This window comes from Halichoerus grypus, chromosome 6 (assembly GCF_964656455.1).
Source record: "Halichoerus grypus chromosome 6, mHalGry1.hap1.1, whole genome shotgun sequence".
Taxonomy (NCBI): Eukaryota; Metazoa; Chordata; class Mammalia; order Carnivora; family Phocidae; genus Halichoerus; species Halichoerus grypus.
This window is the reverse complement of record NC_135717.1, coordinates 49,351,549-49,423,637: the sequence shown is the minus strand read 5'-3', so window position 1 is coordinate 49,423,637 and position 72,089 is coordinate 49,351,549.

Sequence of the window (72,089 nt, the reverse complement as noted above, 5' to 3'; positions counted from 1 at the left end):
CCGCCAATTTTGTCATTTCCTTACTTGTTAATTTTAGCCATTCTGACTTGTATGAGGTGGAATCTCATTGAGGTTTTGATTTGGATTTCCCTGATGCCGAGCGATATTGAACACTTTTTCATGTGTCTGTTGGCCATTTGGATGTCTTCTTTGGAAAAATGTCTGTTCATGTCTTCTGCCCATTTCTTGATTGGATTCTTTGTTCTTTTGGTGTTGAGTTTGATGAGTTCTTTATAGATTTTGGATACTAGCCCTTTATCTGATATGTCATTTGCAAATATCTTCTCCCATTCTGTCAGTTGTCTTTTGGTTTTGTTGACTGTTTCCTTTGCTTTGCAAAAGCTTTTTATCTTGATAAAGTCCCAATAGTTCATTTTTGCCCTTGCTTCCCTTGCCTTTGGCGATGTTTCTAGGAAGAAGTTGCTGCGGCTGAGGTTGAAGAGGTTGCTGCTTGTGTTCTCCTCTAGGATTTTGATGGACTCCTGTCTCACATTGAGGTCTTTCAACCATGTGGAGTCTATTTTTGTGCGTGGTGTAAGGAAATGGTCCAGTTTCATTCTTCTGCATGTGGCTGTCCAATTTTCCCAACACCATTTGTTGAAGAGACTGTCTTTTTTCCATTGGACATTCTTTCCTGCTTTGTCAAAGATTAGTTGACCATAGAGTTGAGGGTCCATTTCTGGGCTCTCTATTCTGTTCCATTGATCTATGTGTCTGTTTTTGTGCCAGTACCATACTGTCTTGATGATGACAGCTTTGTAGTAGAGCTGGAAGTCAGGAATTGTGATGCCGCCAGCTTTGCTTTTCTTTTTCAACATTCCTCTGGCTATGCGGGGTCGTTTCCGGTTCCATACAAATTTTAGGATTATTTGTTCCATTTCTTTTAAAGAAGTGGATGGTATTTTGATGGGGATTGCATTGAATGTGTAGATTGCTCTAGGTAGGATTGACATCTTCACAATATTTGTTCTTCCAATCCATGAGCATGGAACGTTTTTCCATTTCTTTGTGTCTTCCTCAAATTCTTTCATGAGTATTTTATAGTTTTCTGAGTACAGATCCTTTGCCTCTTTGGTTAGATTTATTCCTAGGTATCTTATGGTTTTGGGTGCAATTGTAAATGGGATCGACTCCTTAATTTCTCTTTCTTCTGACTTGTTGTTGGTGTATAGGAATGCCACTGATGTCTGTGCATTGATTTTATATCCTGCCACTTGACTGAATTCCTGTATGAGTTCTAGCAGTTTTGGGGTGGAGTCTTTGGGATTTTCCACATAAAGTATCATATCATCTGCCTAGAGTGAGAGTTTGACTTCTTCTTTGCCAATTCGGATGTCTTTTATTTCTTTTTGTTGTCTGATTGCTGTGGCTAGGACTTCTAATACTATGTTGAATAGCAGTGGTGATAGTGAACATCCCTGCCGTGTTCCTGACCTTAGGGGGAAAGCTCTCAGTTTTTCCCCATTGAGAATGATATTTGCTGTAGGTTTTTCATAGATGGCTTTTATGATATTGAGGTATGTACCCTCTATCCCTATACTCTGAAGAGTTTTGATCAAGAAAGGATGCTGTACTTTGTCAAATGCTTTTTCTGCATCTATTGAGAGGATCATATGATTCTTGTTCTTTGTTTTGTTAATGTATTGTATCACGTTGATTGATCTGCGGATGTTGAACCAACCTTGCAGCCCAGGGATAAATCCCACTTGGTCATGGTGAATAATCCTTTTAATGTACTGTTGGATCCTATTGGCTAGTATTTTGGTGAGAATTTTTGCATCCATGTTCATCAGGGATATTGGTCTGTAATTCTCCTTTTTGATGGGGTCTTTGTCTGGTTTGGGGATCAAGGTAATGCTGGCCTCATAAAATGAGTTTGGAAGTTTTCCTTCCATTTCTATTTTTTGGAACAGTTTCAGAAGAATAGGTATTAATTCTTCTTGAAATGTTTGGTAGAATTCCCCTGGGAAGCCATCTGGCCCTGGGCTTTTGTGTTTTGGGAGATTTTTGATGACTGCTTCAATTTTCTTAGTGGTTATAGGTCTGTTCAGGTTTTCTATTTCTTCCTGGTTCAGTTTTGGTAGTTGATACATCTCTAGGAATGCATCCATTTCTTCCAGGTTATCTAATTTGCTGGCATAGAGTTGCTCATAATATGTTCTTATAATTGTTTGTATTTCTTTGGTGTTGGTTGTGATCTCTCCTCTTTCATTCATGATTTTGTTGATTTGGGTCATTTCTCTTTTCTTTTTGATAAGTCTGGCCAGGGGTTTATCAATCTTGTTAATTCTTTCAAAGAACCAGCTCCTAGTTTCGTTGATCTGTTCTACTGTTCTTTTGATTTCTATTTCATTGATTTCTGCTCTGATCTTTATTATTTCTCTTCTCCTGCTGGGTTTAGGCTTTATTTGCTGTTCTTTCTCCAGCTCCTTTAGGTGTAGGGTTAGGTTGTGTACTTGAGACCTTTCTTGTTTCTTGAGAAAGGCTTGTATTGCTATATACTTGCCTCTTAGGACTGCCTTTGCTGCATCCCAAAGATTTTGAATAGTTGTGTTTTCATTTTCATTGGTTTCCATGAATTTTTTTAATTCTTTTTTAATTACCTGGTTGACCCATTCATTCTTCAGTAGGATGCTCTTTAGCCTCCATGTATTTGAGTTCTTGCTGACTTTCCTCTTGTGATTGAGTTCTAGTTTCAAAGCATTGTGTTCTGAAAATATGCAGGGAATGATCCCAATCTTTTGGTACCAGTTGAGACCTGATTTATGACCTAGGATGTGATCTATTCTGGAGAATGTTCCATGGGCACTAGAGAAGAATGTGTATTCCATTGCTTTGGGATGGAATGTTCTGAATATGTCTGTGAAGTCCATTTGGTCCAGTGTGTCATTTAAAGTCTTTATTTCCTTGTTGATCTTTTGCTTAGACGATCTGTCCATTTCAGTGAGGGGGGTGTTAAAGTCCCCCACTATTATTGTATTGTTGTCGATGTGTTTCTTTGCTTTTGTTATTAATTGCCTTATATAATTGGCTGCTCCCATGTTAGGGGCATAGATATTTACAATTGTTAGATCTTCTTGTTGGATAGACCCTTTAAGTAGGATATAGTGTCCTTCCTCATCTCTTATTACAGTCTTTGGTTTAAAATCTAATTTGTCTGATATAAGGATTGCCACCCCAGCTTTCTTTTGGTGTCCATTAGCATGGTAAATGGTTTTCCACCCCCTCACTTTCAATCTGGGGATGTCTTTGGTTCTAAAATGAGTCTCCTGCAGACAGCATATCGATGGGTCTTGTTTTTTAATCAAATCTGATAGCCTGTGTCTTTTGATTGGGGCATTTAGCCCATTTACATTCAGGGTAACTATTGAAAGATAGGAATTTAGTGCCATTGTATTGCCTGTAAAGTGACTGTTATTGTATGTTGTTTGTGTTCCTTTCTGGTCTATGTTGCTTTTAGGCTCTCTCTTTGCTTAGAGGACCCCTTTCAAGATTTCTTGTAGGGCTGGTTTCATGTTTGCAAATTCCTTTAGTTTTTGTTTGTCCTGGAAGCTTTTTATCTCTCCTTCAATTTTCAATGACAGCCTAGCTGGATATAGTATTCTTGGCTGCATATTTTTCTCGTTTAGTGCTCTGAATATGTCCTGCCAGTCCTTTCTGGCCTGCCAGGTCTCTGTGGATAAGTCTGTTGCCAATCTAATGTTTCTACCATTGTAGGTTACATATCTCTTCTCCCGAGCTGCTTTCAGGATTTTCTCTTTGTCTCTGAGACTCGTAAGTTTTACTATTAGATGTCAGGGTGTTGACCTATTTTTATTGATTTTGAGAGGGGTTCTCTGTGCTTCCTGGATTTTGATGCCTGTTTCCTTCCCCAAATTAGGGAAGTTCTCTGCTATAATTTGCTCCATTATACCTTCTGCCCCTCTCTCTCTTTCTTCTTCTTCTGGGATCCCAATTATTCTAATGTTGTTTCGTCTTATGGTATCGTTTATCTCTCGAATTCTGCCCTCGTGATCCAGTAGTTGTTTATCTCTCTTTTTCTCAGCTTCTTTATTTTCCATCATTTGGTCTTCTATCTCACTGATTCTTTCTTCTGCCTCATTTATCCTAGCAGTTAGCGCCCCCATATTTGATTGCACCTCATTAATAGCCTTTTTGATTTCTACTTGGTTAGATTTTAGTTCTTTTACTTCTCCAGAAAGGGTTTCTCTAATAACTTCCATGCTTTTTTCAAGCCCAGCTAGTATCTTTAAAGTGATGATTCTGAACTCTAGATCTGACATCGTACTAATGTCCGTATTGAGTAGGTCCCTGGCAGTCGGTACTACCTCTTGTTCTTTTTGTTGAGGTGATTTTTTCCGTCTTGTCATTTTGTGCAGAGGAGAATAGATTAATGAGAGAACAAAATGCTAGCCGGGTAACAATGTCCCCAGAAAATATACTCTAAACAAATCAGAAAAGACCTGAAGCAGTGGGAAAAGAAAGGGAAAGAGAGAAAAAAGAAAAAGAAAGAAAAAAAGAAAAAAGAAAAAGATAAAGATAAAGATAAAAACAAACAAAAGCAGAACAAAACAAAACAAAACAAAAGCAGAATGTGATCAAATATGATCAGGCTGGATTATAGATCAGTGCCACACACTAGATTTGGGGTGTATTTTGGTCTGTTAAAAGAAAGTTCCTCCCAAAATTTTAAAGAAAGAAAAACTTATATATGTACAAAAATAAGGGTTGATATGATGAAGGGATGGAATATGACTGTAAAGATGGAAATTGTAAAAAATTTTATAAAAGGAATTGATAAGTTGTTTGAAAAAAGAAAGAAGAGGATTTAAAAAAAAAAAGAAAAAGAAAAAAGGGAGAGAATGTGATCAGGCAGGGGAGTAGAAAAAAACCATACACTAGAGATTTAGAGTATATTTTGATCTGTTAGAAGAAACTATCTCAAAATTTTAAAGAGAGAACAACTTATATATATATATGCCAAAAATACAGGTAACTAGTATGAAGGGATAGAATATGACTCTAAAAATGAAAAATAAAAATGTTTTTTTAAAAAAGGGATTGATAAGATGTTGGTTGAAAAAGGGAAAAAGAAAAATTCAAAAAAAGAGAAAAAAAGACAGTTAAAAAAAAATAATTTACTTTGAAAGACTAAAGAATCATGGTAAAAAAGCCATGAATTCTATGTGCAGTATTCCCCTAGCGCTGGAGTTTTGCCGTTCTCGTTGATCGGTAAACCTGGTCTTGGCTGGCTGTTCTCGCTGATCTTCTGGGGGAGGCGCCTGTTGCCGTGGTTCCCAAATATCTTTGCCAGAGGCGGAAATGCCCTGCCCTTGCCCGGTCCGGGCTAAGTAATCTGCTCGGGTTTGCTCTCCGGAGCTTTTGTTCCCTACAAGCTTTCCGTACAGCTTTGGAGGCGGAGAGTGAAAATGGCGGCTTCCCAGTCTCCGCCCCGGAGGATCCGAGAACTCGGGGTCCCGCTCCTCAGCGAGCCCCCAGAGAAAAGCAGTCAGTCACTCCCGTCTCCCCGGTCTCCGGCCGCACTCCATGCTCACCCGGCCTGTGACCGCGCATTTTTATCTTTGGCACCCGACCCCGGGTGGAGTCTCCAAACCCAGCAGATTCCCCGCGGTGCGCTCCTGCACCTCTCCTCCCGGGGAAGAAGGTAAGTCTCCCCGGATCTGCCGCTTGTTGGGTCCCTGCTGGAGGAGCAGTGGCCTGACTGTGCCGCGGATCACGGTTTATGGCAACCCCGAGCTGAGAGCCCGCGCCTCGGCTCCGTCTCTGCAGCCGGCTTCCCTGCTCCGATACCTGGGAGCTCTGCCGCATTCAGGCACCCCCAGTCTTTCTGTGACCCCGAGGATCCTGAGACCACACTGTCTCTCGAGGGTTCCACCCCCCACTTAGCCACCAGAGTGACGTCCCTCAGCGGAGCAGACTTCTAAAAGTTCCGATTTTGTGCTCCGTGGCTCTATCACTTGCCAGAAGCGGCCGACGGAGGCCCCTCCCCTGCCGTCTATCCTCCCGAATATCGCCTCGGATTCACTTCTCCGTACGTCCTACCTTCCAGAAAGTGGTCGCTTTTCTGTTCAGAGAGTTGTTGCTATTCTTTTCTTCAATCTCCTGTTGAGTTTGTAGGTGTTCAGAATGGTTTGATCCCTATCCAGCTGAATTCCTGAGAGACGAAATCCAGGTCTCCTATTCCTCCGCCATCTTGCTCCGCCCCCCCCCCAAATTATTATATTTGTATACCAGCTCCTTTTGGAGTACATCTGTCTAATTCTTTCCCTATCTCTTTAGTTTTGAATATTTAACATTTTAATATTTCATAAGTATATCATAATGATAGCTACATTTCAGCTTTTAAAAATATTTGGTATGATTTAAATGGTAGTATGATATGTGTGTTGCTCATACGTTGAATGTACTCTTTATGGAAAAAGTATAATTATTTGCATGGTGTGTGTGTATGTGTGTGTGTGATTAAAGACACTGGGTTTTTTTAATTTAAATTCAATTAATTAGCATATTGTGTATTATTAGTTTCATAGGTAGAGTTCAGTCATTCATCAGTTGCATGTAACAGCCAGTGCTCATTACATCACGTGACCTCCTTAATGCCCATCACCCAATTATCCCATCCCTCCACCCACCTCCTCTCAGCAACCCTCAGTTTGTTTCCTATAGTTAAGAGTCTCTTTTGGTTTGTCTGCCTCTCTGATTTCATCTTATTTTATTTTTCCCTTCCTTCCCCTATGATCCTCTGTTTTGTTTCTTAAGTTCCACATATGTAATGAAATCATATGATAATTGTCTTTCTCTGATTGGCTTATTATGCTTAGCATAATACCCTCTAGTTCCATCCACCTCATTGCAAATGGTAACATTTCATTTTTTGATGGCTGAGTAATAATCCATCATATATATATATAAACACACACACCACATATTTATCCTAAAGACACTTTGGAAGTCTGATCTGCTTTACATTTTTTCTGCTTGCTTATAATCAAGGTGGTTACTTTCCTTACGTGCTTTTTAATTTGTGATTTTGTACTTAATGCTTATTTAGCAAAGTACCACTTCAATGTGAAAATATTGTGAAGATCGTGGTAAAGTAGGAATCTACAGAAAGAATTTGGAATCATTTCTTCCATTTGTTTAGAGTGTTAGAAATAAGTGATCTAAACACTTCCATGTTTGGAATGTCCAGGTACATTCAGATGGTATGAAATCAAACCTTAAATTCACAGTGGGTATGGCCTATAGTTATAAATTCGGACTGCAGTAATGTTTATGTATTCTCAGGGTCTACCATAGAGAGAAAAATGATCTGGATCTCTTCTTTATAATAGGCTGATTTTTTCTTAACTAGGCTACCCTTTCCCCATGATGTTTTCTTCAGCGCCCTTCCTTTATATGAAGTATCATGGTCACACCCACTGCTTCCAAAGACATGAGGCTTTATCTTTTTTTTTCCCTCCAACAGGTCATTAAAATCTATCCTATAAGTTACAGAGAGCAACACATCTCTCCTGGGAGCTACATCATCAATGTAAGTTTGCCACACTGATTTTCAATTTCATGGTCATTTTTTTTTTTAAATTTTATTCATTTATGTCAGAGAGAGAGAGAGAGAGGGTGGGGCAGAGGGAGAGGGAGAAGCAAGCTCCCTGCTGAGCAGGCAGCCCAACGTGGAGCTTGATCCCAGGACCCTGAGATCACGACCCAAGCCAAAGGCAGACTTAACCGACTGAGCCATCCAGATGCCGCTCCTTGTCATTTTTCTTTCCTAAAGTTTCTATTTCTTTCTGTAAGTTCAACAATGTTTTACTTTTAACCTTATTTTGGAAGATATTTACAGCATCTAGTACACCATGTTGCCATCTAGTCTTAAGTCATTCTACAGAGAGCAACCAAAGTAATCTTTTCAGAAGGAAAAATCACATGCTTGGAATCCTTTTAATGCCTTTCTAATGATCCGTGGATTAACACAGAGCTCCCAAACAGGGTCAGCCAGTCCTGGTATGCATATTTCCATGCATGCAGCAACTTTATTTTACACTGTACTTTATGGGACTTTGTTATCCAGGAATTACAGACTCTGATCATAATTTTCAATGCTGTCAAAGGGCCTTTGTACATGCTCTTGTCTCTCCCCTGAATGTTCTTTCTTTCCCTCCCCCGGTTAACCTCTGCTTTCCTTCAGATCTCATTTTGAGCTTCACTTTCTCAAGAAAGTCTTTCTTCACTTCCTGACTTGGTCCTTCTCTCTCCTCCCCCACCCAGCACCATTTACCTCTTTGTTTATCTGTAGGCACATTTACATTTTAAAATCCCATATGTGTGTTTAATATTCTTTGATTTGTATCTTTTTCTCTCCTTGGGTTGTAAATTCTCTGAAAGCATATAGTGTATCTATTTTTATTTATCTTTGTTATCTCCAGCACTCAAACGCCGACATTAAATGCATATGTGTCTATCAGAATAAATAAACTATAAACTATAAATAAACTATTTCTAAATAGGAAATGTTCAATCTTTAGTTTTTCCAGTCAGAAAGGATTCCTATTGTAAAGACGACCAGAGGTGCATCTAGAACTAACCCGCCCTCTGAAGTTAGGAACTTAAGTTTCCTTGGTCAGGGCCATATGACAAACTCTTCTTCCTTCTACCTCCTTCATACTTTAGTATGTAGGGTCATATTTCCATATGATTTTGCTGTTTCAGCAGAGCTCCCAAACCCAGGAGTCCTGGGGATTCAGAACGCTATGGTAGGTACTGATGGTTGATCTCCTACAGGCTTGTGTTGATGACCACCATATATGACGGCTGTTCAAAAACAGTGACAACTTATTTGTAGTGATAAAGAACATTTCAACTTTTAGTGCTATGGGCTCTGCTTCTGGGTAATCAGGAAAGCTATATTTTTAATTTTTACTAAGGTCAGAATGATTTAACCAAACTTCAAAACATGGACACCATATCTGCCCCAAGCCCACATTGTACATCTGCTTTGTTAACAAATAACCTAAAAGAAACATTTCTATAAATAAGAGTAAGAATCTCTGTAATTTCCCATACCTCTGAAACCCACAACCTTGAACGTCCTGAAAACATAAGATAAAGTTTGTGATTTTCTGGAATGTCTTATGTTATGATGAATTGTAACTCTTCATGTAAACAAACGCGTGTGTGTGTGTGTGTGTGTGTGTGTGTATAACCCTGCATCAAACATTCTTTCTTTCTCCAGAATACTCTCTTCTTTCTGAGGATTGTGTATCCCAGACAGCTGTCCTAACTTGGGCTCAAATAAAACTTTCTTTCCTTTTTTTAGAGAAAAAACTAAAATGTTTGTTCATTTTGCTTTGGTGGAGTTGGGTGCTTCTACCTACTCCGGACTCACTCATAGGCATGGGATGTGTGTACAGGAGCCAGAGCCTAGCAAATAGCTTACGTTCCACCAGAGCCTCCAAAGAAAGTAACCGTGGGCTTTGTTCAAGCAAGTATCATCACCAGAAATACGGGAAGCTTAATCAAGAAACAGTGAGAAGAGTGGTAGAGAATCAGTGTTTAATATGGCTAAAAGACATGGATAAGCAGGTACCAGATTGTATCTGCAGGTCTGTATACAGAGAGCAAAATCCATCCACAGGACTTGACCTCAGACACGGGGAGAATGGCAAAGCCAAAAGACAGTTCAAGTTCTGATTATGGGAGACATTTTACTGAAACAGGAATGCAGAATATTTGTAGCAATGGGGCTCTGGTGCTGCAACGGGACTTATCCAAGAGGGAAGAAGAAAGGAACATATCCAAGATTGGAACTTGAATACTAAAGCCCTGGTACCACAAAAGAGACTCAGTGAGAGTGAGTTGAGGGTTGGAGATAAGCAGGTGCATCCACAGCTTAGCACTAAAGCACCATGACCCAGTTTATCCTACTGTGAAGAATGACTCTATCTTAAACCCTGTAAGATTGTCAGTAGGATATTTTGGTCTCAAACTAATGGACAGATCTTTATTTTCTCCTCCCTCTTTGCTTCACCTAGGTATTTCCCATTTTCTCTCAAATATCAGTTCAAACTTTACTTTCTCAGGAAAGCCTTTCCTGACTTCCTGAGTTGGCCCTGTTCCTCCCCCATGGCTCCATTAATTCATTCAATACCTTATTAGTTACTTATTTATATCTTGGCATAGCTACTACAACACAGATACTAATCTAGAAGCTAGTGATACAGTGTAAGTAACACATCGCCCTTGTTTGGGGGATTTCTCAGTCTAGAACACCTGGGTATGGCCATTTGTGCAGAGAGAAGAGAACTGCAAGCTCTGATGTATACCAGCTGGGAAGACAAAAGACAGAAAATTGAGTTTAGGAAATGTTACCAGAAGTAGCATTTCCACGATTCTGAAGCTCACTAAAAATAACCTCCAATTGGAATATGTGTTTGTGTCACACAGGAAAAGCAAAGGGTAATAGGAAACCCACTGGGGTCTGCAGATCTAATGTCTTATACTCACTATGAATTACTTTTAGTCTATAACCAGGCCCTAAAGAGCAGACCTATTTAAATGTGGAAGATTTTCTGCATTTCAGTAACAGCTTCAGTCGGGAGATTTTTGACTCTTATTATCTGAAGAAAAATAAAAGAATAAATTAGTTGCTACAAGAATCTGTACGAGCAGTATTTAAATTTTTTTTTTCTTATGGATGTGGAATGAGGTTATCCAACAGAAATTTGATATTCTTGTTAATTCTTGAGCTCTATTGGTAAATGTGCAATTAGGCAAAACATTCTCCATCACATAGCAGACAAGAGAAGAAAGCCCTGATTCAAAATACAAAAGCCCTTCCTGTTCTGGCATGGATCCTTCATCAGGATGAACCAGGTTGGATGATAACAGAGGCTTTTTTGCCAGAGCCTGGATTTTCATAATGTGAGAGATGCTTTCTCCTTGTAATTACTGATAATGTTGCTGGGTGAACTGAAGACACATTGAACAGCGAATTAGATATTACAACTCTCCATTGCAGGGCATGGAAGACAGCAGCCTTGCTATTTCCATCCCACAGTCTTCAGATGCGGTTTTTGGATCAGCACACCCTGTTCTCATTTTCACTTTTATCCTTTCTCTCCTCGTTTGCCCTGTGAAATGTCCTTTGCACATTTTTATGTCATCTGCATTGTCTGGAATTGTTTTCAAAATCAGTACCACTCCTTCCTCTGGACCCTTCCCTTCAGAGCACTCATCATTTGACAGTTGAGAATAATGAAATAACTACCTGATGTTTTTAAGCATTGCTTATTTTGCCTTGGGAATGACTTAATCCATTAAAAATGCATAGCTGCTTGACATTTGACCTAGAAAAAGCATTTATGCTATGTATAAGTCAGTTTGGGCTACTGTAAGAGCATATACTGGGACAGCATACACTGCGTGGCTTAAACAACTGTTTCTCCCAGTTTGGAGGTTGGGAAGTCCAAGATCAAGGAGCCGGCCGATTCGGTTCCAGGTGAGAGCTCTTTTCTTGGTTTGCGGATGGGCATCTTCTTGCTGTGTCCTCCCATGGTGGAGAGACTGCAATCTCTCTGGTCTCGACTTATATAAGGGCAGTAATCCCATGATGGAGGCTCCATTCTCATGACCTTGTCTAAATTTAAGTACCCTCCAAAGCCGCCACCCCCAGTACAGTCATGTTGGGGGTTAGGGTTTAAGTTATGAATTTGGGGGAGACACAGACATTTAGTCTAGAATGCACTAGGGCAGCAAAACATCACCCCTCTGTTATAGGTCTATCCAGAGTTCAGTCATGCGGGCGGGCACTTAAGTGACCGACTCACTGATACATAAACTCTGGGAAATGCTCCGAGTGGCAAGGCATTTTCAGTTTCTGAGTTTTCAATAATTTTTCAGAACCTTCCATGGAATCAGAAATAAATTTAATATGTACTATTTAAATTACTTCACATATTAAAAAAAAAGTTAGTTGTGTAAAGCTTTAAGTATGTCTTAAATAGGCAATCCTTTCACATCCCGTGTAGTGAACTTTTTTCTTACTCTGCGATCAGTTGCTTATTTCTCGAGACCAACAGCCTTTTTCTTTTTTTTTTTTTTAATCCCTCATGGTCTGTTATTTCTATATTTAACACCCTGGCCCAGTTTTTCCAGCCTAGCTAGCCTGAAGAGTTCAAGAGTTACTTTGGATTAACTCTTTGAGGTTAAAACGCTTACCTGACCCCACCTTTAAAGTTTTTTGAAGACTTCGTGAATTGGAAGAGTAAATTGTGTTCGCTCATTCCCCGGAGGTTCCCACTGAACAGAACGGGGCTTAATTCTCCTTGTATCCCCTGCAGTTTGAGTAGGTTCAAATTTCAGTATATGTAGTATATATTCTCTTTCAATCCAAATTGCTCCCAAGAACACTGACACCTCCAGATGCTGTTAGCTTTTCTAAAATTACCACCAATCTCTTTAGCAACTATAGACAGAAAAGTAACAGGATATGGTACTGACTGAGCTGTGATTTGTCTGAGGGAGGGAGAGCTGTGAGAGCTTCTTGTCCATTTCCCTGGAATTAATGTGGGAATGTGTCCTATGGTAAAATTTCAGAGACTCTATTCAAAACAGTTTTAATAAATTCAAGCAGCAACACAAAGGGGATATAATGTGCCCTGGGGCCACTTTTTAAAATCCTTTGGGAAAATATGGAAAATTATATTTTATTTTCCCTGATTGGTTTGTAAAGAAGAAATCTAGAAGCCCTCATATCTCTGCATGAGTTTTAATTCCCATTTGTTACATTTGAATGAGAATAATATAAAAAAATAGACTCGAAAAATCCTGAAAAATGTTCTCATGTAGAGATTACTAAATTACATAATAATTTTTTCTTTAAGTGAAACACAAATAAAATCTCCATTGCTAGGGCAAGTATAATGTAATGAAATAAGACATCAATATTACCACAAGAAAGAACAAAGAAAAATGTTATTTCTGATGTTTAGTTTTACTAAAAAATAGAAGTCTTAAATATGATCCCAGTTAAAATATTTTATGGAAAAGATGGGGATGCCTTGACAAGTAAGCTGAGATGCTTCATTGGGCTTATTTAATGTAAGTTTTTTTTAATTAATTTAAAATGCAGATTAATAGAGACATCCAGGTTAAGATGGCTGATTGAAGCCATATCATAGAATCTTTCTTCCATGGGAGCCAATGAAAAACAGGGCAAATCCCAACAGCATCAATAAGAAAAGAGGAACCAAACCATCCAATCAAATTAAGAAACAAGGAAAACAAGGAAAGAAATGGAATATTCTGGAAATAAATGATATTTAACGATTTTCATATTTTCTGAGAGTAATACTCATGAATTAATAAATCCCCAAATGTAGAAATACAAACTCTTTGAGCACCCTCTCTTGTCAACTCTTTCAACTGTGGAGTAAGGAAATGGGGATTGGGGATGAGGTAGGGAGAAGCAAAGGCAAGAAACATAAAGTAGATATTCTGTCATGCAAATAATGATTTTAGGACTATCTAAAACTTGAAGATATCCCTCAGTGAAATGACATATGCCCTTCAACTATGTGAAGTGAGTCTTGTTACAGAATTTAACTGTCTCACAAGTGAGAGCGGTAGCCAGATATTCTAGAAATAACAACAGAGTCCTAGCATTTTAGCTCTTGTGTGGACCTTTTTCTGACACAGACAAGTGAGTAGATAAAACAAAAATGATCCCCTTTAAGTTGTAGTTCAGGCAGAATAACAAGTCCCACATACAGTTGTAAATATTAAGTGTTTAAAAGTATTGTATCAGAGCAAATAGAAGTTTTGGAAAGAAATCCCCAAGCATTGGAGATAAAAAGAAATGGTATTGCTCCTATGTAAATAAAGTATAGAAAGGAAGTGGGGGGAGGGAGGGAGGAAGGAAGGAAAGAGAGTGAGGAGGGAGAAAATATGTAACAGACAAGGAGTCTTTATAGAAGAAAATGTAACGCAATTAAGAGAAAGAAATTCTCTCAACTTTTTCCTTTATTCTATATGATGGCATCTTATTAAAACTTATTTTAATAAAAAAATTTCAAAAAGGAAATGAATAAAAAATAAAATGATATGAGAAGTTATAGATCTAATTAAATAAATGGCCAAAATAATTTCTCCGAAGAAAATTAAATTAGAATCATCAGAGACCATAGTTAATTTTTTTGTAATTACAGGAAAAATCTTGAGAAAATGTAGATGAAAAGGACAAATATGTGAAAACAATCTGAAAAAGCTATTTGATATTGAAAAGAAATTAGGCAGGGATCATTGGTACCTTTGAGGTAGAGTATCCAATAAATGAAGATAAACGCTATTCAAAATGGAATATAAAAAAAGATCGTTTTCCTGAAATAAAGTTCTAAATTTGCTGCTTAAAGGATCATGACCTGAAACAGGAAAAATGTTTTCGGGCATGTAAGCTGTCTACAAGAGAACGAATACCACACAGACCTCAGACCCCTTCACAGCAGCTTTTATAGCTAAAAGACAATAGAGTAATGTTGGCAGAGCTCCAAAAATATTGTTAATAATATATTCAAAGTATATGATACCAATGTACAATGAGGTACAATTCTAAAGGAATTCTGAGCTGCTCCTAAGTTGTTTTGTTTTGTTTTGTTTTCACAGCCTGGCTTCATTATTTTCTTGACAATACTTTTTTTCCCAGATCAGGTCTCTAATACTAAACTATGCCTGATATACTTGAGAATACAAAGAGTTTGTCAAGATTTAAAGACATTTGGGAATAGCAAGGTTGCTTTCACTCAATAAGCCAGCAAACAAAAAGAACAAAAGTACAGGACAAATAAGAATGACAGTGAGTGGACATGGCTTTACAACACCTCCTGAGGTCCTTAAAGATCTGAACTGACTCGGTCAGTAATGCACCTGTGTTGGAGCTAGGATCCCGCTGGGTCAGAGGATCTGAGACCTTGATCTCATTGCCTACTATGCCATTAGACTGGGTGTGAGGTTGGGGTGGGAAAGACACATCAACACTTGAATAAGACCTCAGAAAGACATTTTTTATCCCACAGTTAGAAAAAAAAAAGTTATTTTTACTTCTTACTGCATAACCAGGCATACATCTGAACTAGCCAGGGCCTGTTTTGGCATGTACTGACTAGACTATATGGTCAAATAGATATATCTGTTTTGTTTTGTGTGTGTGTGTGTGTGTTTTTTAACTTTTGATATGTATTGCTAGTATATGGACTATGAAGTAATTTCCTTTTCTACTTTACTTACATTGTTTTATTTTGTAAGTAAAGTAAGAACTAGATATTGGCCATTAGATTGCAGAAATGAGAGAGGAGATGAGATGACTAGATTCCACTATGGGAAAGGGACAAAAAGCTAGCTTGCTTTACATATACATGCACACACACACATATAGTTGATTGGTTGGTTATATTATTAAATATATATATATATATATAGTTAGTTAGTTAGTTAGTTAGTTAGTTGGTTTTAATGCTCATCTTTGACTTCAGATGTACTCACTCACTGACTTTAGGGGATTTTTATAGCAAAACAAATAAGAAAAAACAAGAGCCCGTTAACTGAGTTCCTAAGAAAGCAGATACTGATACTTGCATTAAGTAGTTCATGTGAGTAGGGAGGTTAAGATGAAATAATCCAGGAGGGTTCCCTGTACATTTGGAACATGTTAATGGTATTTCCAAGGCTGATGAACCATAGAAGTGTTCTTAGCTTCACTGCACAATCTACAGGTTTATTTTGCTAAGCATTTGTCTTCTCTGTTAATTAGGAATATCGCAGCATTTCCTTCCATCCATCCATCCATCCATCCATCCACACACCTATCCATTCATCCATCTATTAATTCAACTAATATATATTCAAATTCTCTCATGTCATATTCACAGTTCCACTTTGGATAAGTATCAGAAAGGACAACAAACTGGACTTTTGCTCTACTGTTGCTACATTTTTAGAATTTAGCTGTATAATCTATGTGAAAATGTCCCATGCTATAAACGTCTTTAATAAAGGGAGTAGGGTTTTAAACTAGACCTATGCAACACCATTTACTGCAACCCCTTCATAGTCTCAAATTCACTCTGTATCATTTTCTGTCTTTCCAGTTTTTCTCTGTAGTCCCCGAGTTACAACATTTGCTCACTGGGAATTCCATTCTGTTTATTTGATCAACTTTTTGCTATATCTCACTCCCTAGATGCTTTGTATCTTCTTTCAAATTAGCTTAGATTCCAGGTTAGCCGTTATAATTACTTTCTTGCATTTCCTTTGACTTCCTTAACTCCTCTCTCACTTCATTGTACTAACCTAGCAAAATCAGAACCTTTCTTAAATCCAACTTCTCCTGTTGCACACCTGGTACCATTTACTAATACAGCTGGAGAAACACACACACACACATACACACACACACACACATCATGCAGTTTTAAATGTATGACATATACCTCAGATGAATCCTTAAGGCTGTCCAGAAATCATTTTACATTTCCCTGACCCATTCATTTCCCAGTCTATTCCAAACTGCAAACATCTTGTCCCAACATCCTCACTTTTGGATGATAACTTAATTTCCTACAGCAAATGGAAAATAACTTTTATGGACTTCCACAACCACATACACTTACTGACAGAATTCATTTTCTCTGCTTTAGAGCCTTTTGTCATAGATGAACTTTTCATCGTATTTCTGAAATCAAACCTTCATTTGTAGCTGGACCCCAGTCCTTCTATCATTCCTTATTGTATATACTCATGCTGTTTTATCCCATCCCATTTCTCTCTTGAATCCAGCAACAATTATTTTTAGCCCCTTTGTAGAAAAGTTTGCAAATGTTAGCTACACAAACTCTCTCTCTAACCCTTTTACTCCTATTCTCCCTTAAACTGTTACAGTCGGTTTGCTCTCACCACGGCGCTGAAGCTATAGACTTCTCTGTCCCTAACGTTGATGAAAAATGCTCGGGTTTTTTCAGCAACATTGGATACAGCTGACCACCTTTCTGAAACATTCTTCCCTTGGATTCCAAGACATCATTTTTATTTTTGTTTTCTTCCTATGCTACTGGCTGTTCCTTCTTCCTCTCCTTGGCTGGTTCTTACGCTTCCCTCTGACCCCCTTAATATTGAAGGATCCAGTCCAATATCTTCCTGTATCATGGCCTTTTTCAGATTGCCATAAAGTATTGAAAAATTTGTTCCAAGCAATGAATGTCAACAAGAGTTACATAAATGATGGGGAGGGTAGTTATCTACAATTTTGAATTATTGACACCCTTCTATCAAGTTAGATAATTCAAAGTTGACTGTATTTCCTTGAGTAACCTTTTGATAAATGAGACACTTGTCTTTTTTTTTTTTTTTTTAAAGATTTTATTTATTTATTTGACAGAGAGACAGCGAGAGAGGGAACACAAGCAGGGGGAGTGGGAGAGGGAGAAGCAGGCTCCCTGCGGAGCAGGGAGCCCGATGCGGGGCTCGATCCCAGGACCTGGAATCATGACCCGAGCCGAAGGCAGACGCTTAACGACTGAGCCACCCAGGCGCCCCGAGACACTTGTCTTATAATGAGATATTCAGTAGTAGTAACATAAAGCAGAAGGAAAAAGGAGAAAGAGAAAGAAAGAAAGAAAGAAAAAGAAAGAAGGAAAGGAAAGGAAAAGAAAAGAAAAGAGAAAAGAAAAAGAGAGAAGATTAATTAATAATAAATATTCAGGGCAGAATTTAGTGTCCCAGAATTTGAAGACTTTCAAGTAAATCAGTCAGTCATTTATTGAAGAATATGGGCCAGAATGATTACTTTATTAAGAAATAGTCATCCATCCTCCCTTCCCTGACATAAGTATAAATATCTCCTAAGAAATTATTGCATTTCATGAGAGGCTGCACAATGACAACTCTGACACTTTGAATAGCTTAGTTTAATTTATAAATAATAAATCCCTGAAATTTTTGTTAGACTCCTCATAACTTCAAATGTGTGGACCTGTTAAAAGTCTTTTTTTTTTTTTTGTCCTTGGGGAAGCAGTTTAAAACTTCAGTAAGTTTATCAGAAAGCATTTTCTGTGTGTATGACAGTTGCTTTAAAAATGGGCTTTTTTCTTCTCAGGAGGGAAAATATCAATGTCATGTGGTATGTCAGTTGCTATGGTTACTATACCTCGTTCTTTTTTTTTTTTAAATAACAGTTTGAACTGGCTCTTAAACCTGAGCAACAGCCTGGCCTACTGAGGAGTAAATTGCTACCTCACGAGAGCTCAGCTCTTAAGCCCACTCCCCCTTCCTCTCATCCCCCACCTTCAGGTACTTATTTGAAATTAATTTATAAATACTCTTACTCAGAGTATTAGCTCCAGTTAGCTGTGCAGTTCAATTAGGAGTGTATTAATAAGGGATTACAGTTGACCCTTGAACAGCGTGGGGGTTAGGGACCCCAACCACCGCCCAGTTGAAAATCCACATCCGACTTTTTACCTCCCCCAAAACTTAACTATTGATAGCCTGTTGTTGACCAGAAGCCTTACTAATAGCATAAACAGTTGTTTAACACATATTTTGTTTGCTATATGTATTATATACTGTATACTTATAGTAAAGTAGGCTAGAGAACAGAAAACTAAAGTTTTTAAGAAAATCATAAGGAAAAGAAAATACATATACAGTGCTGTATTTATTGAAAAACATCCGTGAATAAGTGGGCCCACACAGTTCCAACCGGTGTTGTTCAAGAGTCAAATGTACTAGTTAAATATGAAGAAAAGGGTGAGTCCTCTGGTTTACCTTTGTTAGTAGAACAGATGGGAAGACTTTATTTTTCATAAACCTATTAACTCTCTTGACTTAATGTACCCCCTCTAAGTGCACTTTCCCACAGAACTCAGATTCCATATGTTTGCCCACTGTTTTCTACTTCAGTCTCTGTAATGGCCATTTGAATACAAATAAGGGTCAAAGCAGACTTAGGTTCATTTTAATTCCTGTGTTATTAAAATGATGCTGAGACCACCAGATCTCCAATGTAGAGAAAGTAAAGTGCCCTTTGACCAACATCATAAAATAACAATAGAGAAATTGGATGACCTCTGTCTATTATTCTTTTCATAGAATCTTTTTATAGAATAAATCATGAACTATTTAACAATATTTTTTCCTAAGATCATGGTTTTTAAGAAATGAACTTTGATTTATTTCACTGAGATGCATAGACTTGTCAGTGTCATAATAGATTTTATTTGAAAATTGCTATCAAAGAAAGAGTGGAATCTAAATGCAACATAGCTCATTAATATACAGATTTGGATTTGAGTTTCCATGTGTCCTTCACAACATAAACCGCATAAAATAAATCTGAAATTAATTTCCTAAGCAGTATTAAGGGTTATGTGCTACTGTTACAATGGGTGAAATTCGTATGTTCTCACATATCCTGTTGCTATGGTTGAGTTACATGATATGACATATTACTAATATATTCTCACATAGGTCTTGTAAATAATAGTATTCCCGGTATTCCCATAGATACAAATATATATGGAAAATCAGCAACATAGGACCTCCAAAACCATTTTGATGTATATATGTAAATATATTATACACATTATAAAACATACCCAAAAACTCAGAATCTAAATTTTGAGATTTATGGTAATTTTAATTAATATTTTTAAGAGTAAATCAATACAACTTTGTTGAGAAAAATTCTTCATGGCATTCCTATGTCCCCCAAATTTGTCAGAGAATACAAACTAACACAAAATGACTAGCATACTGACAGGCAGCCTGAAGATTCAGAACACGACTAAGGGTTTCTTTCAGTAAAAAAAAACAAAACTCTGCATGTTCTTTCAGGCCAATCATAGAGGTGCACTAAATCTTACTCCCTGTATCATGATGCCCCACCTCCTCCCACTCTTGCTAACAGTCCCCTAGAATTCATGGACTTCCAGGGCAGTGAAGGGCTTACTGACTTGTACTTCTCTCTCAGGTGATGTTAAATTTCAATGAGAAATAGAGTGGGAGAGTATGAAAAGCCCTATTAATAATGTGATATGATATTAGTACTTTAGGTTTCTCCAGAGAAACAGAACCAATAGGATGGATGGATGGATGGATGGATAGATAGATAGATGTACAGAGGTAGAGATCTATATCTCTATATATCTCTATCTCTATATCTATCACCTATTTCTATCTCTATCTCTATATCTGTATCTATATCTATGCATCTATGAATGTCTTGCTCAGAGGAAGTCAGCCATGGTTCTCTTCAGACTTTCAACTGGTTGGATGAGGCCCACCCACATTAGAGGGGGCAATCTGTTTTGTTCAGTCTACCAATTTATATGTTAAGCTCATCCAAAAACACCCTCACAAAACACCTTGAGTAATACTTGAGCAAATATCTAGGTAAGCTGTGGCCCAGTCAAGTTGATATATATTAACCATCACACCTAGGTTTTCCTGGTTCTGCTTCTACCTAGAATTAAATTAAATCTTGCCAATAATTTAACTTTGTGGAACTTATTTCATTACTTGAAAATAAAGAGATTCAGTAAGATTCATTTTAAGATCCTTATTAGTTCTAAAAATAATGTATTCTCATGCAGGTGCAGATATTTTGACAATTCATTTTTAGATCTCATGGAATCAAATAAATAAGAGAATCAGTAGCATGTAATCTACCACAAACATATATTATCATTATGTCAGAAATACAGATGCCATGTTATTTTATTGGTCTTTAACTTTATTTTAATTTGTACAATTTGAAGATGCATTTATATTATCACAAATAGAATCAGAGACACCTTTGGGATATTAATGGTGATGTAAAAGAAAAAAAGTTCAGTAAGAATGCGAGAATGTGTCTGTACTCAGATGAACCGATGCAGTGATTGAACTGTTATCTTCTGTCTCTATCTTGCATAGAATCTTATTATCAGTGAAACTCCTAGGAATTGACACATTTATAAAATATTAAGACACAGAAAACTTGCAAAACAGAGTTATAAATGTGGCGATAAGAACCATAAAAAAGTGCTTGAGGTCGTATGTTTGATAATGGACACATGCACTCAATTCACATCCAAACCAGTAATGTGTCTGCAGATGTACGCATTTAAATGAGAAAAATGATCACACAAGTCCCTTGGGCTCTGTAGATAATTACATATTTAAACAACATTTGCTGTCAGCATGAACTTGGTAATCATTTACATCAGCTTCTATATTCTTTGTTTTGTATTTCTCATGAGTAAATCTTTATGAGTATGTCCCCCATATATATTCATTTATCTACAAATAGTATATAATAGAATAATCAAAATATATCTAAATTGAATGAGACCAAATAAACCATATGTGTAATTCTAACATTTTCTTCTTACCTCCAATGGAGCATTTTTCACAAACCCATGTGTTGTACATACATCTACATTGGTATAACTTCATGCCATTTTGAATAAAATTTATTTTTTAAAGGAAGGGGTGGGATAGCAGCCATGGGGAAATACTTGTTTCCATGTGGAAGAGGCTTGATCATATTAAATTCTAATGAGAAGTAGTAAAGAGGGAGAAGCTGAAGGGAAATAGTAAGAGTGCAGGTCCTTGATAAGGCTTTACAGGGTAAGAATAAGGGACAGAGCACAAGGCTGCAAGCTAGGAGGTATGAGCTGTAGACTCAATCCAGCAATTCACTACAGTTGTGACTTAGGGAATTTATTTAATCAGCATCATAGTTTTCTCATTCCTAAAATAAGATTATTGTCATATAGTATCCTTTTTTAGCTCAGAAACTTCAGTTCTGAACCAGAGATTTCTTGTCCAACATATGAAGAACTTGGAAGTTGTCAGTCCCATCTTCACAAAAAAAAGTTGAAAAGAAAAAAATCTGAAAACCTTCTTAGATCCATTAGCAAATTAGGGTCACAAAACAAAGCATTTTCACCAAAACTGAAAAGACAGGTGGATCCCTAGCACCACAGCTTAATGGAAGCAGAAGCCCACAAGCAGAAGCAGGTGCAATCAGCAGTGATAGCAAAACAGCTGTAGCTGATGAGCCTCCAGAGGCTCTGTGTCGCTGAGTCTGAGAGTTAAAAAGTCCAGAGAGGAGGGCAGTCTTAGGGGAGTCTTCACACTTTCCTAAGTTTTACCATCAAGATCCCTACCAGATTCTCAGGAGGAAGATCAAAGAAAAATCCCCTTGTACTTCTGTCAGTAAAAGGGAAAAAAGAAACCATTTTGAAATATGCCTGGAACATTCTGTTCTCCTTGACAGAAGACTGCCCCTGGAAAAGCCTAACACACATGGATTTGAGCAGAGCATAATTGACCTGGAAGAAGGGAAATACCCAGCTCCGGGTCACACTAGACTTCCTGCTTCACCTAAGGGAGCGAGGACCTGGGAAGCTCTTGTGAAAGTAACTGCCAAAGGACAGGCTGATGGAAAGACTGAGATCTAATTATAGGATTACAGAGCACTTTCCCACCACCTTCACCCTACAACCACATCAATAGGGTTCCTCTGTAATAATAGGGAATTATAGCTGAAAGGACTGTAAGCCTCAGACACTATCTAAAGAGTCTCTAAGAAACACCCAAGGATAACAGAGGAGACAAAAACAAGAATACTAGAAGAAATTTTATTCTCTGACACTCACAACTACAACAAACAGTAAACACAGCCATATAACTCCTAGCCAGATAAACATAAAACCACAAATGAAAGGCCTATTTATCTCAGTTCCTTTTACCTGATCTATTATCTGTGCTTTTAACAAGAAATTAAAAGACATGCAAAAAGGAAAAACAAATAAACATAATCTGAATAAACAATGTAGTGTCAGAATCAAATTCAGAGATGGCAGAGATTTTAGAATTATCAGATGATAACTTCAAATAAATATGATTAATATGCTAAGGGCTCTTTAAAAAGTGGACTACTTGTAAGAGCAGTTGAGTAATATAAGCAGAGAAATGGAAACTCTGAGTCAAAAGGAAATGTGAGAAATAAAGAACACTAATAAAAATAAACATGCTTTCAAGGGTCTCATCAATAGACTGGCCATGACCAAGGGAAAACTCAATGAACTTGAAAATATGGCAATAGAAATTTCCCAAGCTGAGGGGGAAAGAGAAAAAAAATGAAAAATGTGCAACAATATCCAAAAAAATGTGGGACATTTACAAAGATATACATGTAATAGGACTGCCAGAAGAAGACAGAAAAAGCAACATGAGAAAAATTTGAAGTAATGTTGAAAATTTTCCAAAATTAATATGACACACCAAACCACAGATGCAGGGAAGTCAGGGAACACCAAGCAGGATAAATGCAAAAAATCTACATTTGGACATATTATAATTAAACTTTAAAAAATCACAGACTAAGAGAAAATTCTGAAAGACAACCAGACCAGAAAGGAACACAGACAATATACAGTAACAGTCACCTTACAGGCAATACAATGGCACCAAATTCATATTTTCAGTAGTTACCCTGAATGTAAATGGGCTACATGACCCAATCAAAAGACACAGGCTATCAGATTGGATAAAAAAAACAAGACCCATCGATATGCTGTCTGCAAGAGACTCATTTTAGACCCAAAGACACCCCCAGATTGAAAGTGAGGGGGTGGAAAACCATTTGCCATGCTAATGGACACCAAAAGAAAGCTGGGGTGGCAATCCTTATATCAGACAAATTAGATTTTAAACCAAAGACTATAATAAGAGATGAGGAAGGACACTATATCATACTTGAAGGGTCTATCTGATAAGAAGATCTAACAATTGTAAATATCTATGCCCCTAACATGGGAGCAGCCAATTATATAAGGCAATTAATAACAAAAGCAAAGAAACACATCGACAACAATACAATAATAGTGGGGGACTTTAACATCCCCCTCACTGAAATGGACAGATCATCTAAGCAAAAGATCAACAAGGAAATAAAGACTTTAAATGACACACTGGACCAAATGGACTTCACAGACATATTCAGAACATTCCATCCCAAAGCAACGGAAGAATGTGTACATTCTTCTCTAGTGCCCATGCAACATTCTCCAGAATTGATCACATCCTAGGTCACAAATCAGGTCTCAACTGGTACCAAAAGATTGGGATCATTCCCTGCATATTTTCAGAACACAATGCTTTGAAACTAGAACTCAATCACAAGAGGAAAGTCAGCAAGAACTCAAATACATGGAGGCTAAAGAGCATCCTACTAAAGAATGAATAGGTCAACCAGAAAATTAAAGAAGAATTAAAAAATTCATGGAAACCAATGAAAATGAAAACACAACTGTTCAAAATCTTTGGGATGCAGCAAAGGCAGTCCTAAGAGGAAAGTATATAGCAATACAAGCCTGTCTCAAGAAACAAGAAAGGTCTCAAATACACAACCTAACCCTACACCTAAAGGAGCTGGAGAAAGAACAGCAAATAAAGCAGGAGAAGAGAAATAATAAAGATCAGAGCAGAAATCATTGAAATAGAAACTAAAAGAATAGTAGAACAGATCAATGAAACTAGGAGCTGGTTCTTTGAAAGAATTAATAAGATTGATAAACACCTGGCCAGAATTATCAAAAAGAAAAGAGAAATGACCCAAATCAACAAAATCATGAATGAAAGAGGAGAGACCACAACCAACACCAAAGAAATACAAACAATTATAAGAACATATTATGAGCAACTCTATGCCAGCAAATTAGATAACCTGGAAGAAATGGATGCATTCCTAGAGATGTATCAACTACCAAAACTGAACCAGGAAGAAACAGAAAACCTGAACAGACCTATAACCACTAAGGAAATAGAAGCAGTCATCAAAAATCTCCCAACAAACAAGAGCCCAGGGCCAGATGGCTTCCCAGGGCAATTCTACCAAACATTTAAAGAAGAATTAATACCTATTCTTCTGAAACTGTTCCAAAAAACAGAAATGGAAGGAAAACTTCCAAACTCATTTTATGAGGCCACCATTATCTTGATCCCCAAACCAGACAAAGACCCCATCACAGAGGAGAATTACAGACCAATATCCTTGATGAGCACGGATGAAAAAATTCTCACCAAAATACTAGCCGGTAGGATCCAACAGTCCATTAAAAGGATTATTCACCGTGACCAAGTGGGATTTATCCCTGGGCTGCAAGTTTGGTTCAACATCTGCAAATCAATCAATGTGATGCAATACATTAATAAAAGAAAGAACAAGAATCATATGATCCTCTCAATAGATGCAGAAAAAGCATTTGACAAAGTACAGCACTCTTTCTTGATCAAAACTCTTCAGAGTATAGGGATAGAGGCTACATACCTCAATATCGTGAAAGCCATCTATGAAAAACCCACAGTGAATATCATTCTCAATGGGGAGAAACTGAGAGCTTTCCCCCTAAGGTCGGGAACACGGCAGGGATGTTCACTATCACCACTGCTATTCAACATAGTATTAGAAGTCCTAGCCACAGCAATCAGACAACAAAAAGAAATAAAAGACATCCGAATTGGCAAAGAAGAAGTCAAACTCTCACTCTCTGCAGATGATATGATACTTTATGTGGAAAACCCAAAAGACTCCACCCCAAAACTGCTAGAACTCATACAGGAATTCAGTCAAGTGGCAGGATATAAAATCAATGCACAGAAATCAGTGGCATTCCTATACACCAACAACAAGACAGAAGAAAGAGAAATTAAGGAGTCGATCCCATTTACAATTGCACCCAAAACCATAAGATACCTAGGAATAAATCTAACCAAAGAGGCAAAGGATCTGTACTCAGAAAACTATAAAATACTCATGAAAGAAATTGAGGAAGACACAAAGAAATGGAAAAACGTTCCATGCTCATGGATTGGAAGAACAAATATTGTGAAGATGTCAATGCTGCATAGAGCAATCTACACATTCAGTGCAATCCCCATCAAAATACCATCCACTTTTTTCAAAGAAATGGAACAAATAATCCTAAAATTTGTATGGAACCAGAAAAGACCCTGAATAGCCAGAAGAATGTTGAAAAAGAAAAGCAAAGGTGGTGGCATCACAATTCCGGACTTCAAACTCTATTATAAAGCTGTAATCATTAAGACAGTATGGTACTGGCACAAAAACAGACACATAGATCAATGGAACAGAATAGAGAGCCCAGAAATGGACCTGCAACTCTATGGTCAACTAATCTTTGACAAAGCAGGAAAGAATGTCCAATGGAAAAAAGACAGTCTCTTCAACAAACGGTTTTGGGAAAATTGGACAGCCACATGCAGAAGAATGAAACTGGACCATTTCCTTACACCACACACAAAAATAGACTCCAAATGGTTGAAAGACCTAAATGTGAGACAGGAGTCTATCAAAATCCTAAAGGAGAACACAGGCAGCAACCTCTTTGACCTAAGCCGCAGCAACTTCTTCCTAGAAACATCGCCAAAGGCAAGGGAAGCAAGGGCAAAAATGAACTATTGGGACTTCATCAAGATAAAAAGCTTTTGCACGGCGAAAGAAATAGTCCACAAAACCAAAAGACAACCAAAAGAATGGGAGAAGATATTTGCAAATGACATATCTGATAAGGGGCTAGTGTCCAAAATCTATAAAGAACTTATCAAACTCAACACCCAAAGAACAAAGAATCCAATCAAGAAATGGGCAGAAGACATGAACAGACATTTTTCCAAAGAAGACAACCAAATGGCCAACAGACACATGAAAAAGTGCTCACATCAGGGAAATCCAAATCAAAACCTCAATGAGATACCACCTCACACCAGTCAGAATTCCTAAAATTAATAAGTCAGGAACCGACAGATGTTGGCCAGGATGCGGAGAAAGGGCAAGCCTTCTACACTGTTGGTGTGAATGCAAGCTGGTGCAGCCACTCTGGAAAACAGTACGGAGGTTCCTCAAAAAGTTGAAAATAGAGCTGCCCTATGACCCAGCAATTGCACTACTGGGCATTTACCCCAAAGACACCAATGTAGGGATCCGAAGGGGTACGTGCACCCCAATGTTTATAGCGGCAACGTCCACAATAGCCAAACTGTGGAAAGAGCCAAGATGTCCATCGACAAATGAATGGATAAAGAAGAAGTGGTATATATATACAATGGAATATTATGCAACCATCAAAAGGAATGAAATCTTGCCATTTACAACGACATGGATGGAACTGGAGGGTGTTATGCTTAGCGAAATAAGTCAATCAGAGAAAGACATGTATCCTATGATCTCACTGATATGAGGAATTCTTATTCTCAGGAAACAAATGGAGGGTTGCTGGAGTGGTGGGGGGTGGGAGGGATGGGGTGGCTGGCTGATAGGTATTGGGGAGTGTATGTGCTATGGTGAGTGCTGTGAACTGTGTAAGACTGTTGATTCACAGACCTGTACCTCTAAAACAAATAATACATTATATGTTAAAAAAAAAAAAGAAGATAGTAGGAAGGGAAAATAGAAGTGGGGTAAATCGGAGAGGGAGATGAACCATGAGAAACTATGGACTCTGAGAAACAAACTGAAGGTTACAGGGAGGAGGGGGATGGGGGATTGGTTAGCTTGGTGATGGGTATTAAAGAGGGCACATACTGAATGGAGCACTGGGTGTTATACGCAAACAATGAATCATGGAACACTACATCAAAAACTAATGATGTAACATATTGTGATTAGCATAACATAATAAAATAAAAAAAATGTTAAAAAAAGAAAGACAACAAAGGGGGAAAAATATCTGCAAAGTAACAAGGATCGGGGTGCCTGGGTGGCTCAGTTGGTTAAGCGACTGCCTTCGGCTCAGGTCATGATCCTGGAGTCCCGGGATCGAGTCCCACATCGGGCTCCCGGCTCAGCAGGAAGCCTGCTTCTCCCTTTCCCACTCCTCCTGCTTGTGTTCCCTCTCTCACTGTCTCTCTGTCAAATAAATAAATAAATAAAATCTTTAAAAAAAAAAAGAAAACAAAGTAACAAGGATCCTGAGAGACCATGCAGGCAAGAAAAAAGCGTAGTATATTTAAACTGTTCAAAGAAATAGACCACCCACCTAAAATTCTGTATACAGTTAAAATATCCTTACAAATGAAGGAAAAATGAAGATTTTCTCCATGAGAAACTGAGTAAATCAGCCTTTTAAGAACTATCCAAAGAAACTATACAGAAAGAAAGGAAATGATGCAGGCCAGAAACTTGAATCTTTATTAAAAGAAAGAAAAAGTTAAAAAAAAAGAAAAAGTATTCTATTTTTCTTATTCTTAATTATCCTACAGGTAAAGGTGTCTTCAAAACATGACAACAATGTATTGAGTCTTTATAGCTAATGGATAAGTGAAAAGAATGAAAGCAATGTAATACAGGAGGGGAGGGAAGAATTAGGAATACTTTGTTAAGAGGGACCTGCACTATCTATGAAGCAATATAGTGTTATTTCAAGTTAATTTAGATTAGTTGTAAATGTATATTGAAAACTCTAGGGCGATGACTAAGGTAAATAGATGATAGATAGATAGGTAGATAGATAGATAGATGGATGGGTGGGTGGGTGGATGGATGGATAAAATTAAAAGATGTATAATTGATATGCTAAGAGAAAAAATAAAATGGAATCATAAACTGGAGAAACAAGGTCAATGGATAGGAAAAGTAACATATGATAGATATCAGTCCAATTATGTCAATTATCACTGTAAATATGAATGGATTAAGTGAACCAATTAAAAGACAAAGACTATTAGGGTAGATTTAAAAAATAAAAAAAAAACTGGACTCAAGTATATGTTGTCTGCAAATATACCAACTCAAATATAAAGATATAGATAAATTAAATGTTAAAGTATGTATAAAGATATACCAGGCTAACATTGATCAACACAAAGCCGGAATACCTTTATTAATTTCAGACAAAGCAGAAAAAAGAAATAATAAAAATTAGAGCCTAAATAAGTGGCAATGAAAACAAGAAATCGATAGAAAGATCAGCAAAACCAAAAGCTTATTATTTGAAGCAATAAGAATGTTAGATCTCTAGCCAGACAAACTAAGAAGAAAAAAAAAAAAGAGGAAACACAAATTACTAATATCATGAAAAGAGAGCATAACTATTAATTCCATATATGGTAAAAGGATACTAAAAGAATATTGTGAACAACTCTACACTCATAAATTTGGTAACTTAGAAGAAATGGATGAATTTCTTGATAGGAACTATCTACCAGAAGTCCCACAAAGAGAAATAGATAACCTGAATGAGCTTATATTTATTGAACAAATTAAATCAATAATTAGTAGTCCTCCAAAGAAAAAAAACACCAGAACCAGATGGTTTCACTGGTGAATTCTACCAAACATTTAAGGGAAAAAAAAATACCAGTTTTCTGCAATCTCTTCCAGAAAATAGAAGCAGAAAAAACATCTCTAACTTGTTATTAGTCATTAGTTATTAGTTATTAGTTAGAAGTATCCTAATAACAAAATCAGACAAAGTCACTACAAGGAAGAAAAATGAAAAACCAATGTCTCTCATGAACATAGATGCAAAACTCCTCAACAAAATATTAATAAATTGAATCCAACAATGTATAGAAGGAATTCTACACCATGACCAAGTAGTATTTATCCAAGTATGCAAGGGTGATTCAACATTCACAAAGTAATTAATGTAACTACCATATCAACTAACTATAGAAGAAAAATGACATGATTGTATCACTAGATCAGCAAATTTAACAAAATGCAACACCAATTCATGTTTAAAACATTCAGCGAACTCAAACGAGAGGGTAATTTCCTTAACTTGATAAAGAACTTCTGCAGAAACTTCCAGCTAACATCATATTTAATGGTGAAAAACTAGTGGCTTTCCCCTTAAGATCTGGAACACGGCAAGGTTGTCCCATCTCACCAGTGTTCTACAACATCTTATTGGGAGTCCTAGTCAATTAGTATGACAAGAAAAAGATTAAAATGTATACAGATTAGGAAGGATGGAATAAAATAGTTATTGTCCTGAGATGACTATTGTCCGTGTAGAAAATCTCAAAGAATTGACAAAACTATCTAGCAATTATTGCAAGGCTGGAGGATAAAAGGTTAACTCATAAAAGTGAATAGAATTCCTCTATACCAACAGTGACAATTGGAATTTGAATTTTAAAATACAACTCCAGGAATGCCTGGGTGGCTCCGTCAGTTAAGTGTCTGACTCTTGATTTCAGCTAAGGTTATGATCTCAGGGTCATGAGAGCAAGCCCTGTATTGGGCTCTGCGCCCAGCAGGGAGTCTGCTTGAGATTCTCTCCTTCTGCCCCTCCCTTGGCTCATAGGCTCGCTCTCACTCTCTCTCTCTAAAATAAATAAATCTATAAAAGTACAACTCCAGGGGTGCCTGGGTGGCTCAGTCGTTAAGTGTCTGCCTTCGGCCCAGGTCGTGATCTCAGGATCCTGGGATCGAGCCCTGCATCGGGCTCCCTGCTCAGCGGAGAGCCTGCTTTTCCCTCTCCTACTCCCTCTGCTTGTGTTCCGTCTCTCGCTGTGTTTCTGTCTGTCAAATAAATAAATAAAATCTTTAAAAAAAAGTACAACTCCATTTACATTATAAATTAAGAGATTAAATATTTAGGTATAAATTTAACAAAACACTATCTTCATATGAGGAAAACTATACAATTCTGATGAAATAAATGAAAGGAGATCTAAATAAATGCAGAAACAGTCCATGTTCACCTGAAGAAAGACTCAACATTGTCAAGATGTCAGTGGTAACTTGATACATAGATTGAACACAATCCTAATTAAAACCTCAGCAGGTTATTTTATTAACATTGACAAAATGATTCTAAAGTTTATATGGCAGATCAAAGGACCCAGAATAGTCAATACAATATTGAAGAAGAACCAATTTGAAGGATTGGCATTACATGACTTCAAGATTTACTGTAAAGCTACAGTAATCAAAAGAGTATGATATAGACAAATAGATCAGTGGACCAGAATAAAGTTCAGAAATAGATCCATGCAAGTATAGTCAACTAAAGAAAAGAGCAATGGCAATTCAATGGAGAAAGAATTGTCTTTTCAATAAGTGGTTCTGGAATAACTGGACATCTACAGGCTAAAAAAAAAAAAATCTAGACACAGACCTTAAACCTTTCACACAATTAACTCAAAATGGATCATAGAACTGAATCCAAAACTAAAATTAAAACTTTGGGGAGACAAGGTAGGAAAAAATTCAGGTTAACATGGGTTTGGTGATGGATTTTTAGATACACTATCATAAATGAAAAAATGCAAAATTGTACAGCCATTTTGGAAGCCAGTGTGACAGTTTCTTACAAAGGTAAACCTAATCCTGTCATACAATCCAGCAGTCATTCGCCCTGATATTTACACAAACAACTTCAAAATTTACACCCACAGAAACCCTGCATAGGAATGTTTATAGGACTTTATTTATAATTGCCAAAAATTGGAAGCAACCAAGATGCCCTTCAATATATGAATGAATAGTCCAACTGTGATACATCCATACAAAGGTATTATTATTCAGTGATAAAAGGAAACGAGCTATCAAGACATGAAAAAGACATAAAGGAACCTTAAATGTATATAGCGAAGTGAAAGAAGTCAATCTGTAAAGGCTAAGCACTGTATGATTCCAACTATATGACATTCTGGAAAAGGCAGCTATAGACAGTAAAATGATCCATGGTTGCCAGGGTTTCCAGTAAAGGTAGGGGGTATGAAATAGAAGAGAACATAGGAATTTTAAGGCCATGAAAGTATTTTGAGGAAATACTTTTTTTTTGGATTCTCTAAATCCAAATGATTGAAAAGGAAGTGGGCTTATCTAGGATTATCCAAGACTCTCACATCCAAAGCAAGAATCATATCCCTAGATCAATCAGCCACCTACAACCATGAAATGATTTCATACGATATTGTAATTGTGGATACATAACATTATGAATTCTTCAAAAACCCACAGAAGTATACAACACAAAAAGCGAACCCTGCTGTAAACTATGGACTTCAGTTATAATGATGTATCGAAATTGGCTCATAGGTTGTAATGAATGTGCCACACTGATGCAGGATGTTAATAATAAGGGCTAATAATAGGGGTAGTTGTGTGGGGAGAGAAGAGGGTGAGACAGTATATGGAAAGTCTATACTTTGTTCATTTTTTTTGTTTTTTGTAAACCTAAAACTTCTCTTAAAAATAAAGTCTGACTAATTTAAGAAAGCAAGGATAAGGGCACGGAGTGATTTGATTCTGTGAATGCATGACTATCAAATGTGTCTGACTACCTCAGCCTATTGTATAGACCAGGTTGCATGGAGCTAAGTGAGGTATGGAGAGGGCCCTCCATAGAAATGTTAGTGCTCTTTTTTATATTATATTTAGTATGTTAATGGCTGACATCTATTGAATTACTATATATATATATATATATATATATATATATATATTTGTTAGAAGTTTTATTTCAAACGATTATTGTTCTCTTGTTAAAGTTGAGGAAATTAAAGAGCACCTGGGTGGCTCAGTCAGTTAAGCTTCTGCCTTCGGCTCAGCTCATGATCCCAGAGTCCTGGGATGGAGCCCCACATCGGGCTCTCTGCTCAATGGGGATTCTGCTTGAGGATTTCTCTCCCTCTCCTTCTGCCCTTCCCCTCACTCACTCTCTCTCTCTAAAAATGAGTAAATCTTAACAAAAATGACAAAGTCGAAGTTTCAAAAAAGAAAGAACCTTGTTCAAGGTTAAACAGCTCCTAAAAGGCTGACTGCCTAAGCTCATGCTCCTTCTTCTATGCCACATTTGGGGTTTTGAATTAAACCATTTATGAGAGCAATATTCCTAGGGAGATTATACACTGGAGAGTTTTGTACAGAGGGCCATGCAACCATGTGGAGATGAACGTAGAAGTGAAACACCCCAGAGACAATGACAATGAGAAATAAGAACAACACATTGTTGATTTATGGCCACTAAATTTCATAAGTCTTTAACATTATCCAAGAACCCTCATGTATTTCTTTAATCAGCTGTTTTACCTCTTCTCTGTGTTAAATAGACCATATTCTTTCAAATCACTGATGGCACATGTTCTTTTTTTCACTCTCTGCACCCAACCTCAACTCTTACTATTTGGAGTTGAGTAAAACCAACCTCTGAGATTCATAACAGGGTCTACAACAAAACATGGCAAAATGACTATTTGTTTCCTCCTTGTTCTGCTACATTTAAGACATTTTAAAATCTCCGAATACAGGTTAGTGAGTAGCTATTTAGCAGATTTGACATATTTGATTACTCCACTCTCTTTTGATATCAGGGTATTATAAAATGAGTTAGAAAGGGCTTCTTCCTTCTATATATTCTGAAAGAGTTTGTATAGAATTGGTATTATTTCTATTTCTATTTTTATATATTTGGTAGAATTTGTCAGGGAAGGCATCTGGATGTGAATATGTTGGATGGTTTTTTCACAAAGAATTGAATTTATTTAATAGATATAGGACTATTCAGGTTATCTGTTTCTTCTTGAGTGACATTTTGTGTCTTTCAAGGAATTTGTTCATTTCATCTAAGTTGTTGAAAATAAAATCTCATTGGACTCTTTTTCTTAAAGTTTCCATCTCTCCACTGATATACTTCACCTTTTTGTCTATATTTTTCATCTTTTAAAATGGAGCCTTCAGGGGTGCCTGGGTGGCTCAGTCGTTAAGCGTCTGCCTTCAGCTCAGGTCATGATCCCAGAGTCCTGGGATCGAGTCCCACATCGGGCTCCCTCCTCGGCGGGAAGCCTGCTCTCCCTCTCCCACTCCCACTGCTTGTGTTCCTGCTCTTGCTATCTATGTCTCTGTCAAATAAATAAATAAAATCTTTAAAAAGATAAATAAATAAATAAAAATAAAATGGAGCCTTCAACATATTAATTATAGTTATTTTAATTTCCCCATGTAATAGTTCCAACATCTGGTGATATCTGAGTCTGGTTCTGTTAATTGTTGTGTGTCTTCATGATTTTTTTCTTTGTAATATTTATAAGATTTATTTATTTATTTGAGAGAGAGAGAGAGAGCAGGGGGAGGGGCAGAGGGAAAGGGAAAGAGGTCTTAAGCAGACTCTGTGTGGAGTGCAGAGCCTGATGTGGCATTCAGTCTCACGACCCTGAGATCACGACCTGAGCTGAAACCAACAGTCTGTTGCTTAACCAACTGCACCACCCAGGCACCCCTCTTTGTAATATTAATTTTGCTCTATTGAGTGTCATAATGTTTTATTTAAGCTAGACATCTTGTGTAGAACAAGAGAAACTATTTAAGAGTAAAAAGTATTTCCACTGGGGAATTGGGTACTCCTCTTCCTAATCTAAAATCGATCTGTGGTTCTAGTCATTGAGCCACTGGTTTCAACTTACTCTAAGGATGGCTTAGGCTGGGTGAGGAGCTAGAGTGCTAGAGGATTGTCCAATGTCTGTGCTCTGCTTGAACATTTCAGCTACCCTGTTACATTTACACTGGAGAAGGCCTATCATTTTCATGTTCATGCCCCTTCCAGCAGAACAGTGCTGTTGCTTACTACTGTTTCCCAGGTTGGGTGGTGGATGGCAAGGGGTGAGTTCTCCATCCCTGCTCCAGCTTCAGTCTTAGGGAGGTCTTCTGTGCCTGAGACATGGGGGTGAAATTTTTTTAGCATTTCTGTTCCTTCTCCCTGTGGCATGGTCCTTCCTGATGCTCAAATGGAGGTAGGAGACCTCTAAACTCCCTTTGAAACCCTCCCTGGATTCAGAAGATTTTATTCCTAATGTCCTGTCTCCATCATGAATGGGTGTGTATCTGTGACTTCCGGACTATTATGTTTCCTGCACTTATCTCAGAGACTTAAGTCTTCTGAGAGAATGATTCATGCAGGAGAGTAGATTTTCATGGCTTTCCCCTCCATAACTTGTACCAACAAGGGAGGCTGTCTCCAATCTTTGCCCCTGGTAATCTTTCCTGCAAGCTCTGAATTAAGGGTCATGGAAATATGCCTGCAAGTTGGTATAAATTCCATTTGTGTCTGAAATTCCCTGGTGTTCTGTTTTCTCATACTAACCCATGCTCATCCTTTGGAATCCATTGGTATTGTATGCCCCAGCTTTCACATCTGCCCCTGTCTTCTTCCTGTGTTTTGCTAGAGCTAAGACATTCTGTCTGTGGTCCCTCTCCATGGGGGGAAGGAGGAGCTGATTTTCCTGGTCACAGTTGCCCTGTAAGCACAGCTCTCTGAAAGTTGTGATTTTATAGTTTATTCCACTTTTTCTCTTTTGAAGAGTGGGAGCAGTACTCTTTCCTTTTTTTTTTTTCTTTTTGCATCTGAGGTGGAAGTAGAAATCTCTCTTTTATAGTTTCAATCTTTTCTTGTAAATTGTATTCTAGCCAACTAGATTTCAAGAGTTTTTTCTTTATAGACACATGTCCTTCCTCTCTCTCTCTCTCTCTCTCTCACACACACACACACACACACACACACACACACACATTCTTCTGTTCCAGATCTCTTTCCTATATAGTTACATCCCCTTCTACTTCCCTGGCTTTATTTCCCTGTTAGTCTAGTACAGCATTGCTGGTTTCTGTCTCTGCCACACTGACAAAATGGCTTTCTTTACAACAACCTCTTTGTGGCTAAATCTCATGATCAATGTGAGTCTTTGAACAGAGGCAGTAAGTCATTAGAGAATGGAGTAATCAGACCAAATAAGGTACTGAAATTTGCAGAATGTTAGCAGAAAATGTGCTTTATAGTCAACAATTTGCACAAGATTTATTGTTAATAGAGGAAAAAAAACCAGGAGAAAGTGCAAAAGGAAAATGGTAGAGAGATGAATAGTAAGATTTAAATGTGAATGAATATTGATCCCCATGGTTTCAGGGCAAATGAATGGCTAAAAGCACAGGAAAAAAAAAGTAGAATTAAGAATAATCATGTGAATTACAGGATAGAATGTTCCAATGACAAGGACTCAAAAATGGGAGTAATAATAAATGCACAAAAATAATATATACAAAAGCAACTGTTTTTGAGATTGCATTAATGCATGCATGATATTATGTGGGGTCACAATGTACACACACACACACACACACACACACACACACACGCAGCATTTTGGAAGCAAGGTAGAAGGGTAGTAAGTAATACTTGGGACAAGACTGACAAAAATCAGATAGGAGGTCTTTGAAAATTTTATTTAAATTAGGTGAGAATGTTTATACTTGGAGGACTAAGAAGACAGAAACAATATCCTAAGGATCATGACGATTTTGTTTAGTGAAAGATATTTCACCATAGGAAGAAAAAAAAGTATATTACATTTTATAATGTAATATATAATACAGATATTAATATTAACATATACCAATATATATATTAGTATTTATGTTAGTATATATACTAATATAAATGTTAGTATATATACTAATATATATTAATATATTTATGTTATATATAAAGAATAGTATATATACACAGTGTGCATATATTACATGTATTAACATATATTGCATATATATATATTGAAGAAAATGGTAATATTTCACTTTGACAAACGGGGGGAGTGGGAAGAAAAAAAACCCAAAAAACAGTCTTTGCACAAATCTCATGTGAAAACAACCCTTATGAAACCAGATAGCTCTGCACAGCATTGCCATTTTGACATGTTAAGACTGAAGTTGCATTTGGGGCCTTACACTATTCCTCACTTCGCTAAGGATCCCACTTTAAAAGTTTAAACAGAAACTAAGAAGTGCTTGCTCGTTGTTATCTAAGCATCTGATAGGTGTTAGCTTTACCAGCTTCAACACACCCTGTGTCCAAAGAGCCAACTAATCAAAATCAAATCACTGCATCAACTCCAGATAGCGTGGGGAGTCTCAAATACCAGGTGAATGAAAGGAGAAAGTTTGACTTCTGTACCTTTCTCCTTATCCAGAGCTATTGAGTTGGTTGTTTGTTTAATTAGGTTTAATTGTGCTTTTATTTTTTAACTTCCCAACGAGGGGTATAACTTATGTTCAGATTTGTAATTCATACTGATATGAGGCTGACTGCAGGATTTAATAGCATCCCAAATGTGTACCCTAGAGAATACAGACAAATGGTACCAACTGCAGTATTTCAAGAAAGAAAAAGGAAAGTGAACAGAAGAACTTAATTCATTAAAAACTCAAAATCCTTCTATAATAATTTAATATAAATATCATCTTTTGGTCTAAACAGATATGAATACAAATATATCTGAAAATTTGCTCTAAAGTAATAAAAGACAAAAGACAAATTCTTGTAGAATCCAAGCTAAGCATCAAACAAGGAGAGCTGCATGTCGTGCAAAGTACATTTCTTTTGGGAGAACTTTATGGCACAGGTTGCGAGGGATTTAGTATCCTAGCTCAATAGTTTCCTATAACTTCCTAACTGTTCTAGTGTAAGGGGATAACAAAAAGCCAAGGAGACTGGTAGGATACCAAGTCATGAATCCTTCTAGCTCTGTTAACTTTTCAATAAGAAAATGTCCAATGGGAAGTCCATCAATGTTTGTTATTTTTCTTTATTTGGAGTCCCATTAAAAAAAAATAAAAAACTATCTTTTTAATATTGAAAATACTGTTAACTCCCTAAGAGTTTTCATTTAGTTTAACTTTTAAATTCTTTCAGTTATTTGAATTTAAGTCTGTTGTCAATCCTAGAATATAAGCTGATACTTCTTTAGTGGTTTTGAAATTTGGGGTACTTGACAATTATAATAGGCTCTGGAAATGTTTAGCTATAGTAAAAAGCTGACTGAATTGCATTTCCCCTGTGCATTGCTTTTAATCTACCAGTCCAAAATGCTAAAATATGTTTTTAAAAAATGCCAAAATATGTTTTAAAAAAATGCCATAGTGGCTGTACCTGGGTGACTCAGTCATTAAGCATCTGCCTTCAGCTCAGGTCATGATCCCAGGGTCCTGTCGGGCTCCCTGTGCCATGGAGAGCCTGCTTCTCCCTCTCCCACTCCCTCTGCTTGTGTTCCCTCTCTCACTGTATCTCTCTCTGTCAAAAAAATAAATAAAATCTTGAAAAAAAAATGCCATAGTGTTTTTTTTGTGGTGGAGATAAATAAAAGAACCATTTTTGAAGTGGTACATTTTATATAGTGCTTTTGTTTGTTTTTACTTAATATGGTAGTGTGAACATTTTGACATCACTGAATGGTCTACAGTATACCATTTTTATTGAGTATGTATTATTTCATCTTGTGCATATACTAAAGTTGTTTTATACTATTCTCTTTTGCATATGTGGAATATATCTAAATTTTTACTTTTATAAGTAATCCTGGTATTTGCATTTTTGTACACACTATTCAAGCTAGTCTGAACAATTTAGCCTTGTAATTTTCTTAAAGAGTAATTTTTTATTAGAACTAAAGGCAATAATGAACTAATTTGCTCAATCTATTTTAAAAAATTAAGTCACCTCATTGACTATTTCCTTTCCTCGTTTCTGTTTTCATCACACTTTTTTTATTGACATATATTGTTATACAATATTCTGTTAGCTTCAGGTATACTTCATATTGATTCAATATTTTATACATTATGAAATGATCCCCACAAGTCTAGTTACCATATGTCACCATCAAAGTTATTATAGTGTTATAGACTATATTCCCCATGCTGTACATTATAACCTCAAGACATATTTATCTTACAGCTCGAAGTTTGTATCTCTTATTCCCCTGTACCTTTTTCATCTGCCCCCCGACTGCCCCCCTCTCTGTTAACGAACAGTTTCCTTATTATGAGTCTCTTTCTGTTGTGTTTGTTTGTTTTGTTCTTTAGATTCCACATATAAGTGAAGTCAAATGTTGTCTTTCTCTGACTTATTTTACATAGCATAATACCCCCTAGCTCCATTCACGTTGTTTCAAATGGTAAGATTTCATTCTTTTTTATGAATGAGTAATATTCCTCTGTGTGTGTGTGTGTGTGTGTGTGTGTGTGTGTGTGTGTGTGTGTATCACATCTTTATCTGTTTATCTATCAAACAACATTTAACATTTAGGTTGCTTCCATATTTTGGCTATTGTAAATAATACTTCAGTGAACATAAAGGTGTATATGTCCTTTCATATTGGTGTTTTCCTTTACTTTGGATAAATATCCAGAAGTGGATTTGCTGGATCATATGGTAGTTTTGTATTTTTTAATCTTTTTATTTTTGAGAAACATCCATATTGTTTTCCCCAGTGGCTGCACCAATTTATCCTCCCATGAACAATGTACAAGGGTTCCCTTTTCTCCACATCTTTTCCAATGTTTGTTATTTTTTGTCTTTTTGGTAATAGCCAAGCTAACTGATGTGAAGTAAAATCTCATTGTGGTTTTGGTTTACATTCCATGATGATCAGTGATATTGAGCATTTTTCTTGTGCCTGTTGACCATCTTCTTGAGAGAAATGTCTATTCAAGTCCTCTGCCCATTTTTTAAATTGGGCTGTTGTTTTGTTTTGCTTTTTTTGATATTAAGTTGTGTAAGTTCTCTAAATTTTTTGAATATTGACCCGTTATTGGATATGTGATTTGTAAATATCTATTCCCATTCAGTAGGTTGCCTCTTTATTTTATTGGTTTCCTTTGTGTGTGAAAGTTATTTAGTTTAATGCAATTTCATTTATTTTAGCTTCTATTGCCCTTGTCTGAGGAGACTGGTCCAAAAAAAAATATTAGTAAGACCAATGCCAAAGAGCTTACTATCTATATATTTCTGTAAGAGTTTTATGGTTTCAGGTTCTACATTCAAGTCTTTAATTCATGTTAAATTTATTTTTGCATCTGGCAAAAGATAGTGGTCCAGTTTAGTTCTCTTGCCTGTAGCTGTCCAGTTTTCCCAACACCATTTATTGAAGAGTCTTTTTCCACATTGTGTATTCTGGCCTCCTTGATCATAGATTAATAAAGTGTGGGTTTATTTCTGGGCTCTCTATCCTGTTCCATTGATCTATGTCTCTGTTTCTGTGCCAGTACCATACTGTTTTGATTACTTAGCTTTGTAGTATAGTTTGAAATCAGGAAGTGTGATGCCTTCAGCTTTGTTTTTCTTTCTCAAGATTGCTTTGGCTATTTGGGTTTTTTTGTGGTTCCATACAAATTTTAGGATTATTTTTTCTATCTCTGTGCAAAAACCATTGGCATTGATAGGGATTGCATTGAATCTGTAAATTGCTTTGGGTGGTATGGACATTTTAACAATATAATTCTTCCAATCCATGACCACAGAGTATTTTTCCGTTTATTTGTGTCTTCTTCAACTTCTTTAATTGGTGTCTTATTGTTTTTAGAATATAGTATTATAGTCTTTCACCTCCTTGGTTATATTTATTCCTAGATATTTTATGATACAATTATAAATAGGATTTTTTTTCTTAATTTCTATTAAAGAGAAAAAAATTATTTCTCTGAAGTGTAATGATCATGAACAGTACCATCCATTTCTGGTGGAAGCAGTGAGGCTGTCTGTTGCACTTCTCATATCTGTGAAAATTCCCATAGTCTGAAGAGATTGGATTAGGTGTTTCCTATGTACTGGGGCAACCTTATTCCATACTTCTCCTGGATAACCAGGCCCACCTGGGATAAAGTGTGAGGGCTGTAAAGTGAAAGAATCTTACCATGTAGACCCCTGTTAAGCTTTTTGTAAAGAGAGTTAATTCCCAAGGATTCCTAAGGAAAAAAAGCCACCAAAACCTGAACATAAGGACCGCTGGATTATTTTTACTGTAACTCTCCTTGAACTTAATTTTTTTTTTTTAAATCAGTCCATTAGATTTAGAAGAGAACACTTGATGGGCTGCCAACCATTTAATGCACATGAATAAATGCATGTACATATGTTGAACCTATAATGTTTTTTAAAAATGCTAGCTCTCTGATAGTGCAGGAAGAACAAATGGGTTATTACTTGGCCTTCATTTGCTCCATTTTAATTGGAAAAAAGTGTTTGAGCGTCTCTGCCTGAATTGTAGGGGTTTATGGGTGTGTGGCTATATGTACCTCTTTTATTGTCACAAAACTTCTATTTATTAGTTGCTAGGCAGGCTGATTTGGTACCAGGAAGGACAAAATCCTGTAAGTTCAGAATCCTAAGCACTTCAGCAGGAAACCCTCTCTCCTGTTCTCCCACAGCTTTACCTATTGGTATTTGCTCTGCCTTAAAGTTGATTTATCAAAGATCAGTAGAACGGTGGAACTATAAGGTGTAGTTCAACTGTCTCACTTACTAATGAAGATGTATGTCAAAAGAAGCCAAGATACAGTGCAAAAAAGCACATATTGAATGAAAGTTTGAACCAAGAAGGAAAGGTGAATTCCCTGGCTCGTGATACTCTAGTTTGCTCCATAAACCTCCTTAAGGAACTCCTTTCCACTGGTGACAGTATATAGCAGATCAGGGAGCACATCTGGATCTGAGTGATTCTCAAATTTCAATAGCCTATAAATCACCTGGTGGGCTTTAAGATTCTGTATTACAAGCAGACTCCCATGTTATTCCAGTATTGTTGCTTGTGGGTCAAGTTTTGAGTAATGAGCCAGAACAAAATTGTCAGTCTCTTTGCTCAAAATACATCTGCTCATAATAGAACCCTTTTTGTGGGTATAGAAATGTGTATGTTCCAGAGGAAATGTAAATACTATTTCAAGATAAATAAGCTTAAAGAAAGACTCCTTAACCTGCTACATTTTAAATATTTTTAAAATTTTAAACTTTTACATTTCACAATATGGAGTGCTATCTTATTTAATTACTGAATAGGTATAATCATTTTAAAATATATCATGAACATTTTACAAAATATCACACTGTTATAATTTGAAACTCAGAAGGTTTTGTTTGTTTTACTTTATCTAACAAACTTAAATATACTAAGTAGTAATTATATATATATACATATATATATATATTAATCAACAGAACAATAACTCTTGGGGCACCTGGGTGGCTCAGTCAATTAAGTATCTGCCTTCAGCTCAAGTCATGATCCCAGGGTGCTGGGATCGAGCCCTGCATCGGGCTCCTTGCTCAGCAGGGAGCCTGCTTCTCCCTCTGCCCCTCCCCCTACTTGTGCTCTCTCTCTCTCTCTCTCTCTCTCTCTCTCTGTCAAATACATAAATAAAATCTTTAAAAAAATACATTCCTTAAAAAAAAAAAAAGAACAGTAACTCTTGAGGACTGATATGGTAGCTTATTTCATCTGTTAAGGTTTCTATAGACATGATGTTAGAAGGAATTCCAACTATAAAAGAGAAGGTGTGATTGTTAAAAGTGATTTCTATGTTATCTGCCTTGGATCCACATTCAAAAGCAAGAAATAGCTTGTAAAGAGAACAGTTTGACTTTAAAAAAAAAAAAATTAAAAAACCTAACTTCTAATGTTTCTTGTGATTTGGAATGGTAGGTCCTGAGCAACTCCATATTCTCAAATTCACTACATCCTCTTATTTTACCCTGTGCTATTCTTTCAACATGCCTTTACCTCAGCTCTTCTTACGAAACTGATAAAAAACTCTTATCAGCTCCTTCTCACTGTGTGCTGTTGAGGTCTGCCTATACCTTCCCTCCCAGGGATAGTTGCATCTGTCTACATGGTGGGACTACCTGGCGAGCTTCTAAAAATAGTTAACCTAGGGGCGCCTGGGTGGCTCAGTCGGTTGAGCATCTGCCTTCGGCTTAGCTCATGATCCCAGGGTCCTGGGATTGTGGACTTTCCCAAATCACCTAAATCAGAATTTCTAGAGTCATTCGTGAGCGCTGATATTTTCAAAAACTTTCTCAGTGAAGCTAATGCTCAGTTAATACTTACAATCACAGTTATAGTTCAGTTAAGGTTTATAATCACAGACAAATAGAAAGGGTACCAGTTATCACTGTAATGGAAATTACAGCAAAAGGTTTCAGCAAAGTGTGCTGTGGACTAACCACATGCTTGGTGGTCATGGTTGCCCAGAGGCTGACCCTCAGGAGCAGTGGAATTGGCTGTGCCTAAAGAGATGGAGTAGAAGCATGTACACTATGTATTTATCATCCTTGGCTCATGACAGAGCATCAAAATACTGGAGATATTTTGGAGAAGGAAGCCTTCGAATTCCAGTTCCAGGTAGAGCGTAAGGGCTGACTACAGGGGAAGGGAAAGAGGTGAGCCCTGAGATGCTCCTCTTGGCCACCTGCACTCTCACCTCTCGCCAGCCCTTCATGTACCACTCCCCATGACACAGAAAATTATTCAGCTTTGTTTGCTCATCTCTGTCCTTTCTCCTTCTCAGTACCTCCTTCCCAGAAGTAATTCTGTCCAGATAGAAGAGGCAGTTAACTAAATGGAATGCAGCATGATCATCAGCAGCAGCAGCTTGGAACTTTTCCTGACCTTGAAATCATGCTCTAAATTGATATATTGGGCTTCCATTTGGTTACCAGATCTTCTACTTCTGATCTAGTTCATATAGCTTGAAATCGTCTGTGGTCCTTACACTGAAGATCATATTCCTGTAACCTGCCATGGTTTCTTAATCCCCTCAAAGTCTGAAGCCCTGTATTGCCCATCATCCCACGACTGCAGTGGAAGCAGAACTACTTGTCTCCTACCCCACTAATGAAGAGTAAGCTTCATAGTTCCAGAGCTCAGACTCTCTTTGTCTGCCTGTTTTACTCTAAGCAACTGACTTTTCCCGGGTGATAATCAAGTATAATATTTCACACAAGTTCACAATATAACAAGTTCTTGCAATCTCATTCAAAAATTTCACACAAGGCTTCCCCAGAATTTCTTATTCTAGCGCCACTAACTCCGGGTATCTGCCTTTGAATAATCACATATATGGTGCTCTGTGTTCGTGCACGATAGTTCCGTTCTTCCTGAAACTGTTCAAAAGAGATGGGCCAACTGACCTCGAAGACGTATACCCTCATTCTTAAAGAGGGGGGCAGAAGGCCATGTTAGTTATTCCTCACTTGTCCCCCTGAAATCCACATTATCAGAATGAAATGTTGCAGTGTGTATGTGCACACACAAATACGGAGACAACACAAAGAATTCGTTATTTACTTTTGTGCACACTTGAGTTAGATAACCCTTTAAAATCCCAAGAATTTATAATTGATATTCTTATTCCAAAATAACAACAAAAAAGATTTTTCTTGTCATTCACTTAGATCTGTTTTTCTTTAGTTTCATGGTTGGGTTCTCACCTGCCTAGAGTTATATTATTGGTGCTTTAGAAATTGTTACACTTTTCATTTCACTTCTAGTTTTCCTCCACTGGGTAGGTGCTATTTTGTTTTGTTTTGTTTTTTATATTGTTGAAATACATCTGGCTCCTCTAATCTTTCATTTTAATGTGCAGTTAGCTTTTTGCTTTAAGGACATTAAATATTGGGGCCAATCTGTCATTTCTCTAAAAAGCAAATCCATCTGTTTTTATTATGTGAATGGCTAATAACAAATTTGGGAATGATGACTTGTTTCTTTAAAAGGATAAATATTGGATGCCTGGGCGGCTCAGCTGGTTAAGCGACTGCCTTTGGCTTGGGTCAAGATCCTGGAGTCCCGGGATCGAGTTCCGCATCGGGCTCCCTGCTCGGCAGGGAGTCTGCTTCTCCCTCTGACCCTCCCCCCTCTCATGTGCTCTCTCTCTCTCTCATTCTCTCTCTCTCTCTCAAATAAATAAAATCTTTAAAAAAATAAATAAAAGGATAAATATTTTTATCCTATGGATAAGAGATCATATCACCAGCATACAGATAAATAAATCATTTGCTGAAATACAAACTAATTTTTATGAATTTTCTGAATGCGCCTTGGTCAGGTGGGTTTTGGATTTCTGCTAGAGATGCTCATGAATGATTTTCTGTTCTCTGTTGGTGTCTCCTATGCATTTTTAGTTAAGAGGTACTTTCCATGTAGAATACCAAGCACCCTTGGCAGCTGAAAATTAAGCATCTCTTCAAAAGCATACACTTTATCAATGGCATAAAACATCACCAGTTCAAACAGGCAAACAAAGAGTGTAATCAAGTAATCTAACAATAGCTCTTGGTGATGTAACTTAAAATATATCACTACTTAGATGAAATAATAGTAAAATACTAAATGGCCAGATATTACTGCATTTCATTTTTACTACCAAGTATGTATCAATAAGTGATAAAATATGTGCTCAGTATCTGCGGGAAAACATGGTTAGTTTCTTCTAATAACCATTTTCTAATTATAAATAGGAAGCAGAGAATAATCCTGAATCATTTATATATACTTATGGAATATACCATACAATTATAGTCAGTGTTTATTCTTGATTAGTCTTGATTTAGTTAAAATAAAAAAGTAAACATAGGGAGAATACTTCCAGAAACTTTGGAAATGCTGTGGATAGTAGAGAAGTGACTGTTGCAGTAGGTTGAATATTCTTGCCTAGAATATTCAGGTAATTAGAGTGCTATGAGGCAGTAAGGAGATTAGACAGTATCCAAAACATGATTTTCAGACTTTGAATGAGGTTTTAGGATAACTGTGTTCTCTAAAGCTGTGCTTAGTGATTTACGGAAATATTGGCAACATAGCACATTAAGAATGAGAAAAATCCAGAGAGTGTCTTGTGGAGAAAACTTTGAAAGAATCTTGTACAGAAACAGAGATAACTTCACAAATTTTACTCATCTCTTAGATTCGGGCTTTAATGATTTCTAGATGCCTGGTCTCTGTCCTTGAACTACTGTACAGTTGTTACGTATTTATTTATGTATTTATTTAGGCTCAGTGGAAACAAAATAATATATATTCTCTCTTATTATATTTACCTAATCTATCTTGTTTTGCTCTTATTATTTGTTCCCAGCCACAAAATTCACTTTGCATTAGTTTATATTTGGTCTATGTTTGAAATATATTGGAGTCTACATTTTTTACTATTCTGGTCTCAGTTTCTTCAAAAATCTCTGTGCAGTAATCATGGTATTTGTAGATTTGATTCCATGTTTTTATCTCTAAAAAAATAAAACCAATATTATAAATGGTATCAACTTTTTAGTGCAGTAGAGGGAAAAGTTAGCTTGAAAAATGATCTTTGCAAATAATAAGTTTAAAGATAATTCATAATATTTATCATTATTACTTTTATTGCTAGATTAGAGGACATTGCTTGAATTGCTTTGTACAAGTTATTCTATTTTTAACCCTTATAATAATATAACTACTAATCTTTAGTGGATTTTATTGATGAAGAAAATAGTACCTCTCGACATATATTATAAATATATGTATACATATATGTATACATACATACACACTATGTTATAGTATATTATATATGTATTAAATATATGTATTTTCATGTACCCTGATAATAGCATTTCAAACTACATTAAGCTAAGACTAATAGAACTAAAAAGATAAATAAAAAAAAAATCCTTATTTAAAACTGGAAACTTTATTCTTCCAATCCATGAGCATGGAATATTATTCCATTTCTTTGTGTCATCTTCAATTTCTTTCATAAGCATTCTGTAGTTTTCTGAGTACAGATCTTTTACCTCTTTGGTTAGGTTTATTTCTAGGTATCTTATGGTTTTTGATGCAATTGTAATTGGGGTCCATTCCTTGATTTCTCTTTCTGCTGCTTCATTATTGGTATATAGAAATGCAACAGATTTCTATATGTTGATTTTGTATCCTGCAACTTTGCTGAATTTGTGTATCAGTTCTAGCAGTTTTTTTGGTGAAGTCTAAGTTAAAAATAGAACTACCCTACAACCCAGCAATTGCACTATTAGGTTTTCACCCAAAGGATACAAAAATACTGATTCAAAGGGATATATGCACCCCAGTGTTTATAGCAGCATTATCAACAATAGCCAAATTAGGGAAAGAGACCAAATGCCCATCAACTGATTAATGGATATATATATATATATATATATATATATATATGCATATATATATATATATATATATATATCCATTACACACACACACACACACACACACACACACACACACACACGATGGAATATTACTCAGCCATCAAAAAGAATGAAATCTTGCCATTTGCAATGATGTGGATGGAGCTAAAGAGTATAATGCTAAGTGAAATAACTCAGAGAGACAAATACCATATGATTTCACTCATATGTGGAATTTAAGAAACAAAACAGATGAACATATGGGGAGGGGGAAGAGAAAGAGAGGGAGTCAAACCATAAGAGACTCTTAACTATAGAGAACAAACTGAGGGGTGCTGGAGAGGAGGTGAGCATGAGGATGGGCTAAATGGGTGATGGGTATTAAGGAGGGCACTTCTGATGAGCACTGAGTCTTATATGTAAGTGATGAATCACTAAATTCTATTCCTGAAACCAATATTACACTGTATGTTAACTAACTAGAATTTAAATAAAAACTTGAAACAAAAACAAACAAAAATAAAACAATCTTCATTTAGGCCGTGGAATAAAAGCTCTGATACATAAAAATAAATAAATAAAAATAAAACATGCAAAATATTTGTAAATGATCAAAAAAATAAAAATAGTATTCTCTCAGTAAGTAATAGGAAAAGTAGATAAAAATCAGTTAAGGATACAGCAGATTTAAAAACTAATTGAAACAAACCTACTTAAATGATATCTATAGAGGATTTCACACAATGAAAACACAATATAAATTCTTTTTAAGGGCATATTAAACATTCACAAAGCTAAACTATAAAGTCGACCATGAAAGAAACCTCAATACATTTGAAATTACTGAGATCACACTATTATCTACTGTGATCACACTGGAAATAAATTAGAAACAATAAGGATTTGGAGAAAATTTCAAACATACTCCAAAATAACCCATGGGTCAAAGAAGTATTTAAAAGGGAAATTTGAAAATATTTTGAACTGAATGAAAATAAAAACAAAACATACCAAATTTATGAGATTCACCTAAAACAGTGATTGATGAGAAATATTTAAAAGCTCATATTAGAAAAATCAGAAAGGGCTAAAATCAACGAACTGATCTTCCATCTTTAAAAGGTAGAAAAAGAAGAGCAATAAAATCAAGATAAATAGAAAAAAAGTAAGTAGAAATTTATTTATTTATTTTTTAAAGATTTTATTTATTTGACAGAGAGACACACAGCGAGAGAGGGAACACAAGCAGGGGGAGCAGAAGAGGGAAAAGCTGGCTTCCTGCTGAGCAGAGAGCCCGATGTGGGGCTTGATCCCAGGACTCCAGGATCATGACCTGAGCCGAAGGCAGATGCTTAACGACTGAGCCACCCAGGCGTCCCAAGTAAGTAGAAATTTAAAAAGAAATGAAGAAGCAATGAAGAAAGACAATGAAATCACAAGCTTATCTAAAAATATCAATAAAATTAATGACTTTCTAGTTAGACAAGAGCAAAGACACAAATGACCAATATAAAGAATGAGAGTAGGAATATCATTACAGAACCTACAGGCATTTGTGTAATATTAAGAAAATATTTTGAACAACTCCATGCCAATTAATTTAAAACAAATGAAAAGACATGAACTCATTCAGGAATAAACATGTAATCTGTATAGTCATCTAGATATGATAAAAATTACAATTGGAACTCTCCAGGAGAGCCTGGATGACTTAGTCAGTTGAACGTCTGACTCTTGATTTCAGCTCAGGTCATGGTCTCAGGGTCGTGGGATCTCAGGGCCCACATTGGGTTCCACGTGAGACGGGAGTCTGCTTGAGATTCTCTCTCTCCCTCTCCTTCTGCTCCCCCCCCAACTTGTGCTCGTTCTCTCCCTCTCAAATAAATAAATAAATCTTTAAAAAAAAAAAAGAGCAATTATAATTCTGTACATTAGCAACAAATAACTGGAAATACATCTTAAAATGTAACATTATTTAGTGTCATCCAATGTCATGAAATAAGCATACAAAACTGAAATATGATGCAGGATTTGTACAAAGAAAATTGCAAAGAATTGTTGAAAGAAATTATAAAGGATCTAAATACATGGGGAGATATACTAATTTTAAGATATTAATTCCAAATAGATGGATAGATTTAACGCCTTCCCAGTAGCTTTTTGTTGGAAAGTGTCATGCTGAATCTAAAATGTATATGGAAATACAGAGAACATAAAATAGCCAAAATAATTTTGCAAAAGAAAAAAAGAAGTTGGCGTTCAAGACTTGCTCTAAAGCAAGACTATTCAAGACAATCTGTGATGTTGGATAGAAACTAACATATAGATTCGTGGAATAGAATGTCCATTGACTTTGGACAAACATGCCAAGATTTTATAGGAATAGGGTAATCTTTTTAACAAATGTTAGTGGAAACAATAGGATATCTATGTAGGTAGATCTAGATATATCCAGTCTCTGTTAACTTGTTTATAATAAATTAAATCCAACACATCAAATATCTCTACAAAATGTTTTCCCTGATCTTGCCTGTTTAACGGATCTAATCATGAGATTATATGGAAATTGAAAATAATCAAATCATCTTCAGGTGGCTGTGGGAATGGGATATAAGGAAAATACCATAGAGTATTTGGGTTTGGGATAGTAGTTCTTAAAATTTTTGGATAATCTGTAGAAAACTGTTTCACACAATTTTAAACACAGTCCCAGGGATTTGGGGTTCCCCTGAAACCCTTTCATGGATCCAGTTTCAGTTGAGTTCATCTGCTGGAGTGGAACCCAGCACTCGGCTCTCTCTCTCGCTCTCCAGTGGCACTGGTGATCATGCTTCACGGCTCTGGCTGGTATTAGAGCTTTAATGTTTTTTAAGATACAATTAAAATCCATGCTGAATTAATATTTACGTAAAAAGTCAATAAGCTAAAACTTATCCAAATTAGCAAACCACTCAGTAAGCATAACATCCTAAAATAGATCCAAGAATCATCAGGGAAATTGAACAACCCAAATTGTGGAGTGGGGTACTTCATTTTAGTCTTTATAAGGTGTTACCACGAGACAAGAAGGCTGGAATGATATAAAATCTTGTTTTATTAGGGAATATATCTATTTCAATAATGTCTCATTGGAAACAAATTATTTGAACTACCTGGAGATTTTCTTGATATATGAATTTTTACTATTACTATCAAGATGAAGTTTAAATTTATTCATTTTATTGAGAATCTTCCATGCAGTAGATGCTGGGTTTAGGCTGCAAATAAAAAGATGAGTGAAACATAAAATTAGAGTTCCTGCAAAATATACCCTGTACAGAAGCGGAAATGATTCAGTATTAGTGGAAGTTAACCGTAACTTTGGGGAAAGACTTTGTGGAGGAAGTATTCTCAAAAGCAGGCTTTGAGCAAAGATTAGGTGGTCATTTCCTTGAAGAAAATTAGTGTAAGAGCATCTGAGACTAAAGTAACAGATTTTCTGAAAAAAATTGGTAACTGAGTTTCCACCCATCCTTTTAACTGGAAACTATGGCACATAGAAGTCACTGTAATGTCATTATAAAGCTTAATAACAGAAATTAATTAACTAATTTGCATTATGCAGCCTCCTATGTAACAGAGAAAGCTTGTTGTTCTTGAAGTACATGCCAATTAAGCATAGAAGGGGGTTCTGCTGTGGAGGAGAAGTGTTGGGAAAATCCTTAAAGGTGTAGATGGTTTTATTGCTGCAGTGGGAATCATTCTATAAAGAAAAGATTGAATCCTTAATGAAAGGCAGACAGGAGTTACAACCCTTTTTCTTTTCTTTGGTTCTCTAGGTAATACTTGTTCTTCCTGTAAAGAGATTAAAATCAAGTTGTGTATATGCAGATATTTTTAAAGCAATTTGGTGATTCATGTGACATTCTCACAGTAGGCTGGCCTATGATCAGAACCATCGTTCAAGATGCCAACCCCAGTGTAAACTAGAGACTGTTGTGCATAGTCTAAAGGCAACATAAAACATGTTGCAAGAAATGAAACCTCAATGTTTCTAAGCCATGAATCAAGGGCTTTGTATCCCACAGAGTCAACAATGACATTCACCTTCTAAATGCACAATAAAATAGGTCTGAGTGTCATGACTGATATGGATCACACAGGATGGTTATAAAATTAAACTATATTCTCTGCCAAATCACAAATGAAGAAGCACTTTTTTGTAGATTATTGGATCTAAGAAAATCAATGCTTCTGCATCTGAGTTAAGCATTTAAAATATTTGCAGGCAATCAGAGTTTACTTCAGACTGCCTACTCCTTTTGTTGAAGGAGGGGAAAAAAACTAAATTGGGGTCAGCTAACCACTGGAAACCTTTATATTTTCATTTAGTGAAATATTTGAAGTTGTGCTTCAAGTGGTTGTTCTAAATAAAAATGAAAGCTGTGACAATGTGCAAATGTCTAAAATTAAAATGAGTAACTATCAAGCTGCCTTCTCATTCTTATTATTGCTTGTGTCTTGTGGTTTTAATGAGGACTGATGAGACAAAATCGAGCAAAGGGAAATCTAGGCAGAATCTTAGGAACAATTATGTAGTAGTGAGATCTGTTAAAAAGTGGATGAGTCTCCATGGGGAGCCTCTTCACCTAAGTTATTTAAATGAAATAGGACAGAGGACACCAAAGTACATGCCGTGGGTACAGTCCTGTACTGCAGCTAGACACACTCAATAACCTAGTAGTTCTTGGTTTTATTTGTTTGTTTTTAAGGAATATGAATTTTTGATCACTAAAACTTCTTTAGATGGGATATATAGAATTCCCAAATACGAATTATATGAAGGCAATAAGAATCTTCTGCTTAGAGTTTGATAGAACTTGAGCTAACTTATTGGCATATTATAGGCCAACTATTATGCTAGGTGTTTTCCTAGTCAATAAATAGAAAAAATAAATACATTGTTATGATAGAATTATTATATCGATATTTCAGATGAGGGTGCTTATTGCCAGAAAGTTTAATATAACATGCACCAATGAAGAAACAAAATGAAGGTATCCAAATGAATGAGTGCAAGCTGGTATGAACCAATATTATGTTTTTCCCACTGTAGGATTTCATACCATCAGAAATCAATCTAACTGAATTGTTAGTATCTTCAAATATTGTGGAACATAAATTGTTAAGGAGCCATCCCATGGATGACCACCAAATATCCAAGCTGGCCAATTGTCTCTGTTCCATAAATGCCTAAATCACATTTGACTGTCATCGATTTGTGATGACAACTCTAATTATAGGATGAGTGTCTGAGGCTCTTGCCATCCTCATGGGACAAAGTGGTGAGGATAGGAAAGTAAGAAAAGATTAAAACATTCACAGATCAATGAAATGTCAATGATGCTGTCATATTCTCTCTCAGATACATTAGACCAATAAACCACTATTCCTTGCCTATGTAGGGAAGCTATAGTTGCCTAACTGTGAGAGAAGAAAAGGGGTGCTTGGATGGCTCCGTTGGTTAAGCATCTGACTCCTGATTTTGGCTCAGGTCATGATCTCAGGGTCATGGGATCAAACCCTGCAACCAGCTCTGCACTCAGCGCAGAGTCTGCTTGAAATGCTGTCTCTCCCTCTGCCCCTCTCCCCACTCATGCTCTCTCTCTCTCTTTCAATAAGTAAATAGGTAAAATCTTAAAAAAAAAAATAAGGAAATGATGACCTAAGAGTTCCTTATACATACTTGCAACCAAGGCTCATGTCTTCAAACCTACTGCTCACACATTATATTAGGAATAAAATGAGATACAAGTAGAAAATGGTAATTTTTTAAAATTGAAATTTAATTAAAATTTATTACAATAATTTTGATAATGTAGTTAAAATAGAAAAGGGTCAGAGGTCAGCTCCTTCTCCTATGAATTAGTATATCATGAGGGAATTAAATTTAGCCGTATCAAAAATAAAAGGGGGGATCACCGTCCTGCTGTAAATAAATAGAAAGCTAGAAAGAAAAACAGAAAATTATTATTTTCATACTTTGGATAATAGGCTACACAAGATTGTTAGCCTTTAGAAAAGAAACCAATTGAAGTAAATCCCAATATCAGGAAGGCTTTCTGTGTTGGGGCAATTCTGGAACTGCATTGCAGGGAAAACTCAAGTGGAGCCTAAAAACCTTGCTTAGTTGAAGAGAGAGAGAAAAGAGAGAGAGAGATCAGATGTTAGGGATACCATGAGCAGAATATTCAAGAGGAGGAAGTCATGCAGAGATAGTGTTCCAAAAGTCTTTATGGGGTTTTGTTGATTGTTTTTCAGAATATCAATCTGCTCATGTAGATTTCTGGATTTTTTATTTCATTGCTCTATTGTATCCTGATTTGCATAATTTCTGATGAAAGGTCTCCTGTATTTTCTCTTTATTCCTATATAGGTAATGTGCATTTTTTTGTGTGTGGCTACCTTGATGATTTAATTTTTATCTTTAATATTCAGCAGTTCAAATATGATGTGTTGATATGTTTTTGTGTGCTTTGTGTTTATCCTGACAAATCTTCTCTGAGTTTCATGGATATGTGGTTCACTGTTTCTCATTAATTTATGGAAATTACTGCACAATATATCTTTAAACACTTTTGTGCTCCATTCTGTTTTCTTCTGGGATTTAAAATACGCATGTTAGACATTTTGATATTGTTCACATCTCTTGTTTTTACCTCCTTATTCCCTTTGTTTTGTAACTTATGTAATTTCTATTGACTTAACTTTAACGTACTAATCCTTCTTGGATGATCTAAGTCTGCTAATAAGCCTATTAATCGCATATTTTTCCTCTGTTACTCGCATATTTTTCCTCTGTTACTATGTCCATTTAAGCATTTCCATTTGATTGTTTCATATGTTTCTAGCTCTGTGCCGAAATTCTCCATCAGTGCATCTGTATTATCCTATTAAAGAAGAACCTCTCTCATTTTAATTATAGCTATTTTTAAAATCACTATCTGATATTTTCAACATGAAAGGTACCTTCTGAGCCAGGTTCACTGATGGCTTTATCTCTTGAGCACATCGTTCCCCCTTCCGTTATGGTGGCTCATAATTTTTTGTTAAAGCCGTTGCTCTGTTCAGTCAATCAGGGATTGAACTGGGTTTGGGTTTTGTTATTGCTATAGTTACTCTCAGTATGCTACAGGCTTCCCATTCCTCTAGCACTGTCTTGTGATCAGGATGGGACTCCTTTGCCAGGTTTTTCTTAGTATCTGTTCCACTGTGTTTCACTATGTCTATGTTCTTCCCTTATGCCTGAACCTCAAAGAAGGACTCTATCTTCTTGCCCCTCCCTCTGCAGCAAACCAATGCCAGTTGTTATTCAATACTTGATAATGTGATGTGGGCTACAAGGGTAGCCTTCCTCTTTTTCTGGTTGTACCTCAGTCTCCAGATCTGATGTGTCCCTGGGTCTTGGGGGTAAAGGCTTCCCACTGCGCCTATCTATCCCTCACTGGTAGGAAATCTCTAATGATCTGGGCTCATGATGTTTTCCTTCCCCTCTTACAGTGTGAGGGTTATGGTGGTAATGGTGTTTGGTTTTAATTGCTTTCTCTAGCTTTAAGGAAGTGCTGTTCTCTTCCCAGTGGCCTAAGTCTTCTGTTCTATCTATAAGACAGGTAGTGACTATGGGTATGAGCAGGACTTTGCACTCTTCTTGCTGTTGCTGTTGTTTGTCTCCCTTGGCTTGCCAGTGCTGTGCCAGTCTTTCTCATGAATGCCTGGTGAGGTTTGTGGAGAAGAATCTGTGAGTTCCAATTCCCCCAATGCCTCTGGCTTCCATGGGTTCCACACTCAAGCTGGCTACTCTCGGCCTTTAACAATTTATTACTAATCTTCAAAATTTAGCCAATTTCTTCTTATGAGCTTGTATCAGGTCCATTATCTGCCCCAAATAAGAAGTACTTGTATCCAGTGTCCTCTTGAAGGTGCCAGCATTTCTTATATTTGCAGTTATTTTGGTGCCTTGGGACCTCAGCTCTGTGATGAAGAGCATTGATTCAGGAAATGTATTGATTATGCAGATTACCTGCCATTTTCTATTGAAGAGATAGGAGCAACACTCTCTCCAGCTAACCTACACTTCTAAGACACTGAATTTTAGGGACTTAGTTACTTAGCAATTAATAAATGAAACATAATTCAAAAAAACATTTTAAGTAAAAAATGCATTTAAAGCTATACATTACCCTCTACCTAAACTTTATATCCTATGATTTTAATATCTGACATTGTCACTACTCTTTAGTTACAAATAATTTGTAACTTGTTTTGTTATTTAGTTTTAGTTTATGGGTACTTAGCCTATTTTTTGTGACTGCTTTTTTTCCATAGAATTTGGATTACACCATATTGTCATTTTAAATTTAAATTTTTTCACTTATCAATATAACTTGATTATTTTTCTATACCATTAAATGTTTCTCAATATCAATTTGATCCCATAATATTTATTCCAAATTCCATTTTAAATAAAAATGATAGGAAAAGTATAATTTTTTAAAAATCTAAAAATATTTAGTCTTTTGGATAAATAGTTTCATTAACTTCAAGTTTCTTTGAAATGACTGCCATTTCACTGCCTGTTAGAAAATACATTTACTTGGTTCTGTATCAAAGGTTATAAATATGTTTCATTTAAAAATAGCACTGCAAACCTGAATAGACATTTCTCCAACATAGATATGTAAATTTCATCAACACATGAAGGGATGCTCAATATCACTAATCATTATGGAAAAAATTAGGAAAATTTTTGTGTATTACTGGTAGGAATGTAAAATGGTACAGCCTTTGTGGAAAATAAGATAGTGGTTCCTCAAAAACTTAAACATAGAATCACTGTATGATCCAGCAATTTACTTCTGCATATGTACTCAAAAGAAGTGAACACAGAGGCTCAGATCTTTTCCCGCCAATGTTCATAGGGAGATTATTTACAATAGCCAAAAGGTAGAGACAGCCTTAGTGCCCATTGATGGATGAATAGATAAATGAAATGTTTTCTATCCATACAACAGAATATGATTCAGCCTTAAAAAGGAGTTAAATGCTGACTTTTGCTCCTGCATGGATGCATCTTGATGACATTGGGCTAAGTGAACTAAGCCAGACACAAAAGGATAAACATCATATGATTCCACTTGTATGAGATGCCTAGCATAGTCAAATTCATAGAGACAGAAAGTACATTCAGTGGCTTCCAGGCACGAGGGAAAGGACGGAATGGGGAGCTAGTGCTTAATGAGTATGGGGTTCCAGTTTAGGATGATGAAAAAATTCTGGAGATAGATGGTAGTTGCTGTTGGTTGTACAACACGGTGAATGTACTTAATGCTACTCAACTGTATGCTTGAAAAATATTAAAATGGTAAATTTGTGTTTTGTATATGTTAGCACAAAAAAAAGCACTTCTATTTGGGTATGATAATGAGGAAAACTTTATGTGTTGTTACTAATAAATTATCACTAGAATGTCAAACAAAAACTATTAGCCATTAAATAAGAAACCTAACCCACAATACCCAACTATATTAATACTGTAATTTTTTTACGTATAAGTACCAATTTTTTTTGAAGATTTATTTATTTTAGAGTCACAGAGAGCACAAGCAGGGGACAGGGAGAGGGGAAAGAGAGAGAGAGAAAGAAAGAAAGAGAAGCAGACTCCCAGCTGAGCATGGAGCCCCACCCAGGACTCAATCTCACAACCGTGAGATTATGACCTGCACTGAAATCAAGAGTCAGATGTTTAACCAACTGAGCCATCCAGGAGCCCCAAAGTACCAGTAGTTTTCTATCACCACAGAGAGAAATAGTGACATTTAATTTTATTTATACTTGCCTTAAAAAGATATTTTGATCAGGTATATTAAAAATGGCCTAATAGCATAAAAGCAAATAATTCTTCCTTAAATTTGACATTTAAAATCACAAAGGTGAGAGAAAATGCATTATGTGGCCAGTTAGGAGGGAATTTCCAATTCTAACAACTTAGGGAAATTCTTAAATATAACTTGAACATAGCTTTTCAATTATGCAAATCATCATGTATCTTAAATGATTAGGTTGCATATTAAATCTAATGTATAACTGGTGGGAGTAAATTATTGTCTGAAGGCTACTAAATACTTTAAATTGTAAACAGTATTACCTTAATTAACTGTATATTATGCTCTGGTGGATTTTTTTTTTTCCTTCTTGCTAAAACCTTCATTTATTTAAAGAACTCAGTTTAAGAAAGCAGGCATTTTGTTGCCTTTTTATTCTAGGTCTGATATTCAAGCTCCCTACTTTCATCTCTATTTTTTTTCCCATATAGATGTTTTCTTTGAAGGACTGGTTAATTTTATAATTATATCACTAAAGTTTATCACTATATTATTATAATTTATAGTTATAATATTTTATAATAATCACCGAGATTGGAAGGATGGAGAGCTCAGGCAAATGAGAATAAAATTAATAATGATGGCTTGATAGTAATATAAATGTCACAGAAATCTTGTGAATATGAAATATCTTTATTCTTCTTCTAAAACTCTGCTTGCTCTTTTTGGCTCCATCAGCATCTCGGTCTATTTAGCAATAGCATTTATATCCTGGGGATGTTCAGTGTATGCAGAGTACCCACAAGAAAATTTTGTGCTTGGAATAGCCTTAGAATCCATGTTGGCCGCACTTGTTGGGGTGGGGAGTGGTAGTGATTGAGAGAAAGTGGTAGAAGAACAGGATAGATGAAATATGTCTGTATCTATAACTGTACCTATATATCTGCTCTGTCCCTACATTATTCCATTGTACCTTGAATAATGTAGTGTTTTTCTTTTTAAATGTCTTTATAGACCTTTATGTGCTTAGGAACAGAGAAACATTAAGCTTCCAAGTCTTTCTCTTCTCTTTACATTCAGGACTCTTGGACAGAATGAATGACTGTAATCACCATCCAAAATGGATCATCCCTATTGAATATAATTCTTGCATTGTGTAGTCTGCGTATGCTGTGGTAAGGGTGCTTATTTCTGTAACATTCAGTTCATCCTAGAAATTAATAATAATTATGATAATAAAATATGTTTATTGAATTGTATGAGCCAGAGACTCTTAAAGATTTTAAATATATTCCTTAATTTAATTTGCACCATAATTCTATGAGGTGGTTATTAACATCTCCCAGTCACAGAGGCAGAGATAGTCTAAATAAATTGCCTATGGTGGGGTGCGTGGGTGGCTCAGTCGGTTAAGCGTCCACCTCTTGGGTTTCATCTCAGGTCGTGATCTCAGGTTTGTGGGATCAAGCCCTGCGTCGGGCTCTGCACTCAGAAGGGAGTCAGCTTAGAATTCTCTCTCCCTCTGCCGCTCCCCCCCCATGCTCTTGTTCTCTCTCTCTCAAAATAAATATATCTTTAAAATAAATAAATACATAAATAAATAGCCTATGGTTACATGCTTACTAAGTGTCAAACCTGGAATTTTAACTCAGTATTTTTGCTCCAGAAGTTTCAACTTTAAACCACACTGCTCCAGACCTCTTTTTGTTCCTCTGTAAAATAATGATTTATTCTAAAATTCAGGACTGTATGTACATGTTACTCTTCTTATTACACAAAGTATTATAATTCAGGCCCTGTGGACCACCTGTGTTGGCTTTGCTTAAAAGGGTCCTGGCACATACCAGGCACAATTCCCTTAGTTTAAAAAAAAAAAAAAAAAAAAAAAAAAACCTCTATATATTGTAAATTCCTTGATGGTAATAACTATATTTACTATAGTTTCCCTACCCAGCCTGTCCAGTAGAGTAGTTTGTATATGTAGATAATTAAAATAGTTGCCGGAGGTCTGAGCGGAAGCAGCTAACACGTTAAGTGCCTACTATACCCAGGCACCGTCCTGGAAACCAGCTAAACCTCAAAGATGAGCATGGCATCTGCTCAGTCTTCCATTATCTGTATTCTACATTGAGACAGAGAAAAAAAATACATACAAAGGCGTAGAGCAACTTATCTAGATTACATCACTTATAAAATAATGGTTGTATGTACTGCAAGTCTTCATTGAGCCACTGATTATTATGAGTACTTCTTGCACGTTATTTCATTTCATCTTCTCAGCTTTAGGAGGTAGGTAGTATATAAATCATGGATTGTTATGGACCAACATTGCCTTGGACACATAAGGTACCCTTAGCATTACAGAAGAGAAACCAAGAACTATATACTTCCCATCATCCTTTTCTCCGGAGGGCTCTAACTCAGGTTTTCCAATGAGAAGAAAAGGAGATTTGGGAGGAGGGGAGGGGAGAGTCCTTTAATCTCAGGGGAGATGGTGGGCAAATGCAGCATCTTTTCAGACATCTCCGCACACTCTGGCTTGTCAAATCTCTTCATCAACTTCCATTTTGGAATGGTGGCAGCCAGGTATTGGCATTTTCTTAGATTTCTTAGAAATCTTCCTTAGATTTCTTAGAAATCTTCCTTAGATTTCTTAGATTTCTGGAATTGTGGCAGCCAGGTATTGGCATTTTCTTAGATTTCCCTCTTCACACCTGTCGGGGCTGATGCTACGGAGTCTCATACTTTTTTGTGAGCTTTGACTTTTCCATCTAGTCCTGGTCAGTACATCAGACTGAAGTCCTTTGGGGCTGGGTATCTTTCTGGCTCTGGAGCTGTAGCCTTCTTATCCAGATCTCCACTCCTCCCCCTTCTCCTGTTCTTATATTCCTTAATCCCTCTATGAAACTGTTTTATCCCCACAAACATTATAGTGGCTCTGTTGTTTTCCTTGCTGAACCCAATTATTTAATCTCCACTTTACGGAGAGGGCAACTGTGTCAACCGCAGTTGAGACACTCACTAATGGTCACCAGTCAGGAAATGGTCCAAGTGAGATTTAAAGCCAGTATTTCTGTCCCCGAGCCCATGCCATTACACAGGAAGATTTACTGCCACTCTAGTTACATAGAAAACAGGATTCTAAACCAGCTTCAGCTGACTCAGAGATTTTGAACTTCCCATCACACTACTTTTTCTCTAGGCAAGGAACTGTTTCATGGATTTAAACAGGAGCTTAACTTTAGGAAAGGAGGTGAAAAGTATTTGTTTATTTATTTTTAAAGATTTTATTTATTTATTTGAGAGAGAGAGAGAGAGAGAGAGCATGAGCAGGGGAAGGGGCAGAGGGAGAGGGAGAAGCAAGCTCCCCGCTGATCCCGGGACTCCAGGATCGTGACCGGAGCCCAAAAGCAGACACTTAACCAACAGAACCATCCAGGTGCCCCAGAAAGTGTTTAATCAGAAATTTTGTGGAACTTGGGTGCACACAATGGTAGTAATCTTAATATTTGGATCATGACATTCTTCAGTCCATTTATACATTTTTTTAAAATTTATTTGAGCATTCATATATTTTATGACCCATTAATTTTACTCATTCTTTCTACCCAAGAAAAATACTGGCACATATTTACCATGGGATATATGCAAGGAAAAAGAAAGCAAACAACTCGAGATCTATAAAATAGAGATTGGATTTTTTAACAGCACTATATTCACATATAGTTCTAATGAAAACAAAAATGGATGGATCCTAGCAGTATAATATTAAATGAAAAGCATAGGACCTATTATAAAAATATAACATATAAAATTAAAAATAATTAAGAAAAAAGATTTAAGAATCCTCACAGATGTAGGAAACTACACAGAAAGAAAGCAAGTCAAGAAGACACGATGGGGAAGCTACAAGGTCAGAAATTATTCGAATATATGTATATATAATTTACAAAATTATATAAATACACATTATAAATATATATTAAATTATATAAATATATAAATATATAAAATACAAGTTGAAAGGGCAACATGAACAAAGACTGTCAGTGTACAGGTAATGGAACAGTTAACTCTGTGGATCAGGAGAAGGGATTGAAAGCCTTGATTAGAAATCACAGAAAAGGGGCACCTGGGTGGCTCAGTCGTTAAGCGTCTGCCTTCGGCTCAGGTCATGATCCCAGGGTCCTGGGATTGAGCCCCACGTCGGGCTCCCTGCTCAGCGGGAAGCCTGCTTCTCTCTCTCCCTCTGCCCCTGCTTGTGTTCCCTCTCTCGATATCTCTCTCTCTGTCAAATAAATAAATAAAATATTTAAAAAAAAAAGAAATCACAGAAAAGGGCAATGTTTAAGTTTGTAAGTAGGAATTCACCAAAGAGAGAATTAGAGATGGAAAGAATATGAGGCCAAAGACGAAGCATAAGCAAAAGCAATGGAATGCATAAAACCAATCTCTAGTGAACGGGTGCAGTAGTCACAACCATGCTAGTTGTAGGTGAGACAAAGTTACCCCAAGACAAGCCAGAAATACTCTCAGGGACATGAGCAGCCTCTTGGAGTTTTTCAGTAATCGAGAGCTCCAAGCTGCCATATTTCTATAGCTGCTGAGATAGGCATCAAGAAGTTTTCAATTGCTGATTGCTCTGGCTTCCAGGACCAGTCCCATAGTTATATTCATCCTTGCTTACCTCAACCCCTGATGGAAGTCCAGACCACCCAGATCATACCCAGAAAAAAAAAATCCATTTATATACATTTGTCTGTGCATCCTATAATCAGATTCCATTTCTCACTTTTACCTCCTTTCCAAAATTTCCATTGCGCCCATTAAAATCCATCATCAGCAAAGTCCTTATGACCTCTTCTTTTCTCTAAAATCCCTTCAACGTTTGCTCCTTCCCATGTTCTCTCACACATGACACATGCCTTAAGACTTTAATACAAAATATATTTCCTTCTTGTTTCCCAAAGATGGTTTCAAACTGTCTCATTTGTTTTTCTTTAAAATACCCAGCTCCTTTGACTTTCATGGTGCCAGACTTTACCTTTCTTTACCGTTCATTGTTTCTGTCATCTGTCAGTCTTTGGGAATGTTCCTTCATTGATTGATAACTTCATTACTTTCAATTTCATTGCTGTCATAATTCATGTAGACATCAACTCTCCAAATTTGTGTCTTTTATTTTCTTGTTTTCCTTAGATCCTATATATATATATTTTTTTTTATCTACTCCTAACTCAGCCATCCAGTGTTTTCAGATAATTCACTCCCAAACTACCATCTCCTCTCATTTTAGCTCATAGATTATTTTTCCACTCCAACATTTCTCCAACTTCATCATGACCAGAATTTATTTCACCATCCCTTAGTCTTCTGGGGTCTTTTTATATAGACTATAAGCCATTATCTATCATTGAAAATACTCCCTTGCCAATACTTTAACACATTTGCATCATTCTTTCTTTCTTATTCACTGGCAAAATCCCATCCTGGGTTAAATTCAACTATGCCCTTATCTATACCTGCACATGAGCAAAACGTTGTGGAAGGAAAATCATAATACTATTGTTAATAGGTAAGTTTCTGAACATAGATTTCAATTGGACATACTTCTGCACCCAAATATCAATTTGGCATACAACAAACATTGAAAGATAATATTGCTAGTAAATTCACTTTTCCCCTCTCAAGCATGCCCATTTCACACCTAGCCTCCTATCAAACACTACATTCTCAGCTAATGACTTCTCTACATACTTCTTAGAGAAAATAGAATCAGTGGATAAGAACAATCTTATCTCTAAATACCAACAACTGCAACCTAAGTGCAGTTCTAACCACATACTTTGCTGTCCCTTCTGTTAAAATGCAAGAAATTTTTCTGCTTAAATGCAAATCTCACCTCTCCACTCATTCTTTGGATTTTTTTGTGTGTCATCTTTTCTAGGACTTTCTTCCTGCAGTTTCCTCTTTCTCTCCTGTCATTTGTTTCTCTCCTTCTAACCTGATTAAATCCATTGACATACAAATATTTCTTAATATTATTTACCTTAAAAAAACCCACTAAGCCACCCTTCTTGCTTTTCCTTAATTTACCAGTTATTGTGTTCTTCTTCACAGTAAAACACTTCAGATGAGTTCTCTAGGCCTTCTATATCCTTCCTTTTCTCTCTATGGTTGACTTCAATAGGGCTTTTCCCCCCACACCATTTAATTGAAATGGCTCTTACAAAAATAAACAGTATCCTGAATCATCCACAAAATGTAGATTTCATCCTAGTGCTCATCTTATTTATCTTTCAGCAGTATTTGACAAAGTTGACCACATCGTCTAATGAAAATGTTTTCTACCCTAAGCTACCATTGCACTCCCATGAATTTCTCCTGTTGTCATGATTTCTCTTCCTAAGATTTATTTGCTGACCATTCCTTCACACAAAATCTCTCTATAGAAATGCCCATGCCTCTGTTCTTGGCCCTCTTTTCCATCTACATTTTCCTCAATAGATCTCATCTAGTTCTGTGGCTTTAAAGTATTATGGATAGGAGCACCTAGGTGGCTCAGTTGATTAAGCGTCCAACTCTTGGTTTGGCTCAGGTCATGATGTCAGGATTCTGACAATGAGCTCACCTCTGGCCCCCTCATTCAGTGGGGAGTCTGCTTGAGATTCTCTCTCTCCCTCTCTGTCTGCCCCTCCTCCCTCCCCTCTCTCAAATAAATAAATCTAAAAAAAAAATTGTGTAGGTTTTCTTATTTCTCATAAATATATCCCTATAAAACCTTACACTTTCTCATAATCTATTATTTTCAGGCCTTCAGAAAATGTGATAAAAGAACTTAACTATAAAGCCAGTGATCTCTGTTCAAATAACATTAAAGAAATTTGTAAGTTTTGGAGAAGAAAAAGCAGAAGAGAAACTGAAAATGCTACTGTAAAGAACACCAAAGTGAAGTAATAACACTGAAGATAAGAACAGGAGAGAAGGTTTATCTTATCTTTAAATATTCTGGGCTTTGTTGTTCAGGCTTGAGGCAAAATATATGTTATTTACCTGATGGATCAGAACATTTCCCTCATAAAAGATGAGTTTGTAAGGAAAATCCTGGTACATTCTCAGTCATTAGAGCAAGAAGATGCCAACTTAATAGCATCTGTATTGCTCCAAGACCTTAGAGTATTATACACTGAGGGCTTGTGGTCTTAAAATATTCTAAACAAGAATGTTGTCTTCTCCCCTCTTCTTACTAGAGATAAGACTGCCCAGGTCTGGAGATGAGTTGTTCCCATCAGCTGGTTCTTTTGTCCTTTTCTTCTAAAATCTCTTTCCAAATTGGAAAGTTGATATTAAATTATTTTTAAAAGATTTATTTATTTATATTAGAGAGAGAGCTTGTGTGCACACAAGTGGGGGTGGGGCAGGGGGAGAGAATCTTCAAGCAGGCTCCCTGCTGAGGGTGGATCCTAAAGCCAAGTGGAGCTAGATCTCAAGACCCATGAGATCATGACCTGAGCCAAAACCAAGAGTCGGTCACTTAACCAACTGAGCCACCCAGGTGCCCCTTAAATTATTTTAATCACATTTAGCTATTGATAAGATTAGAACAACCATATGTATCCTTCTAATTATACTTTAATTCTCTGCTACTCTTTACCTAAATCCATACCTTCTCATCAATCAGGAGGTATTTGGTAACATCAAGAGCACCCTTCCTGATGGGCATCATTGATTTTTCTAAGATTTTTGGAGAATGTATGCTGATATAATGGAAACTCTACTTTTAAACTCTGGTAACAAAGTATTATTAAATAGGGGAAAAGTAGATTCAAAACAAAATATAAATTTTGAATGTGTCAAATTCCAAAAGTTCATATATGATTGAACATTAGCAAATTAAATGGTAGAGTGATCTACCTGACTCATTAGTCTCAAAAGACTTATTTTCTACATTACTGATCTGCTTCTTCTGTCAATTATTGTGAGATATGAGTTGAAGTCTCCCCCTTTTAAGACTTATTTATTTAATATTTTAAAATCACTTATGCATTTAATCGCATAGATTCAAAGAAAAGACTTGGAACTCTGACATAATATTCCATAATATTTTAAGGGATATTTTTTAAGTACAAAATTTTGAGGAATACAACCTCCAAAGCCCTCCACGTACCTGAAAACATACCTTTAAGCTCTATTAAAAAATTGACAGAACTAAAGGAAAACATAATAACCAAATATATAGTCATAATGGGAGTCTTCATCTCATCCCTCATAAAAATTGAGAGGAAGTAGACCAGTGACATAGAAAATAGATCCTTTGAAAATAATGAGTCAACTTGATTATTAACATGCATAGAATGTTGTGCAAAAACAGAGACAGAATACACATTTTTTTCAGGTGCATACAAAACATTTCCCAAAATTAAACCATAGGGCAGTACGAAACCTGTCAAGTTGATTTAAAAAGCAAAGCATATGATTTAAAGTCAAGCTTCCCCACCTCATAAGCATAGAACCACACTTATCTGGCCTCTATAAACCCTGAAAATTGGCTTAATAGTAATAGTGCCAGTCATTGGGTTGTTGTGGGTTAACAAATACAAAGCACACACACCTGGCATGTGTTGAGAAAATAAATAACTATTACATATTTAGGGATTTCAGTATTTCCTGAAAGTGTTGAGAAAAAAAAAAACTTACATTTTATATAATACAGCTAATAGAGCTTTTAGTGGGAAGAGTAAGAATGGGTGTGAGTAGCAGTGGGGGGCACAAGTGAAGGAGGCATATTTTGACATGAGGTAAGTAGCAAAAGGACTTAGAGTTGCTCCTGATCCGAGTGGGTGGCCTCAGTAAGTGATGAGTTTACTGCCCCTGTAGGTGTGGAACAGACCTGCATAGCACCACTCCAGAATGTCAGAGAACAGTGGCATTCATTCTGTGCTCTGCAGGACCTGGGAGCCTGAGCTTTAGCAGAGGAGGTGGTGGGAAAGAGGAATATTATCCTCGTTCTTCCTGCTCCCAGCCAGAGTTAACTCAACTCTTTTCTATTTAGCATACTGAGCTTCTAAGTAGAATTCTTTTTGAAGGAAATGTTCTGCTATTAAAATAAACATTTAAGCATTGTGGCTACAGATGATAAACTGTACTCAAAAGAAAGGTTAAACTAAATAACCTGTAGGTCACCTCCTAGGTTAAGATGCTGCATAAGTTGCCTTAATTTATCCCACAAGCAAGAATGCAACACAGTCATCACTGAGTAAAAATACAGAGCTGAGAGAACTCACAGATTATGCAATATTCCTAAATGTGTCTCCACTCAAATTCATATAGCACTTGTCAAGAAGAGGCAGTTTCTACCTTTTGCAACTTTGAATTTCACCTTTATAGTAGATCCATATTGCTACATTTAGTCTTCCATTTTAGCTTTGGAGACTTTATTGAATCACTCAGCAGCTTACTGATGCACAATCCTGTCATCTAAAAGCAAACGTGAAGAACTCGAGGCTGTTTTTCGAAGTGCTGCTCCATGTTAATGGAAGGATTTTGAAATGCCACAAGGGAAATTATTAGAAAGAAAAAGAAGGCACCAAATTAAATCACTTCGGACATTTTTAAAAAAGAATTATTTTAAAGTCTTTCCAAATTCTTAGAAAACAAACAAAATTATTTAACAATTCACTATCTTTAGCACATTAATTTTCTCATAGCTATAGTATACTATAACTGCAGAGATTTATGTGCACACACATGTTTATAGCTTTGGGAAATAACATGGCCATCGTGAATATTACAAAATTTATGGTCACTTTTTTTTTTGTCCTTAATGACTCACTAGTTTAAAAATCTGGGTCCTTAGTAAAGAAAACACCACTCCACCAACCCATGATAAGCTTGTTCCTATGTGAAAATATTACCTGTTTTGTACTAATTCACATTAAGGGATTGTTTCTGGGACTAACTAGTGGTAATACAAACTAAAAGTTTTTCCTCTGAACTACTTATCAATATGATACTATATTCATTCTTAGTCTTAAGGATTGCATGCATGAAGATTACATACTTATTCAAGCTTAGAGTATTTCAATAGCTTTAAAATCATTTTTCTAGCAGATAATATTTTCTAACTCTAAATTTAGATTAAAATGACTTGTTTGACAGGTTCACTATATTAGGTGACAATTTTCCAGATATGGCAGGGCAGTAAGAACCCATGAAAACACACAATTTGGCATGGTAAGTCTTACTTTGTTTTAACTTTCACAACATTATATGGCAATCTGGTCCCAGTGGGTGTATGTCCAATAATCATTAATGAAGGCAAATATCATGTCACATTTCTCAAGATTCTTGAAGACTTTTTCCATTATTTCATAGTCAAGTTCATTTAATTGGGCAACATCTTTGGGTTAAACTACCTCCTAATTAATACCAACTATTAAACACACACACATACACACAAAATAAAACAAGTAAGGATATAGCCAACATCATACCCATAGCAAAAAGATCCCTCTCTCTGCCATTAATATTATTCCTTTTTGGTGATTCAATAAGATGACAAGTACATGACAAAGTACTAATACCCCTGAGCCTTTAACATTCTAAGAGTAAAAATATTAAAAATATATTTTAAACCCTTTGGTTTAAAAGGGTTTAAAATGGATGGATCTAAGCATAATCTGAATAGAGGATGATATAAACTGATATCTCTGGTAACTGAATCTCAGGCTTTGTTTGTTCTTGTAGTAGAATGCAGCTGTACTGTGTTTTGATACCAATATATATTTTACCCTTAGGCAAGTCACTTGACCCACTTTGGTTTGAACTTGTTTGGATTATCACATAATGAACTGGAAACCAGTATGGCGGTTTATTATTCATTGGAAGAAAGCAAATGAAACCTCCCATTATTTTGCATGTTGACACTAGAAAATGTACTCTGGGACCTACAGAATAAATTTACAATTAAGGAGATAGACAAAATAAGAGAAAGAGACATAGGCTTTACTCAGCATTGGGCTTTCAGTTCATTTTACTGCATTTCCATGATTTATAGATTACTGATATATTGATTCAGAATCATCTCAGAGTTTACTGGGTCTTAAGGTCTGTGATAGATCCTGGTGGTGGGTGGGGGGACATACTAGTAAGTTATATCTTTGCTTTTAAGGATTTTATAGTCTTGTTTTTTGTTTTTTTTTTAAAGATTTTATTTATTTATTTGAGAGAGAGAATGAGATAGAGCATGAGAGGGGGGAGGGTCAGAGGGAGAAGCAGACTCCCTGCTGAGCAGGGAGCCCGATGCGGGACCCGATCCCGGGACTCCAGGATCATGACCTGAGCCGAAGGCAGTCGCTTAACCAACTGAGCCACCCAGGCGCCCCGGATTTTATAGTCTTGTGAGAGAAAAAGCATGTTAACAGTATAGGATTACCTGTTTTTGATTCTTTGCATATAGACTAATGACTTAACACTTCAATTTCTTTGTTTTCTGCTTCTACATGTTCCTTTGACATGAAGGAATTTTAAGTCTGGGGAGTGCATTTACAAATAAGTCCACTTCTCGGGATACCATATATGTCCTAAGGTCCTTCTTAAAGCAACTTAAGAGTTACCAGTCACTGACCAAGAAAGAAGGCTTTATAAATTACCCAGTGAAGGAATTAACCAGGAATCTAATTTCTTCTAGTTTTCTCTCATAAATCATTTCATGATTCATTAGGACCTCCACTAGAGGGTGACTTGGAAGGGAAGAAAAAAACAAAAACAGAAAAATCAAAATCACTGTTATTTTACAGCAGCATTAGAAATAATGTAAATTAGATTGACTAAAATAGTTGAAACTAAAAGCCAAAATAAATGTTGAGATGTCAGTTCTACTGGCTATTTCTAGGTCTTGACTATGGCTGCTTTACAAGTAAGACCATTTTATCACTTTATAAGCACAACTGATTTTATTATTCCACCCCTGTGCTAGTTCACGTGACTTTCAAACTAAAGAGACACTAAATGCCTAGAAAATGGTATTTTTGTTTTAGCATGTGCCTGTACTAGCAATTCTCTAAGCAGATTGATTAAAAAAGGACTCTGGAAACTGAAATGTAACCTGGGCAATTGAAAAATAATTGCAATGGAAGAAATGAATTGATAAACTAAGGTTCCTTCCAAATCAAGCTGTAGTGAACCATTGGCCCATCTGAATCTCCTCCTTACTTATTATTCACATCTTGGGAGATATTATGGAGCTTTCTTTCTCTATTGTGGCTAGAGCCCCATTATTTTTACCACTAAAAGCAAAGAAAAGCAACCACCTTACACTTAACTACGGATGCCATTTGCCTTGTGGGAAACTGGGTGGTTGTTATAATATTTTTCAGCAGAGCTCATTTCTTTCTGTTCCCATCAAATATGACTTTATTAATCCCAGTATGATGTGGTTTATACAAAATAAAAACTATTAGGTAATTTTTACAGTCTTTTCTCTAGGTTGATTTAAAAATGCACTGGATTACATGAAATGACTCATCCAGTGTCAAACAACAACAAAAAATAATTTAAAAAATCTACCAAAGGGTTTTATTTCATTGATTATAAAAACAACAACAAAACAAAACACCAAATAAAACCAGTATATATTATTTCTTCCTTTGAATGGCAGCTGGCTGATGAAACTCCTTACTGAAGATAGACATGCTACCTAATGCCAATAGAAGATTTTAGATAAGATGGGGTAAAGAAATATTGGTTGGGATGGGAAAGTGGGAGTAGTTCAGAAAAACATGGCAACTTGATACATTATTCTTACAAATATAACAGCTGACCTGAGTATTGGAATATCTTATTCATGAGTCATAAGCTTGGTAATACTTCTACCCAGTACTTAAACAAATAAAAACAAACAAACAAAAAACAAAAAAGCACTACCTTAGAAAGATTGTTTTTATTTTCTAGGGAACAAAGCTTAAAAAGAAGTTTCATGCATTTTTTTTTTTTCTCCTTTTTCTGGAAGAGCTCAGTACAAAGATATTTTCATGGGAACCAATCTAATCTTTATTGACCGTGACTGTTATTGGTACTAACAGAAATGCATTTGTTCACAGGAAGGCTGGTCTCCACCAGCAGAACTATGAATTAGATAGTGTGGATTAGAACTATGAATCATTTTACTTACTGGCTGCAGATTTTCTTTATATATAGTAGTGCATACTTTAATTTCCATTTTTCTATAAAGTAGCATGTTTGAGTTACAGTATTTCTGTGTATTTCCATATTTAATATCCTACATTTCTAAGTATTTTTGATTTAGTTTATTTAATAATAACATTAAAGTGATAATTGGTTTACTTACTGCCCTTGGAGTACAATGTGCAGTTGTTGGCCTCTGTCCTATAATGTCACGGTTTTCGCAATTGAAACAATTCATTTTAATGAATATCTATGATGCGCATGGTACATCTCTTTATTCTACAAAGAATCTCATCCACCACATAACCAAATCCCTCTTTTAAAAGAATCAACTGGAAATCTTTTTTTCTATAAGATTCCCTAAAATTCATTCTGAGGAAAACTCTGTTATTTCCAAACGCCTACTGATGAGTTTAAAGGTTATAGAGAAGGGAGGAAGGAAACTCACTTGTGATGAGTCCATGCCCTATGACACATGCTAAGCTACAGTGTTTTCCTTCAAGCACGATGCAAGATGTGTACAAATGTCCACATCAAACATAGAAGAATTTGAGATGCAGCCTGGAATGACTTATCCAAAGTCATAGGAGTGAAGACTCAAATCCATTCTTTTTCACAGTGTTTCATTACCATAACAATTATTAGACACGAGTAATACTCATTACTGGAATCTTGTTAGGCTAAACATTTTTAATTGGAAAATTATGTAGTTGGTTTTTTAAAAACATGGACGTTAAATCAGAACGACTGAGTTTGAATTCAGTCCATATCATTTGGTAGATCTATGACATTTGACAATTCACTTAATATTTACGATTCTTAATTTCAACCATTTATAAAAAGAGGTTAATGATACTGTCTGTCTCAGAGTATTATTATGAGACTAAAATAAGATAAGTTATATTAGGCATTCTAACTAATAATGCAATGAATACATGCTAATTTCTTTATCTTCCTATTGGAATATAAATATATTAATGGCAGGAATATGACAAGTAATTTCCCCCAACAAAGGGTTTTCCAGTAACCAACCATATATACAGATGCGTAATTATTATATATAGTATGCACTATATATTATTAATTAGCATATTATATAATATATATTTCATATACATATTTAATATATATTTCTGATGTATTTTCTAAATTTCAAAGTCAAATAATTTGCAAATATAAAAGAATAAGTAACTTCTTGCTAACTCAACTTCAAGATCCATGTATTTCTGTACAGAGAATCAGAGCAAATATTTTGAGCAGGTTATAAGGTTGGCTTTTGCAGGATAACACTTGAGAATTACCTACTGCATAATTTCTATACATACAGGTCATGGGGATCAACCATAAATCATAAAGAAACAAAAATTCCTTTCTAGATGATATAACTAAATCTGGTATTTGCTTGAACATCTTGCCTTCACTGACTACTCACACAAATAATACATTTAGTCTTTCAATCATAAGAAGCTCAGTATCTCCCTACTTCCCACTTGACAATTTTGAAGAGAAGCTTTCTGTCTGTGGTAAAATAACACTATGTTGGAAGATAAAAAAAAATATATGTATCAAATTAGTCATCTTTCCCCCCAACATTTATAGACATGAGAGTTGTTTATTGCCATAGCCTGTCTTTAAAGCTGAGCTTATTTCCTCATAAACTGGTGATTGTTCCTAGTTTTATCCTGCTGTGAATCATCATGCTTATAGGGCTATTGTGAACTCACTTCAGAATCACATCTTAGAGTAAGATGGATAAGAGGGAAAGAAACCCTTAACTGAGACCGTCCATCTCTTCAATAAATCAGCCAAGGCCAAATTTTGTCTTCTGTAATTTTGTATGGAAGCTTTATGTAATTTCTCAAGTCAACACTTGCTCTAATTAGTGCCATTTTTAAGAGGGTATACTGTAATAAATGAATGAATGGGTCTTTCATAGGTCACTTCTTAGTTCAGTTTACTTGTCTGTAAATTGGGTGTGTTAATCTGTTAGGAC